The sequence below is a fragment of the Galendromus occidentalis genome, unplaced genomic scaffold, assembly GCF_000255335.2.
Source record: "Galendromus occidentalis unplaced genomic scaffold, Mocc_1.1 scf7180000077451, whole genome shotgun sequence".
In the NCBI taxonomy this organism is placed as follows: Eukaryota; Metazoa; Arthropoda; class Arachnida; order Mesostigmata; family Phytoseiidae; genus Galendromus; species Galendromus occidentalis.
The window spans coordinates 479775-545472 of record NW_003805439.1 but is presented as its reverse complement, the minus strand read 5'-3'; the positions used below and the strand labels follow the sequence as shown (position 1 = coordinate 545472).

Genomic DNA, 65698 nt, shown 5'->3' with positions numbered 1-65698 from the left:
AGTTGTTAATTGATAAGCACGCTGACTTGCGCTCTCGCTCGGCCATCAAGCCATTTCGTCGTACCGTCACCGTTTTTTTTTCGCTCCTATCGATCCGAGGGTCCAGATTGAGAGGGGAGCGAGGTAGAGACGGGCAGACGAAAACGGGACGATCACAACGGCCGAAATCGGCGGAAGGGTAGGTGACGGAAAAACAGCTTCTATGCTCGTCTGCAGCGAACTACACGCACTCCTAGACGAATACCTTGACGATCGAATCGGCTCCCGCAGACGCTATGTACGGCTTGCACGGATGGAAAGCGACGTCGTTGACAGCCTCGTCGAACTTCTTCCGATGGCTGGTGACTTCTTGGACGCAGGTTTTATTATCGAGATGCCACAATCGAATCGAGCAGTCGTGGCTGGCTGACAGCAGATACAGTCCGTGCGGATCGATCGATATCGAAGTAACGGCGTCCAGATGAGCCACCATCGAGTGGATCTGTTTTCCGGTGGCGTCGTCAAAGAACCGGATACAGCGATCTTCGTGCCCAGTGACAGTGATGCCTAACGTCGGATGGGACACCAACCGGTTGATTTGACCGCAACCCGTAGTCTCATAGCGAGTTACTGGTTTACCGGTTTCCAGATCTAACGCGACAAGATCCGAGTTGCTGTAGCCGACGACGGCCTGATGCGAATTCGTCGAGCGAATGAAGTCCACTGTCGTTGGGACCGCATCGAATTTGAACGTCTCGGACAGAGCCGGTTGATCCCCTACGCTCCACAACCGAACCGTGCTGTCCGCCGAGCAGGAGAGCAACTGTGGTCTCGAGGCGTGCATGGCCAAGCCCCAAACGGCGTCCGTATGACCCGTCAGTGTGTGAGCGAGGACCCCGGGGTCGTAGGAGTCGTAGGGATCGACGTTGCAATTGGGCAAATTCCAAACGCAGATGGTGCTATCCAAAGAGCCCGAGTAGCATCTCTCACCAGATGGATTCATTACTAACGACAGGACTGGCCCCGTGTGTCCTCGGAACGTGTACAAGGGCTCGACGTCGAGAGCGGCTGTCTTTTTCGCCGGGACAGTTTTTTTCAAGTTCCACAATTTGAGCGTGTTGTCTTCGGAGCCGGTGAGCAGAACCGCTTCCACGGGATGGAACACGAGGGCTCTCACACCGTCGAAATGGCTACGTAGAGTGTATTTGGCGTTCCACTTTTTCGGCAGGTCTTTTGATTGAGGTTCGAATTCGTTGTTGACTGTGAGTCCTGCAAGTTCCCCGAGACCGAGGGTTCCTGAAAGTGGCGACAACCGAGTTAGAGCTCGCCGACTGACTGTCTGTCATTAGCATCGCGAGACAGAGAGCTTATTCCGCCGCCAGGAGGCTGACGACAATGAAACACTGACCTTCAGGGTCTTGGGTGCACGGAGGCTGCATTTCGTCGACTCCTGGCGTCCCCATCACAACATCGTCTTCGTCTTCTTCATCGGCACCGTCGGAGCCGGGAGCTCCTTCGGCAGCCAAAAAGTCGAACGTGGCTAGAACAGAGGCTTCGGCGTCTCTGAGCACATCCACCCTTTCCTTTTTGGCCACTCGTTTCTGAGTATCGAGATTAGCCTTGCCATTCACGGCGCCTACTGCCGCGGCTGGCGTTGCCGCCGGATGTCCGTCGGTGCTCGAATGCGAAGTCTACGAAAAACAGCGACTTTTTGCTTGGAGCACTTATGCCGAATACTCGCTGAGCTGATCGGAGAGCTCAAAAAGCTTCTACTGGACCGAGGATCGCCAAATTTCCTTTAGGTAAACTCGAGCGACAAACCTGTAGACCTAGCAGTGTTTGGATCCTTGTGCTCCGAACATCGATCATCGTGTCCGTGAAGCCGATTTCCTGGAGATACTGTCTTAGGAGTTCTCTCCCCTGTTTCCAGGTGAGCACTGGCCCTGGTGCGTTCCCAGGACCCTGGAAGACGCCGAAGTTCATTTCGTCCGCCTCGAACTGTGGCGGTTTCTCCTCTTCCTCGGTCGCTTCCGTTCCACCCTTACGGAGCTTCTCGTACTTCGCTCTGGAAATCAAACGAAAATAGAATGGTAATCGTATCCAATCTAGCATGATCTGACACACACGCCAATCGCCCCGGAAATTCAAGTGACTGCCCATCTCGAACGATGAAACGTCACCCGGTCGTTCTGAATCCTGTGCCTCGACCTTTTTGACACACTGTGACGTCCCGACAAAGTATTCTCAATCGACATCGGTGAGAGAGATCGTTCTCGCTTGAAGAACTTCGTCTCGCAGATTCTCTCACCGGCAGGTATAAAAAAGTGCTCGAGTGAATTGCCCATAACCCCTCGTTTGGTGGGGATTCTGCGAAGTTCCTCGAGAGCCGATATGATTTCACAACAGGAATCGACTCCAGACACCCGAAGCGTCGACTGCGACACTTTCGGAAAGACGTCGAAATATAGGCTGCCCGACAAGCGGATCAAAACGCTCAATCGAAGCCTCTCCCTACTGATGGTGTTGCCTATGATCTCTTTCCGGTGGCCGACGCATCTCGTCAGGCTTCCTCAAGAGATCGCAATGAATGGTGAGAATTGTGGGAGTCCAGTAGGAGGATCCCGACATTTTGAAGGCTCACACCCATTACTTTCCGAAATTCCTCGAGCTCATTCTCTTGAAACGGCTCATTCATTCGGGTTGGGAACACTTCCGGCAGCATCTCGGAGATCGGTATACGACGCGGGAATCTGGACAGGAAATCACAAATCGTGCATCCGAAGAAACAAGGAGTCAGAAACGAACCTTTCTTGCCGGAGAGCGTACTCCAACATTTTGATTCTGCGAACCAGATCATTCTTCAAGCACTCCTGTCCCTTGCGTTCGCCTTGCAAGAAAGCTATTCTCGTCTGAAATTCACGCAAATCATACGTTAAAGTCATTCGTGTTCAGCGCTCCCGCACCGGTCTCGTAGATCTGTATCGAGCGGCTGTAGTGAAGAAGCTGAGGGAGTGTCGTCTGTGTTCGAACCAGCCAGCCAGCCAGCCTGGTGGCTAGCTGGCGAGCGAGCGAGCGAGTAGGGTGCTATTGAAGTGAAGACACGTCTTGGGAATGACGAGAGATCAGACGCGGGCCACTCATTGGAAACGATAAATCTCTCAGCGAATTTCCGCGACCTCGCACGCAGGAGCTCCCCGGCAGGCTGGCAGCCAGACCGGTGAGCATGCCCGCTGACACACTCGTTCGCCGAGAGCCGATCTCTCGGTGTTTCGGGCATGACAAGCTCGTCAATCGTTGTCCACACAGCGTGGAACAGATAATAATCAGTTCTGGAACGGGGTTGGTCCCGACATGAGGGCGTTCAAGCCGAGCGGACAGTCTCAATTTACAACTCGCGTCGACTACGGCGTAAAAACAGTTATTGCAACACAGTATTCTGGGGATCGCTGGACTTTGCTACGGTGGTGGTGTTGATGACAACCGGGTTCTGTGATAGCGATTGGGGCATCTCGGCTCGAGCACGACAGGCTCCGTTCCGATTGGGAAACTCATTGATTGACCGGAGTCTGATCTGTTCATCTCCGATTAAATTCGGCTGTCATTCAATGTCTGGCTTTCCAGCTACCGAAAGCAGAGGACCAGAGTGCGGGTGTGTTTGAGTGTGTGTGTGTTATTTCAAAACGAACATTTCGGCTGTTGGAAACGCTTCGCGTGTCTGTCGGCCTGTCAGGTCGCTAACTCACCTGGAGTTCTGTTCGTTCAACTTCCCATTGGGCTCTCTCGAGTTCGAACCTTCCCCACTCATGCTGTATAAAGTGTAGAATGCCTGGTATCGAGTACTGCGGCCGGCTCTGGGGGCACTCCTCCTGGGTCAGTCCAGGAGGCAGTTGCTTCGCTTCGTCCTCCATGGCGACGCGAATCTTCGGCGACAATCACTAGAGCATAGCCCCCGGCTTCCGACGTCGATCTGCGGCTTCACGACCGCTGCACCGAGACTCACAGAGACCAAAGACGTCGGAGCACAATACAGAAAAACAATATGGCCGACACCAGCACAGCAGAGCACACACACACAGTCGATCCGTCCACAAACTACTCTCGCAAAGAGACGACACAGGCCGGCGATGTGGAGAGAAGCTTCGCTCGGCCAAGCGCCGCGAGCATTTCGACGGTCGGTCCTGGCCCTCGAAAGGGATATCCTCGAAATTCGCGACGTGAACGCACGTCCGAAGAGCTGAGGCGCTCACTCTAGACGTTGGTTTGATTTTTTGCTAAAAATGGATTTCGTGGAAGCGCTCCATTGAAATAGAATCGTCGTCCTGCCGAGACCAATTAGCGCTCTCGGCTTCGAGTTCGCTTCTTCTGGACGAGGGCAGACACACTCTCATGCTGGGGAGTTGGGAGTCGTCGTCATGAGGAATACCTACCTCCCTTCGTAGAGTCCCGATCAGCCCTATGGGCGCTACATTTGAACAAGCGGTTGATATAAGAGGCGGACTTGCTAGAAGGAAACGGGACGGGCGATTTGAGGCCTTGCGTACTCCGGAGTCAGCCACCGAACGACAAACGGTTCGCCCTTGTAAAGAAACTGCGAAGATTGACGAACACCGCTGCAGAGCTCAAGGATCAAATCGACTCCTGGAAGCCGGCGAGCCGTCAACCGGGCGACTTTATTCCGACTGCAGCGCGACAGCATCTTTTCGTCGCCTCATCATTAAATATCGAAAGATGTCTCGCGTAGGCTGAAAATAATTCCGGCTGGACTTGCGCGTCGATCGCTTGGGACTCACAGGAGGCAGCATGGGGAATCTGAATAACTCAGAGTGGGCAGAAAGATTCAGACCGCGTCGGACTATCGTTAAGAGGGCTCAGAATTCTCAGGGATCGTCCGGAAGGAAAAGAAGGGAAGGCCCCATGGAAAGGATTGAGAGGAACGAAATAATTAGGAAAACTGCTCCGCTATCTGAATTCTTATATGAGCCGCTGCCGACGGTCCCTATGCGCTTTGAGAATCGCCGCGAGCCCAGGAATAGTGAACAATTGGATTTCCATTCTATTCTCGTTCGCCCATTCTCCGATGTCCTCCAAGGAATTGCTGCCGACTCCGTCTCGAGCGTCCAGAAAGCTTTTCGCTTCCGTACAAGGATACCCTCTCTTGATCCGAGGCTCCTACATTGAATTCACTAATAAGAGGCAGCGAAACCGATTCCTAGGGAAAAATGTGGGTTCAACATTTCAGTACATCCATCATGCTCAAGCAGCATTTCCGATGCGGGTTCCTGGACCTATTCAATCGGGAAGCTCGAATTTGGTGCGGCAGGCGCTTTCCGCTTTTTGCAGAATTGAAGCCTGGTCTCGGATAGGTGAATCTGAAAGACTCGAGATCTGCGGGGCTCCGCGATCAAGAGAATTCGCATTAAGACTTTCGACGGATGAACTGTCCGCCGCGCGAATCCTCATTGCTCAGCAATCTAGCAAATCATGATTCCTGTCAAACTGCTCCTCTCAGCTAGCGGCATCCGGTTTAAGTTACATGATCAAGACATAGAGAATAAGGGATCGTGACCGGGCCCCTCTTCCTCCAAATCCAGGAAATCATCGAGGTTCATTATTGTACCATCAAGGTAACAATTTATTGTTTTACTCGCTTGTCCACCCTTGAGAGGGACTTACAAAGAATGGTTTCAGCTTCTTCGTCCTGCTTGTTTCTTCTAACTGGCTCACTTTTTCTAGACTAACTTGTTCGACTGCCTGCTTCGCCATCATCATTGTATTATCCATCGTCTTCACCATCATCATCATCATTAGGTATAAGTAACATGCCAGGCTCGTTCTCCTTGGGCTTCGATACGAAACTGAATGGTTTCAGAGACGAACTCTGAGCCCCGATGAGAGCGCTAGCGGACGGGAACTGGAGGCCACTCCCGGGAGAGTGACTGATGGAACCCTGCGTACACACGGAAAGCTCTAGCCCTGGTATTCGTCTTCCGACGAGGCTGGTTGCCGTGACTGCGAAATGCAGCCACCTCTAGCGCGGCGGGAGCAGCAGCAGCCGCCGCCGCCGCTCCGCCGGACTTCGCGAAGCAGCAGGGACCGATTTTGACTAGAAGAGCGACCTCCACAAGATGCTTTGTTGCACGGACTGCATAAGTAACTGTCACCCTGACCTTGAAAACGATCCTAACGATTTACAACTTCGTTCAGTGGAAGCCGCTCCAACAATGTACGTCGACGCTGACGACGACGAATAGACCGATACCGACAAAACTGGCTCATCTATATATATTTATATATAGTTAGGTTTCTTCTGTGGCTCGCAGCTAGCTGTTAATAGTATGTAGGTTGTTCCTCCCGAGGGTATAGGTATTATGGTGAATTATCTTATTTTCTGATTGGATTTTTGAACATCTTGATCTATACGGACGGAGCGCGACCGCTCTGCAGCGGATAAACGGCAGGGGAATCGTGGTCGGACGATCAGCGTCGAAATCTAGTCGACGCCGACATCGCGGCCAGACCCCGACCTCGACGTTCGAGATCGTTCTCAAGGAAAAGACCCTGGCCGAAGGGACGGATGTATTGCTGAATTATTCAACTTCATACTCTTTTTTGTCTTATTCGAGCTTCAGTAGACAATCGGACGTTGACAAGGTTCTTTCTCACTTCTCGTTAACTCACTGACGATTCCTTCGTTTCTTGCTGCTATAAGTGAACTTCGGTTCCGCTGAGGCAAGCCGAGGCCAAGCCATGAAAAACTAGTCTGGCGAAGACAAAGCCAACGGTCTCTTCTGGAATGAGGATAGTGACCATGGTATGATCATACCATAATGTCACAATATCCGCTCGCATGCTCACTCAATAATTCAATGTCAATGAGAGATCTCGCTGTAATCACTTAACACGGCCCCGAAAATGCACAGTCTCATCCGAATACTTTTCCTCAAGCGCTTCTCTCTGTCTTGAACGCCGTGGACCGCGATCAGCAAACATCATCGAGACACCGGTGAAATCTTTCGCTGTAGACTAAAAAAATCCAGTATTCAAGATCAAATGCTTTCCTCTTCAACCTCCGATGACCCAACCCGCGACTAGCTAATCCCCCCCGTGGTAGAAAATTCAGTAGAAAATAGCAGAATTCAGAGACACCGATGTGGAACGTAAGGCCTGAGTGGGCTACTCATCGGTGATCATTCATCGTTTCTCCCAAGACCGGTCTCCTCGCGGTTCTCTGTGATTTCTACGATCCCTCAGAGGAACCACGATCTTTTATCCCTGATATACTCCTCCATTTCCGCAAATTTTTTTCTCGATGGGTTGACGGAAAATCTTATTAAAAAACGGAGATATTCAATGGCGGAGAGGAACTCATAGAGAGACAGATGTTTCGGTAAACTGATCGGTGGAAAGATACATACATAGGTGGGCACGGCTCTTGTAGATACTACATAGATCATACTTATGCTGAATTGATAGCTCGATGAATAAATTGATGGCTTGTGATGAATAAATGGATGGATTCATGGTCACACACACTGTCCGGTCTCGACTTCGCGCAAATCAAATGATCGGCGATGGATCTGTGTCTTGAAATTGTCAGAGGAGCATATGTATATGGAGAGGCCCTCACAGAAACCAAACCCACAATAACTTTTTCCTCCTCGTTCATGTTTGGGAATTCGCTCGTTGCACCAATCGGGAGCGATGACATCGGCACGACCGAACTGTTCGCCCGCTTCTCGGCCGCTTCACAGCGGGAAAAGTTCCGCTCCTCGCTCAGTATCGTTGTTGATATTCGTGATGCCACCGGTTGAAGTCGATGTAGAATACGGTAATCGAACCGTTAGACAAACCAGTAATTAGGAATCTTTGGTCGTGGGAGAGAGCGACCGAGCGCACTGCGCCTTCGCATGCCGGGAAGGCGTACAGAAGCGCGAGATTGTACGTGCGCCAAACTTCAACCACTCCGCTCTCTCCACCCGTTATCAGATATTCTCCGTCGCGGCTCAATGCGCAGCACTGGAACGAGAAAACTCACGTCACGACTAACAGAATCAGATCATGGACGAAGTCGAGTTCCGTTGTCGGAACTAGGTAATTTGAATCCTCTCCAATGCGTAAAACTCACCCCGATATCATCATGATGCGTAACGTCCCTGAGTTGCTTGCCGTTCATGTTGAATGTGCAAACATTGCTGAGATCGTAGCAAACCACCATGGTTCCCTCTCGCGACAGGCAACAAAGATGAGGACTCTTGAAGTGTTCCGGACCCTGCACAGAGCGTAACAGATCTCCCGCGGTCGTATGGACGAGCACAGCGCCCGATCTCGAACCGCTCACCACGAGACCCAGTTCTGCTGATACCACGATGCATGTGATTTCACTTTCGTGGCCGGTCAAGGACGCTCGTGGGGTCGGCACGTCTGAAGGGGGAACGAAAAAATGATTGCGAATTAAGGATCGCGGGAATGAGACCTGCGAGGAACCCACGAAGGATGTCGGAGAGTCGCTTACCGGGATTGGCGTTGTCGCCAGCAATCGATTGGGTGCGGGCGTTCCAGTGCCAAAGGAGCACCGTACAATCCTCCGAGCCCGAGGCGACATAACAGTCCGATGTGATGTTGCACTCAGACCTCGCCAAACACGTGACAACACCGAAGTGCGCGTAGATAATCTGCACGGTCTTCGCGGACTCAGTTGAGAACACTCGGAAGGATTTATCCCAGAAGCCGGCCGCAATGATGAAGCGCGAATCGACCGTCGTGACGAAGCACGACGGCCGCATTCTGAGCTGTTGCGAAAAGTCCGCGTCGCCCAGATGACGCTTGTGCGGCGAGACATTCATCACTGGAACGATTGACGAAGAGCCGTCCCTGAGTAATTTGAGCCACTATCCCATCGTCGACGTATGGAAATTCTTCAAAAACAAATCGGTAACAAAGCGTCCCGGAAGACTCGAGACTCACTCAGTAGCGGGTCCATCGATAGTGGCAGGACCTGGTTCTGCTGGGACGGTCCTCCGCTCTGGGACGACACATCGTGATGATACCCTGCAGCTGCAGCGCCGCCGGCATGCAGCGGTGTGTTGAAGTTGGGATTCCACCGATTGACTGCGAAGTTGTGATTTGCCGCGACCGTCACCACGGACGGCGTCGGTAGCTGCGGGTAGGTATTGGCCGAAATGTGGACGATCGGAGAATTCGACAGGAACTTTATCACCATACAGACTTCGTCGGCCACCGGCGAGAACATCAACGGACTGATGTGCATCGCCGAACTCCTCGGCGGATGTGGTTCGAGCAGGAGCTGCGATGGCGTCATACCAAAGTTTTTGATTTGGTTTTCAACGGCCTCCCTCATTACGGGATCCTTGATATTTTCGAGATCCACCGTGCCTTCGTAGGTCAAGTAATAGAACACATTCGTACTTCGTACTGCTTCAGGCCCCCGTTGCTTATAGCCGAAAATTAAATCGATCCACTGATGGAGTTGGCACGAGACAATCTCTGACTCCAAAGCCATACGATGGATGCGGACAAACTCCTCTGCCGAGTCGTTTGCCCATGGGGGCAGCTCTACATCACCAACTACGTGGCCGTCGTCCCGTTTACCCAAACTGAACGAGTTCTGATTGAGGAACATCTCGGGTAAATAGAAGAATTCCGGAATTAGTTCCTTTACGTCGGACGTATCTCTCTGACAGTTTTTCCATGACTGGGCCACGGACGAGAAGAGTCGATCGGGATGATCGAATCGGCCGTCTTGCAACGCGATTAGCATCGTCGTGAACGGCTCAAGGCGGAAGAGCCACTTCAAAGTAAATGTCGCCGTTGAATAATGTGTGCCATAGTGGAACGGAGGTATAATATCATGCTCCCAAGACTCGTAGCGCTCTTCGAAAAACTGTTTACGGGACGGATTCAGAGCGCCAATAGGCTTGGACAGATCTCTGTAGTTCGACGGAAGGCTGACATCAAGTTCTGCGCTTTCGTAGTTTGTCAGCACCCACGGAAAAACTGGATACTGATTCAAATCACTGTACGTTCGACCGGCGATAGTGTTCAAGAACATAAGGTATTCAAAGTTGGAGATCTCTCGTCGTTGCCATTTCTGCGTCATGTTGCTCTGTTGGAAGATCTGACGCGGCGTCATCAACGAAGCCCTTCGGGTTTGTCCGATGCCGTACTTGATTCCCACTCCCACTTGAGGGAGGGCCTTGACAACTTTTTTCACTGTTTTCTGACTGTCGAATGCGAACATTATCGATGCTGAAACGAACGAGGAAGACAATGCTTAATCAATCGTTCCAGTCACAAGACAGAACCGGGTCAATTCGAGCTGAAGATTTTGATCGCTCCCTCTCTCCGCACTCACTTCTCGATGCGAGGAATATCTCGAGAGCAACATTCTGAAGCAGGTAGCGGCGCGAAAATACGGCCCTGATTTCGCTGAAGTGCCACTTGCCATGAATATGCTCACAATACTTCAGGACCTGCGAGGGAAAAATCACAGTCGTCATTCATCGCTTGGAGGATCACACGACTACCACACATCTATCATTCGTCAATGATGAATCATCATTTATCATTAGTTCCTGTTCCCTGAAACTCTAATCTGTGAGCTGCTTTCTGGATCTCCCTCCGTGCCCACCAATTATTCAACTCACGTTGGGACAGTTCTTCTTGAATTCGGTGTCCTCCTCGTCAACTTCGAAGAAGAGTTCGGACTGCGTTACAGACAAGGTGCCCGGAGCAGTTATGCCTGGAGCGATGAGACGACATCGAGTGCTCAGACTTACACTGCCGGCGAACTCGGAGTCCAACTCCTTATCTTCCCAGTACTCGGACTCGCCAGCCGCGAGCTCGCTACCCGGGGATCCGGTCTGTCTTCTTTGTTGAGCAAGTTGCTTGTGGATCTCTTCACGAGCCGCAGCGATGGCGTCGTCAGGAGCGCCGTTCTCCTCAGCGGCTTTGAGAGTTGCTTCACGATGTGTCGAGCCTAGCGGATTCCGCACGAATCGCCTTCGTCGTCGAGCGTCATCTTCCCAACTGTCGAGCTTGAGGTGGTCGATCTTGTTCTCGACGATGGTGGCTGTGTTCGCCTTGTGGGAACAATTGCGTTTTCTCCAGGCACCGTGTCGGTTGGTGAGCATGTTGTAGACTTTGTCGATCATTCGTTGCGCCACTACGCCGTCTCGCCTCCTGGCCGCCGTGATCAGATGGTCGCACATGCTCTCTTCGTCCCTGCGCTCAGCCGCGGTTTGGCCGCATAGCTGCTCGAAGTCGGCGTGCTTGATGACATCGTCCGCGCGCATTCTGTTCAGTATGAAATCAGCTTCGTTGGCCACACGCACGATGTGATCTTTCATCGCGTGCGAGAGAAGCCGTCCTTCGTTGATTAATTCAATAAATGCCAAGCCAGCATGTTTCTGCAAGGAATTTTGCCATTCCTGCGAGCACAAAAGCATCACTAGTTCGACCACTGACGTCGAGTTCTTGAACGTGTTCAAGCCTTTGCCCTCGACCAGCAGGTCTTGACCGTGGGATCCCACCAGCGTTTTTGAGAGGAACTGGGCGAAGTCGACCATGATCTCCCGCAGCAGAGGGCACACGCCGCATAGGGCGGTTTCCAGCTTCTGCGTGAGAGTGGCTTCCCGGGATTCTCCGTTCCGGGAATCCGACGTGCTCTTGTTCGATCCGTTGTACGCATCGTCTGGGAAGAAATAATCACATCGTGAGAGACATTCCCGAGCGTGGGACTATTCTGGAATTTGTTTCGCGAGCAGAAAAATTTTCGCTCACCGAAGACGGCTGGGAAAAGTGATTTATGGGGACTCGATGCAGTAAGAAAAACTCACCACTGGCGGAGATGTGTGAGCTCTGCTGGTGGCAATGTGAATGCGCGGACGGGTTGCCCTGATTCATATGCTGCGCGGGTATGATGGGAATACTTGAAGAGTGCAGATTTGCTAGAATATCCGAATCCTCCTCAGGCGAATTCTGTTGGCCCGTTTGCGGCTGGCAACTGTTGTTCGACGTCGTCGACGCGGCTTGTCCAGTCGGCCCGTAACGGCCGTTCTCGCAACGTTCTCTTCGCTCGGTATGCGGACTAGCGGGTTCTATAATATCGCGGTATTTGGACACCATCAGAACGGAGATGAAGTAGACCACAGCTAAAGCCAAAAACTGAGCTTGTTTCGTCTCGTCATCTCTGTAAATGACAGCTCGGAGTCTGTTAACGTCCATGTCTTGCAGGAGTTTCTCAGGGTCCTTGATTTGCATCAGAGTCCCGCTGAGATCGTTCCGCATTCGTTGCAAAGCGCTGGCCATGCTCGGATGTTGATGATGGGCTGTCTGCTGATGGTGGCCGTGCCCGCTTTGCGACGGAGGGATTTTCACCCGTCCATCGAGACAGGTCCGAACGGCGTTGGTGCAAACCAACCGCAGACACTGCCGAAGTATTCCGCCTGACGCCATGTTTTTCTCCGACTCGAGTTCAGAGAACGATAGCGACGAGGCGAACACCAGCACGTCGGCCAGGTGCACCAGACGCTGTAAGAAGGCAAAGCTCATCTCCGACGATAGCCCTTGCGTAGGTTCCACCACTTCGAGTTCATGCTGGAATTCGGGACGGGAGCGTTAGTTCATACGAATCGATCCCATCGAAGTATCTGAGTGAGATTCGACTGAATCGGATTGAAGGATTCTCTCCTCGCTGACCCTGACAGCTGAACTCACCGTTGGAGATGTGGCAGCGGCCAGGAGTGGAAGAAGACCTCCGCAGGCTATTACAATATTATCGGAGAGCTGCGATATTAAATGGACCGTATTCACGACAAATATTGCATTTTCTGAAGAATTAACGAAGTCCATGATGGTCTTCGTGGAATGCGATCTCCACAGTTGAATGTCAGTCTCGAGGGAGTAGAGCAGGTCCGAGAGCAATCGTTGGTGGATTGCCGACCAGCGGAATTCGGGTATGCGGAACGGGGGTCTCGAGGGTCCGCTGTTGAACATTTGCCTGCGAAGGTGGCACAGAGCGATCTTAATTGCTCATTGAGGTTAACAATAGATATTCAGTAGGATTCCTTCCCGGCAGAAGTTTCTTCCTTCTTTCGCCTTCGCATGGAATTCTTCCCCATGATCCCACATCCGTCCTACCTTGAGGAGTTCTGCGAGCCGTTGTCACGAGTCCCGGCAGCGCTGGGGTTCGGGTAGATGTTCTCATAGGTGTCAGCGCTTGCGAAAGACACGCTCTTCGGTCTCGACTTGTTCGAAGAGTCCTCGGAAAGTTCTTCCTGTTCTGCTCCCTTTGCGTCGACGTTATTCTGATCCATGTCTCGCACCCTTATCTTGTACGACGTCTGCTGAATCTGGGCTTCGATGGTGGACACAACTTGCTCTTGATTACTGCATTCAGATCGTTCCGCTTGTTCTGCGGCCTCTGCCTCTGGATTGGCCACATTCTCGATCGACTGGGTTTCTTTGGGAGTTGCGGCGGCTTCCTTGTTGCAAACACCGACTTTATCCGGTGAGTTCTGAGATGAATCTCCTTCTTTGATTTCAACAACATCGGTCGACTGCGGCTGCGGCTGATTTTTGGCGTTCAGTTCGGCCGCCTGCGAATTCAATGCGATTTCGAATTAATTTTGATGACTGTCACGATGTCGCCCCCGGATGGGTCGTATTCCCCCGCTCGCTAATGGAAGAGCCAGCGCGGGATCAGCCCGCGGCCAGACGATTGATCGTAGAAGGCGGAGGCGACTTACTTTTTTCTCTAGCAGAGGTGATAGCGGCATACTTGAAGACTCGATCGTATCACAAGGTAATTCGGTCACTAGCGTGGCGTCAATCGGAATTTCCTTTTCCCCTTCGGTCTCGTGTTTCTCTCGTTCATCGTCATCTGGTTGTTGCTGATGATGCTGTTGTTGCTGCTGCTGCTCCTGAACGTCGGATCCGGAGACTTGCGAGGTTTGAGATGGCGCCGGCGACTCGATCGCCGGGCAATCTATGATTTGGGGTGAGGCGCAGTCCTCGTCGTCCTCGAGATTAATTTCCTCAATTTTCTTCTCAATTTCCGAGTCTTCATTGTGCTCGCCGGCACTGACGCTAGACGTTTCGGTGGCGTCCTGGATCGAGGTCAATACGACGTCCTCGACGCACTCCTCCCGAGCGTTCTCGACCGACGCTCTGCTGACGGGCTCAGCAGCCGGAAGCCCGAGTTCGGTTGAAAGCTGTGAAAGGATTGGCTTAGCTCCCGTTTGAGGCTTGGACTCGCTTAGCGGTTTCTAATTCGACAGAACGGATCGCAGACTTCCCGAGCACGTTGAGAAGTCGCACGTACCTTTTCAATTGTCTGTTTCTGTGGAGAATCCGTCGCGCTTGCTGGAGACGTCTTCTCCGACCTAGGCCCGATTGCGTCGATCGCTGCGCTCGAAGAAGCCGGCGAGGACGCGGTGTTTTCATGGCTCTCGTCCTTCGTTTCTTTCGTAGCCGTAGCATCACCCGCTTCTTGGCCTCTGTCGTCGGCTTGTAGCTCTTTCTCAGTTCCGTCATCCGATTTTTCCTCGATCGTCTCCTGAGAGCTCGACGCGCAGACGACTCGCCCATCTTCGGTGATAACTACTTGTTCGACTCGCAACGGTCCGGTGATCTCTCGTTTCTCCGGCGTTGAGGTCGCGGAAAGCTCTTGGTAATGTTCTTGCGAAAGCGACGTGGGAGAGGAACAGGTGCCAGGAACAGGCGGGGGACAAGAGGGAATGTTCGTGCTACTTTGGTCTTCGGTCTCGGAGACGAGCTTCGTGGAACTTGCCGGTTCGACCCGCGGCACGTCGGCAGCTTCTACGACGTCTTCCGCAAGACCCGGAGCAGCGGGATGCTGCGATGGCGTAGTTGCTGACAGTACGGCTCCCAACGAACGGTTGGTTTCGTTCGTTGCGTTCGGACCCAAGACAGGGAGACTGTTCTCGGGCGGAGGCGGTGTTTCGTGCAGCATCTGCGCATAGTGCAGTTGATATTCTTCGAATGCTACGCGCGAGTGCACGATCGCGAGGGTGTCCACCCAGACTCTCCATCCGCCGTACTCGAATTTTATTGCGTGATGGAGCAGCGTACGGAACAGGGCGAACACCGTTTCTGAAATCCTCCTCTGTTCCTGATCCTGAGGATGCACGTATGCCAGGGCGATCAGCCATTCCTGCCATACCGACATCTGCAGGACTGTCCTGCGGTTCTCGCGCGTGGCGTTGCACAACAGGCTTAGGTCAGAGAGAAACAATCTTTTCACTTCCATCAACTCATCGCATGGTTTCGACTGACGGAAAAGGCTTGCGACTACTTTAAGGACCACTGTGGAAGGAAAAGGAACGTCAGTGGAAAGTTCATCGGCCCGGAAATCGTAGGGTCCGCGGATTCGAGAGGAACTCGGCTTAATCAACGTAAATTCAGCCTCTAGAAGTCAAAAATGACGTCTGCTCCAGAGAGAGAGCTGGAATTTCCCTTGTCATCATTTTTACAAAAAAAACACGTATTTCTAATCCTGGGCTCACTCACTTGGATTCTCCAAACGGAAATGATGTTCAGGCTCAGCATGTGGGGTGTAGAGAATATGGGCGCCGATGTGTTCGGTCAACATTTCATAAAGTACGTTATAGGTGGCGAGCGTCAGATGATCCGCATGCATGAGCAGTTTGTCAACGAGCAGCATGTATAGATTGTGTGGACTCATGACGTCGTGTTTACGCTTGTGCGTGCTGCGGCTGAGGAAAAACGCCAACAGTTTGAGAGCCTGCAGTCGAACCGTTTCGGACGGTGATCCCAGAAGCTTGAATACGGCGCGGACACCGGCCCTGCAATCGAATGCGGGGACCATTGTGGCCGGCTGTTCTGCCATGAGTCCAATCATCATTTGTAGAACGTCGTGGAGATTGTCGTCTTCGTGGACTGTGGTCAGGTAGTTTAGGCAACTCTGTAGTTCGTCTTCCTTGGGACCGGATCCTTTAACAATGAGCTGTCTGAGGAACAGCAAGAGATACGCTCGAATGGACAGAATTTCCGGCGGTGCCGGTCTCGGGCCATCGGTGCCCTTCGGAACGATTCCGCTCTTCTCGGTGGGATTCGCAACCCAGTAGTAATATTTGAGAATGTGCATCGTCTGCAGAACGGTGGAAACCCTGCGGACGTTCCCGTAGATCTGCGTGTCGGCCAGGAATTCCGTTGCGAGGTAGGAGTAGAGTCGGATCTGAATCGGTGTTGGAGTATAGATCCAGAGGGCGGGGTTGAACAATATGTGGTCCAGCAGGTGTTTGAGCAGAAGTTCTCCGTTTGGCGTGGATAGCGTCATCAGGTGTCGAGCGAGCGAGAGGAACGAGTTCAGAACATTTTCATTCAGGTGTTGTCGTGATGCTTTCTGTAGCTGTTGAGAAATCACCAGGAATCCCTTGTTCTGAATCATGTGCTGTTGCACAGCGGTGCTCCCTTCGCACATTTCGCAGATGAATCCGATCAGGGTGGCGCTGCAGATAGAACTCCGATTAGAATCCACAGCGGCAATCCATCGAGTGGATGACGACAACAGTCAGTCATCCAGGTAAAGGTTCGGGGTTGAACAGACAACGGGAATTGAAGCGAAAAAAAAGGGACAGAAAGACCGCAAATTCGCAACCCACCATATTCCGTTACTCTTGTTGGGGTCGGATTCAAGACCCACGACGGGTAAGTCGAGTTGCCCGAGCAGAGGGAACAACATCTGTAGCCCCCCGATGGAGTTGAGAGTCGAGTGAATCCCATGGGTGGAAATCGCCCGAACTTCGTGGAGCATGAGCGCGTGTGGATTGTGTACGAAGAACGAGCTGTTGTGATTTTTCGGTGCGGCCTGCAGACAGAGCTGGCTGTCCGTGGCCACCGGATTATAGCAGAAGAGTATGGCCGAAGCCAACTTCCCGTCGTAGAGAACACGCTTGAGGGATTCCGACAGCGTGAGCGTTTCCCCCTCGAAGCGGAATTGTGACTGATAACCCGGTCCGAGTCGATGGATTCCGCAGACCTGGTGCGTCGTTAGCGCTTCGGAGAATACGTACACGGCTGACATTTGACCAGAGAATAGATGTTCCTCGTCGAGCTCGGGCAATGCGCCGATGCAGCATTTGTCGAACGGGTCATTTGTGCTGACTAACCAGCTCATCTCTGTGGCAGAGGCCAACTGGCCATTGACAAAGCATTTGATCTCACTCTTACTCCACCGATTATAAATATACACCACGGCGAGCATATACCATCGCCGTGGTTGGAACTCGTATTTGACGCAGTGCTGGTACCCCTTGCCCTGAGGGGGAGACAATAATATTTAGAGAATATTTATTTTGCGAAATTCGAATCCTGAATACCGCTCGACTCAATATCCTGCTTGGATACGTGAACGAGAATATACACAAGGAGAACGCATCGAGATCGTAGCGGATTGGGCGATCGAGATCGAATCGTGAGAGACCTACGTACCTTGACTTTCATTGAGGTGAAGATGAGACAGTTGCCAACAAAATGAGCCGAGTAGCCGACCCCCTTGGCGGTGCGGAAACAGTAAAGATAAGGTTTCTCACGCTCGATGGAGACCGAGTTCACAGGGTCAAGTCGAAACCAAGTACAGAGGGTCCAGCCATTCTGGTAGGGCCAACGCGACAGCGGCGGCAACGCGATCGCCGAGCCCTGGACAAACAGAAAACGTGAGAAGACCCTCTTTTTACAGGGGACTATGTAGCGGAAGACGGATCTAAGAAGTCAAAGGGCTCTATTGGTATCTGAAATAGACATTGAGCGAGGTCCTTGCCTTTTTTCCGGAGAAGCTGAAGAAGGTATCCGGTCCGGTCCGATGAGGCAGAGCCCGGAGCACAGAGAGCAGCCGCACCGAGTGAGGTCCCCACGAGCTGTCCTTAGCTTTCAAGTAGCCCACGAGCAATTTGAGCTCGCGCACTGTGATCGAATAGCTTGCAAGCACGCCTAGTACTTCAATTACTAGGTCTGAAACAGGCCGAGACGGCACGGGTGAAATCTCACGCTATCGAGTCGAGTTCAGCCGAATGTTTGGCACACGGCGCAGGATTTCAATTCGAAAAGGATCGCATTTCAAGAGGGGTTTCTCACCTGCGACAACCTGATCGACGTTACTCATCCGTGCAAGGATCTGCTCGATGAGGCTGACCTCGGTACAAGCTTGGAGGTTTCGGACGCTCTTCTTCAGAATTGCGCAGAGAACACTCCACAGTTCAGCCTTCCATGAAAAAAGGAACAACCCTCTCTAAAATCTCTGATACAATGCCCGAGGGCCCCCAGCTGATTTATTTGGCTTGATCGGATTAGGATTCTTTGTACGTTCCAAGCCTTATCCCAAATCGTTACAGGAATCGAACGTAGATACCCAGGTCAGTGGGGAGCATGTAGTTTCAACTCACCTGCAGTTGAGTGGAGCTATGGTCCAATAAGTCTAACATATATATTATATTTTTTGGATGATTAATTACAAAGTTCAGTTCCATATCAAACTCCCCACCCACGAGCTGGAAAGACAGAAAGCAAACTATTAGTTTTTTGGGAAAGGATCCGGAACCTGGAAACATGCGCTTGTTCTCGACGTTTGGATCTCATCTAATCCTATAGATCTGTGGAGAGTCTTATTTTCCAGAAGTCGATCGCAATTTCCCCCCTCCATGGAAGTGCCCTCCCTGAGCCAGGGCAAGCAGTCAGCGGAGACTGGCATAATGAGCTTAACGGAATGTTCCCTTTCATCGCCCGGGTACGGCTCCCGATGAATGAAATTTCAACTCGTGACCTCGGTACCCTCCGCTGAGCTAGGGAACTGAATATCTCCACAGGAACTACGGGAAGGGAAGTAATTTCTCGGCTAGCTTGAGAGAGAGAGTAGTCGGTAATGAATTTTCCTTGTGAATTTCAGGCCCTTCCCGCGGCGATCCATAAAAACACAAGCATCCAATTACTCAAATGGACCGTATGGCCTCATGTTAAACGCTCGTTTCAAGGCTTTCGTCTGTGGTCGACCTACGAGGCTTCAGCCGGTTTCGGAAAAGAAGTTATCTCCAACGCATCCATTCGTGGCAATGTCAGAAGAGGTGCGAGTGGCTCGCCGTATTCTCTGTGTGAAGTCCATGGAGGAATTCAGATATCTCTCCGAATTCCGGACATCTCCTGATGCGTGATGGAAGGACTTTTCTCGCGCCTACTTAGTATTCGCCAAAGACTAACGTTGATAAGGGGTTTCCCGGCGCTCCTCCGCTCGAACGATACACGGATACCTCTGGTGTGAGTTATAGCTACGAGCGGTAAACAAGGGAATGCAACATGCAGCATTGAATCCTGACCGGATCGCTCTCGTGTCAAGGAGCGAACGCGTTCCGATGAATCAAGAGGTCGGGCATGAATCCACGAAAGAATTGCCAGCCGTGACGATCAACTTTGAATTTCTGCTCGAGATCTATGAGCACTTTCCTTGGGAGCGGTGTGAGGCTCTGACTGACTGAGTGAGGGCATGCGTTCCTGATTGTTGATCGATCAGATTCCCGGGTTCACAAAAGTTACGGGGCTGGGATCTCGCGTCCCTCCCGAGAACTCCCTATACCAAATTCGACGCTGTGTCGTAAATTGCGGACCCGTAAAATGAGTTTGCTCGGAAGTTGAATTAATCATTCATCATTGCGGCTCAGGCAGACTTCGCTCTCGCCACGAACACCGCAGCCCCAGCTTGCTTAGAACCATGCGAAAAGAAGGCAGTAAGTGGAGCGCAGCCTGCAGCCAGAATCGTAAACAGCAATCACGCTCAGGACTGTCACAACACTCCCTTCTTGATCAATTTGGTTCCCCGCTCAGTAGCGGACCCGACGACCTTTCGCGCAATATGAATTCGACCCATGACTCGATTTCCATGGACGATGACATTGAATTCTCTAAATCTCGACAGTTTCACAATGACTCATAATAGCTTTCGAGTTCATGAGGAACTGCAGTTCGATCATTTCGAGGCCGATGGTCGGCGATTAAACCTGGCTGCACCGCGCTGTAGGAAATTCTGAACCTTCTGCTGACTCATCCATACCACGGCGACTCTATTCAGGTGGGCCCATGGAGGCCAACAATTATTAGCGACTGCATCGGTCAGGGGGCAGCACCCTTAATTGATTATTATTATTATTATTATACATCGATTAAGAGAATGAATGCGTCTCATGGAAATGAGCAGAGATTGAAGAACTGATCGCGCACCGCCCGTAGTCAATGTCTGCGGAAGCTCCTCGAGCGGCTCTGATCAATGTTTTTCCTTTCGAGCTAGCGTAGGTGGTAACCATCACAGACAGAAAAGTAGGGGCCCAACGAATCAGAAATTCCCGCACACGTTAGTCCGCATCTCACGTGACGCCAGTACGAACATCTGCTGGGGCCGGGACCGTTCCGCGTTGAGACATCCGCTCGAGTCAGTGGCAGTGGCACTCAATGTGTTAAAATTGGAAACGACAGACGACATGAGGAGCCGTGAGGGAAAATTCTCGCTGTTCAGCCTATCCGCGCACCCCGCAGCTATGACACACGTGACTCACTTCAAACATCGGCCGGCCGTGAGCCGACGGTAGAGTCAGTCTCTGTCAGTCAGTCAGTCAGAGAAGAAACCGACCAAGCAAGCATCTACCCAAAGTGACGCTAAGCGCGATCTGACGACTCAGTTACGAGCGTCTCCAGGGAGCTGGCCTTTGTTCTATTGATTCTTCGGGGCACTCCGAGCGGAACAATATAAATACGGGACAACGACGCACGTCTCCAGAGAGTGTACATACCAGGTGGAGCACGGTGTGCACAATGTCCTTGCCCGCCTGTTCGGGGGTGGCCTGGAGGAGCCCGATGAGCATAGTGAACTTGAGCTTGTCGCTCTGTCCCGTCACGCGAAGCACGTCTTCAGGTCGCCGCAGTGCCGGCATCGTCGACGACGGCTGTGGGCTTTGTTGTACGGCAAGCGGCCCCGTAGAAGTCGGAGTACTCGTAGCGGTCGGGGTGCTCGCGATGGGGGCTGCGGCGCCGGGGTCCATGGCTGGTTCAGCAGCAGGGCTCAGCTCATCGGGACGGGGGTGGCCTGACGATAGGGCCGACGGCTACCGGTCCAGACCAGCGTGAGCAACAGCAGGAGCCAGCTAGGCTCAGCACAGCACCACTCACAGGGAGGGACGACGACAACAGCAGACACACTCTCTACTACACCTCCACCATATTTACCAAAAACAGATGACAGTCTGTCGTTCCAGTGGAGCGCGTAGTGGCCGCGAATCCGCTCTTGCACCCGGAAGTCGAGTCGCCGTCGAAGCAGAAGCAGCCTGAGGCCCGCTGCCAAGCCGGTCGTTTTCCTCCGCGCGGGATTTTTCGAATAGAGCCAGCGTCGAATGAAATTCACGTTCGTTTGGACATGAATTCTCAAAACATTCGTTCAGTTGGATGGGACCTCGAGAGCTGATGCTAGCTGACGACCCCTGGTACGAACCATGGGTCCGCACTTCCGGGTGCTGGGGTGCCGGTAGCTCCGGCTACGGTCGGAGTCCTTGCCAAGGAGTGTCCCACTCCTTCAATCCTCGATTGGCTTCACCTCACACAGCGCCCTCTGGTTCCTTGTACGACGAGGCCTGACTGCCTCCTTGACTCCTGGAGGGAAGCGTAGACCGTAGACTCACTGGCGCCCTCGTATTTCTCGATCACGAGACCACGTAGGCGACAGAGAGGCTTCAATGCCAGACGTGACGGTTTTTCGAGACGAACTTCAATTAGAGAACCGAGTGGAGTTCCTACAGGGACACTCGGAGCACCAAAGAGAGATCTCCCCGGGAGGCGGCGGCGAGCGGGGAGTGAGAAGACCGGGTTGGAAGTCTTTGAGGGAGCGCTCCGAGTGTATGGGGTAATTTTAGAGAAACGCCTCGTTGCAATTCACCGAGCGCTCATCTCGGTGCGGAGGCGCATTCGGGAATCGCATAAGGGACAAATGTCCTCCGAACCGATTCCCGTCGGATTCACTTTCAATTTTGATTCGATTCGCTGCCCGAAAGGAATTTCGGGAGAAGCATCGATGATAATTTCGGAGGTTTTCTGATTGGTTTTGGGTCATTTTCGTTGGCATCTACGTCCTTCGGCATCGTGAAGAAAGCTTCTCGATGGAACTCACGCTCCGCCCGACACAAATGAGAAGAGACCCGGATGACAGGGCGAAACTTTTATTCATGTTCATTCGAGTCGCGATTCTCGAAATAGGCTCGCATGATATCATTTCACAGAAGTTCAAGGATGTTGCCGGACGACAGATCATCTTTGAACAGGGCGTCGAAGACGTCCGCGAAGAATGTCGGGTAGAATTCGCACGCTCTCTTGCAATCAGGAGCCCAATTCAATTCGAGCAGTTTCGGCTGGATGCCTCCATCGTCCCACTCCAGCATGAGGTCGACTGCGTACATGGATCGCGACTGGGGACTGTCGCCGATTCCCCGTGGCGGGGCCATCTTTACAGCGTTCTGAAACAGTTCTCGGAGGGCGGCGAAAATTTTTCCTTCCACATTCTCCCATCGGACATCATTCTGTTGCTCAAACTCTTGAACGAACTCGTCACAAAGCATATTTTCCATCGTGATGTCGTCGGCGTAGTTCATCACAGTGAAATGTTTCTCGTAGACGTGGAAGTCATCGAGCGAGAAAGGTTTATTGGCGAAGCGAAGGTAGAACTTCTTGTGTACCCACAGCTTCAGCGGCCGCACGCTTCTGAGCAAGACGCAATACCGGATATCGAACTTGACTTTTCCTACTCCTGCTCGATTGAAAAGAACTGGATCGACTATGTATTTACACACGATCTTCGGGCCCGTCGTCGCGACCCGGGTTATGAACTCGACGTTCTCCGATATGTAAGTGTCGAGAGATCTCGCCAGATTGAAGGGTTTGACTATCCAATGGTTGTCGAGATTCGCATCCGCGCGCCGCTGAAAGTACGAGACGAATTTCGGCAGCTCGGTTCTCAGATTGAAAGTCGTGGCAATCCATTGCGGATAGGTTGTCAGATCATCCGCTTTCGGTGCTCCCCGTCGACTGACAACTGCGAAGAGATCTTTAACGGTGAGGATGTGCTCGAAAGGAAACTGATTGATCATCTTTTCGGGACATTCCCCCTGGAATTCCGCGAAGTCCTTGAAATGTGTGTTGAGCCAAACGATATCAGCCTCGTCGAAATTCGTGGTGACCTCATAACGACCGTCCCGTGTGAGGTTTTCCTGAAGGACCCTGTAGTCGGTGAATACCTTCAGACGGCGATCTCTGACGAAGCTCATCGCTGGACCTGCCGCGGAGGAATTCGATCAATCAGCTTAAGATGACTCTTTTTGACTCACGGGATGCAGCACTTATCCGCGGACTTATTGAGAGCTTAGGAAAACATTCCCCACCTTCGCCGTCGCCTCCATCCTTATATCCGGGCATCGTTTCCAAATGTCTGCCTCCCTGGAAAAACTCTTCATCGGGCTCCTCCTGATGGAAGTCTATGTGTCGGAAGTCGAAATCGTACCAGGGTAACAAAAGGGCCCTCGCGGTCTCTTCGTCGGTTGGCGGTCCCTCGATATAGTTCCGTGTGACCACGCTATTTTCCTCGATGTCTTCGATAGGGAACAACAAGGAGTAGGTTTGTTTATTTTTGTGATGATAAAGAGGCACTAAACGGAAATTCGGGCTCCTGGAATGAGATATTCTCGACCCGAGCTCATCCACGATATACCTGAAATATGATGAGAATTTTCCAATAATCTTATAGGCACTCGAACGTGTAATGACGATTAATGAATGAAAGCCTCGAGCTCGGTTCTGACCAGACTGGTAGACTGTCTTCGATTTCGGTCAACCCCAGAGAATACGTTTGTGCGTAACGCCAAATTCTCGGCAAAACTTCGTCAACATCCGAAGATGCTAGGTCCATCAGCGCAGCCAGTCTCTCCCTGAGAGCTCCATTGCACTCAAGAATGGTTTTCGCCGCATCCGGTCTGCCGGGAATAGAATGAAGAGTGAAATTCCCGTCCTCGCTTTGTCATGCGATCATGATCATCAATCATCACACGAAATACGTATATGAGGAAACGAGGCGTTACCTGAAAGTCCAAGCGTGATCACACAGATAGATTCCTTCGGGATCGGTCGCTCTGAGTCCATTCGGTTTCGACAATACGACAACAAGCTCGCTTTCTTCGCCCTCATCGTCCTTATGGGAATGGGAAAACGAAACATCATCACTCATCACCTAGCTCGTGCCCTCGGGCCAAACCCTTCCGTCGCAATCCAAAAATTGGTTTTCCCTCTCTTCGCTTGGTTTCCTTCCTCATAATGCGCCTGATGAGTTCCATGAGTGATCGATCGATAAAAATATACGCTGCGAACTTCAAATGGTTGCGCGCCCCGACCCGAGACAGACAGCCTCGGAGGCTCAGCCCCGGAGCCCGCGCAGAAGAGGGCGGTTCGCGAACTTGAAATCGATAGCTCTCAAGAGAGATTCTCCGAAGCAAATGACACGCCTGAACTTCCATCTTTGTGAAACATGGGTTTGAGACCACGACATGGGTATGAGACGAAGTGGAATTAGCGATATTGGGTGTCAAAGTTTTGATAATATCAGCTGAGCGATTCACGAACCTGCAAGCGAGCGAAGGAGAAGGTTCCACCGGAGTCAAAAGTCTCCGAACACAATTTCCGGTAGAGAGCTGACCAGAAATGCTCTGGCACGCCACTTGTTTCGAGTTGCGTCCTGTGACTCGTTAGAAAATTCAAAAACTCTGGATCTAATGGAACACCCATGCTGCGAGACCACCGCGAGGCTCCTGACGTACGACGAGAAATGCTTCCATCGATGTAAACATTCGTGTCTTATAGCGCGGGAGGGAATCAGTTTTTTCAGGCGCTGGTAGCGACCAGGGTGCGAGCGATAGCTCGCTCGCCGCTCGGAAACCGCATTTTGGTTCTAGCGTGCTTGCAGACCTCGCACCGAACCATTCGGCGCTACTTGACCGGGCGCAAGGAAAATCGGGCACCGGGACGATTGGAGTGCGTGCCTTGAATGAGACAGCCCGAAGCGGATAGTGATAATTTATGAAGAAGAGGGAAGGGCGCTCTTCTCTCATCCTGAATCCATATTTTTCTCAATTTTCTGATGCCTTATATAGAATCGCGTCCCGAGAGAGGACAGGCTCCCCTTCATCAGGCAGGAGAGACTACTTATGGACTCTGGCTTCAAGGGTCTCAATGATGGGTGTCTCCACTGTACTGTAGAGCGGAGATGTTTTTCTTCGCGATCAGAATGTGGGAACGTGCTCGCTCCGAACGCTCATCCGTTGTGTAACCCCGAGCGATTGATTCACGTACGACATACACGAGGCTTTTTGTGGAATTAGGCGCTGAAAATTGGAATCTTCTCCGTCCAGGTCTCTTCTTCGGTCCTTGTGGAGAGTTGGCAATTGGCAAGCATGAGATTGACGCATGGCGGCGAATTCGAAAATCTCATTCCACCGCCTGATCTGCAATGGGGCACAATTGATGTTCTCCATGACCAAAGGAGGGCTATCTCTCGGAAGGCTCAGCCCCTCGGGGCTGAGCTGAATTCTCCTGAGCAGCGACAGCGAGAGAAAACATGCGGTAGTAGCCGGCGATCGGTTCGTTCTCGATACCTCTACCGTATGCAAAATCTGTAGATCGCGGACGTGCAACGTGCACCCTAAATGAGTTCCTGTGTTCGATGACAGAAAAAGGTAGTGTGAACTCTCGGTATTGTTTGTAGCGCTCGGGCGCGGCTTGGGCATCGCTGGCAAGCCTCGTTTAAGTGAATTTTGAAATCTTTGTGCTTGTAATGACGAAAGACGACCTGAGAGCTAGTGCCCATCCGCATAACGGAAACCTCGAAGAATGTTACTACACGGTGGGGTGAGTCGTTGTTGGGGCCCTCGCATCTATTACGTATGGGAGTCAGTCCTCCCCGCCCCTACTGACCAGCTTACGATTCCTGCTAGGCTCCCAGACGATGCTCGGGAACGCTTCCGATCCTTTCGCGCGGTGTTCCAGCCTCGACAGACCAGGACTCCGTCCTCGAGTGAGGCCAGAGTTGATTCTCGTCGACGATATGCTCGATCCACGAAGAAAGAGCCACTGAGTCATTTCCGTTATTTCGGTATAGACAAACCAATAAAAGACGATCGACAAGACGAGAAACTGAGGGCTAGTGGTATGTGCTTGGGCTCGTCGTGACGTTGAGCGACTCGGGAAAGCTTCATCGCGGCATGGGGGCTCGATCTTCCTCGAGGAATCCCCACGCTGTGGCAATGGATTTTTCACCATCGTGGCCCGGTAGCAGCTTCATGAGACCTCAAGTCAGCTATCCTAAACAGGTCCATCATGCACGCCGACCCGGCACAATCTCGAGAAACTCTTCAGTCCCAATCGAGGTTTCGAGGAGTCCGTCGACGCCGACACGAGACAGAAGAGGAAAATTTTCGAGAAGCATCTGCGAGGTTTCTTCGTAGATAAACGAAGACACGCTTTGAAAAAGTATGACAGGTTGCATGCTGACGAAGAATCAGCCCACTGGGTATCTCATCCATGGAGCGACGCGAGGTACGTTCCTGCCATATCCGTTCGATTCTCGTATGGAAGACTAGCGCTAAGGAGACCGAGCTCAAATTTGTTCATGTTGCGTCGTATCGACAGACTGCGGTGGGAGGTCGTGATGGTGATCGTGTGCATAGTGAACATGATCCTCCTCCCGGTGATGGTTGCTTTCCTTGACTATTACGACTGGTGGAGTGAGTGCCTCGTCTTCAATCTGTTCTTTGACGCGATCTTCACCCTTGACATGGCCTACAATTTTCGCACAGGTCAGTGACGCGAGCCGATCGAGAAGGCGGACTCGATTTCTCTGACTGAACTTTCAGGATTTATTCCATTTTCGGATTGTGGGTCGCAGTAGTCTGAGAAATTCTCGCGGCCTCGAGCTTGAAATCCAGTCTCGAGCCATCGACCGAGTTCTCAGGCGGCAAGTTCCGGCATCTGCATGGAAAACACCACGAAGGACGCGATAAGACCCAGCGACGTAATGAATGTGCTCCGGTCCATGCTGTAGAATTTTCCCGCAGTCAATTGGAGACCTCCGACCACTCCCATCTGACTCTGAGTGAGTTCGAGTTGATGCTCGTACAATTCCGAGTGGGTTCTGAGGCCAAACTGGTTGATGGTAGTTATAGAGACCTTCGGACTCTGGCACAGGGAGGCTGCGCTGAAGAGCAATAACAGCAAACTCATGGTTCCGTATGCCGTATCCAAAGCCCAGTTGTACAATCCGAATGCCGTGAGACCCTTGGTCGACATCTGGAAGGGAAACTTGGATTCAGTCTCCCCAGAGAGATTTAGAGCCCGCGAGAGTCGAACCATGGAGGAGCACTCGTGGACGGAAGGATATATCGATAATCTGTGTATCGATGCATGGATAATGAGATTCACTCACGACGAAGAAACTGTTGACTTCGAGGCAGAGCTGCAGCACCCCGATGGAATGGAGAGCGAAGACCATGGTGCAGAAAATGTTATCTATTTTCTGGATGAGTATGCACAGATCTTCCGGGGAGAAAAAATGGAATTCAGTCACCCATGGAATCGGCCAAAGAGAAGGAAGGATGGAAAAACGCTTGTCGAATGGGAACTAAGCGATCACGAACCGGCATGAATGAGTCGAAGTTTCAGCATATCTCCTGGATTATTCATCGTATCCGCCATCAGCATATCCCGCATCAGTTCGTCGTATCTCCGGAATTTGGAGACCAGAAGCTGGAATTGAGAGTTGTGTCAAGGAGTTTCGAGTTTCCTGGAGAACTTCGCGAACCAAAGGGGAACTCACAATGTTCAGGAAACTGAAGGTTAGAAGCACAGTCGAAATCGTGCCCGATATCAGAAGGCGCTCCATGGAGAACGTGATGATCGCCATGATATGCACCACGGGGACCATTGAGCCCGAGATATCACTCGGTTTCAACAAGAGATCCTTTTCGACGAATTTATCGAATTTCCCCTCAAAAATGAATGCGGCATAATCTGTGGGAATCCGAGAAGCTTCGAAGATCCACACCGTCATCACACAGTGGGTGGAAACTTTGCCGATGAACAAGCCCGTGGCGTCTGAGACATTACTGAAGTTAGTCAGCAAGAATACAAGTCATCCAGATCCCCCGAAAGTTATCTGGAATCTTACTCACAATTATGCCGGAGCTTATCCAGGCGTCGGAGTAGTTGGAATATCGCATCGTTGTGCTGAGCGAACTTCCAATGAAAGACGATGCAGCCGAGTGCTTTCAGGACGTCGAAAACGCGTTTGATCACTTCACCCTTGCCCTGGTTGAAAATGAGCACAAGTGTGGCCCGCAAAAACCAGATCATAAGGTTGGAACGCACGAACATCTGGTACAAACTCCGTCCATGAGCGAGCCTGAAAAAGTAGCATGGCCATGCGACGAGAGTTTATCGGGGATCCGATGAGAACCGAGCTCAAGCGGTCCCACAGACACTCGAGCAACCTGAATTCGCGTGAAGAGAGAACCCACTTTTTCTCTCCAGGGGATTCGATTCCCAGATGTCTCAGGCTGGTGAAAACATGTCTAAGGATCCAGGAAGATCTGAAGTCTTCCTTTGCGAAGAGCATCTCCGAAGTTGTCGTGGACTCGCTCTGTAATCGAGATTACAGTCATGCGATCAGGAGCGCCGACCAGTCGATAATCTCGCGGCGGACCGAGGAAGATTAACGAGCTCTAGAACAACTGTTGTTCATCCCCCAGGACTGCTTCGAGAGCTGAATGATTCGAGCTTTCGTTTGAGGAATTTCTCAAATCAAGCGGAACCATGCTTCGAGAAGAGGAAATTATATTTTACAGGTGTATTGAAGCGAACGGGCATGCAACACAAAGTCAGTCTGTCCCCCGTCGACATTCAAAGACATTATTTTCACGGCTGGTTCACTTTGGATCTGATTTCTACCCTTCCGTTCGACTACACTCTGCCTCATGTGATCGAGATGTTCAGTGAGTACGATCATAATAGTCGATAGATTCTGGAGCATTCGACAGCGATGGACAATCCCGGATAACCTTCTTTTGCGCAAACAGGTGACACGGATTTCGTGTTGGGAGCTCGACTCTTGACATTGGGGAAGTTTCTAGGCTTACTCCGCCTGCTTCGGGTTTGTCGAATGGTGAGGTACCTGACAAAACTTCAGACTTCATTCTCATCTTCGACGCAGTGGGCCTCGCTGCGTATGTTGAATATGGTCCTGCTGATGCTACTCACTGCGCACTGGAACGGGTGCTTGCATTTCTTGGTGAATTCCTGTCTCGATTTTCCGGACCGCGGCTGGATATCCCTGACAGGGATAAAGGTATACTTGTACGAAGGATGGAATTTCCCCATGTGGTTCCGGTGCTTCGTTTATGATGCTCTACAGATGGTCATGATTTCGAAAACTGACGATCGATGGAGCACCGGGGCATCTCTCGCGTCGGATCGGTGGAAAATTACTCGCGACCTTTCAGGATGCTTCCTGGACCGTGCAGTATTCCTGGTGCCTTTTCAATTCGATATCTCAAATGCTCTGCATTGGGTACGGGCGAATGGCGCCAGAAACCCTCGTGGACATGTGGTTCACATTATGGGGCATGCTGAGCGGATCTGTCGGTTTCTGCTTGATCATCGCACACATATCCTCGGTATGGCAACAAATGGACGCTCCGAGGAAACTGCATCGACAGAAGGTGAAGCTGGAGAGATCGTTCGCATGTGCGACTTATGACTTTCATACTTCCGGAGTTTTGCGGGGAAACGCCGGCGCTGTCCGCTCCGAGAGGTCACGTTCTCCGAGCACGACTTCTTTGCAGATGGCAGAACTCGAGGACTACATGTCTTATAAAGGCTTCGAATCGAAGCTGCGCTCAAAGATACGTGATTATTTCGAGCAGCGATACAATGGTCGAGTTTTTGATGAAGAGAGCATCCTAGCATCCATGTCGGAACCGCTCAGAGAGGTTAGATATATTCACCGACAGCTGCAGGAAAGAATTCCGCAATATACGACACAGATAAACGAAGAAACTCCGATTTGCAGCTTATAATGAGGCACTCTTGCGAAACAATGATCTCTTCCCTGCCGTTTCTCACGTCTGCGGAGCCTCCGTTCCTGAACGAACTGGTCTTACAACTTAAAGCCGAACTTTATCAACCGGATGACATCATCGTTGCCTACGGGACCGTCGGTAAGAGCTCAAGAATTTGGCAGATGCGCAAGGCGCACCAAGTGGAGTTCTCAGACCCGAGAACGCCGAAACTCTAGCATCATTATCTATCTACGCGTCGTATCGAACGAAGGTTTTTCGAGAGATGAATTATTATTGAATTCCAGGGGAAAAGATGTTCTTTATACAGTCTGGAGAAGTCACCGTGCTAAACCACGACGGTGACATTCTAGCAACTCTCCACGAGGGTCAACATTTTGGCGAGCTCAGTATCCTCACACGATGTGAGCGGAATGCTACCGTTAAAGCCGCCACGCATTGTCGGTGCCTCACGCTAGACACCGCTGACTTTCACCATGTCAGTTCCCGTAGACATCATTTTTTAGTCCATTGCCGCTTATTGTCCACAAAAGCCCCGCGTCATTCTGATTGACCATTTCCCTAGCAGGCTCTAATCGGAGCGATTGTTCAAATTCAAGGTGTTAATTCATTTTCCGCACATCGAGGCTTCGATACGGAAGCTGACCAAAGATATCCAGACGATGCGAGAGCAGATGAAAGACGGTGACGTCGGGAATCTGCTGGACTCGACTCGAGAAACGACAGCAACGGTGGTAACGTTCACAAAAACTCCTGAGAACAAGAGACGGGGTAAAGCCACCGCGCACAATGTATGAGAAATGTATAGAATGCCGATTATGGTTCGGGACTCCCGGAAACTCGGACGAATCCGCCGAAACTCCGACCTTTTCCTCTGAACAACGCCGTTTTATTTAAATGAGCTACAGTATCGTTTGATTGATCGATTAATTGGTTTGTGTCGAATGATTTTTTAATGAACTTATAAACGCGTGTCCGAATGGTCCTGCGGCCGCACTCGTTTCTCGGAGACGTGGATGCTCGCCTCCATGCTTGTTCAGGGCTCTCTTAATTGTCAGCTCGAAGTGCATACGATTTTGTTGAGGCTAGCGCGACAATTTTCGAGCTCGGCTGGCACCTCACGCATCGGCTGGTCCCTCGCCCTCGGTGAATTAATTTCTGGAAAAATAATCATGCTCTTTCGATTGAATAGAAGTGTAATCATTCCATAGTGAGAAACTCAACGAGTCTTCTAATTTTTACGACTCGACCATCGGAACCACGTGGTACTCCTCAAATTGGGCGGGAACACGCTCTTTTGAGCATCAGTGATCTCGCTCCCAGCAGAAACGCTTATCATAGAAGCAAGACAGCAGTGTGGGGATCCAGAAGTACATTCATTCCGCTTTAGAATATAGATTCGAGACATCTCTCTCGACATCAATGTACAGTTAATTTCCCCTAGCGTGACTTCAGCCGGAGCCGCAGCGTGTCGATAGGAAGCCCACGGGCTTCAATCGCGTGAGATCAAACGTGAGATTCAATCAATAATATCGTTATAGCTGTCCCCCGGAGTCGGCGGGAGACAGTTCAGGAAAAGTCGTTTGGGAAGCATTCGGCATCAATGAAGAAATCATCCTCGAGTCGACCTCTCGAACAAACACGGCATCATTCGAAGGCGGTCCCTCAGTCAAACCGGATCCGACTCTCTCGTTGCGAGACATCATTCGCCGAGTCCCGTCCTCTCGAGCTCATTCAATTTAATGATTGAGTTAATCCGAGCGCATCCTCAGCCGGGAGCGATGCGAGACTTTCAAGGCGTGTCTTCGTCGCATCCGAGGAGATTCGTGCGCTCATTGCACGTAGATGTCGGTTGTTGCCCGACGATCCTAGTGATACCCGAACGAATTATTGAGGCCATTCCGCTACCAGTTTCGGCGCTGGGTGCAGGAGTCGATTCCTCGTGCACTTCGACCTCGGTACCTTGAGAAAAATGGAAACGCTCGTGTCAATCGAAAAAGAGTGCCTTCACCCGTGATCTCATGGCAAGCATATCGAGACCTCGGCTCAAGACACTCACTGGGCGTCTGCGGTGACGCTGCACTACGCTGACGGCTCTGCGGATTTGTGTACTGAGTGTACTGCTGGTACTGCGGATGGAAGTTGTGGATGGCGTCATCCATAATATCTTTGGGATTCATGGTTTCCTGCAACAACATTCCCGCGATTGGGTCAGGATCTGGACTTCAACCCGTCGGAAGCACGAGTCACATGGGTATGGGTGGTATCAGTTCGGACGGCTCAACCTGCTCGAGGACGCGGCCGTACCTTCAGACTTGAAGAGATGGATTGCATGGTCGTGGCGCTTCTCGCCGCGGGCACTCCGTTCCTGCTGTCGTACACGCCGACGGGGAAAGCATAACGGAAAGCCAATGCGGCCATGAACATCTCGATGCAGATGAGGAAATTTTGATGCGCAGCGGCAATCGTGGCGGCTTCGAGTTGCGCGCCGCTCTTTCTGTCATCTCTGTGGAATACGAAAGCCAGACAGACCCCTTGCCAATAAGAGAGAAAGATAATCGACTTGACGGTGAAGAATTTCCAAACTGGATCAAAGGGCCTCAAGAGTTCCTTCGTCGCGGAATAGAAAAGGAACAGTCCGTAGAGCGCTAGCGTCACGGAAGCGTTGTCGATCATCGAGATGTAAACAGATCCGGAGTTGAATTCCCAGTTGTTCGGGTTGTAGTTTCCTAACGGGTACATTAGCAAAATCACGATGCTCATCAGAGGTTTGATGGCACAGAACTGCAGGGTGGCTTGTTTGCAGAACCTCAGGAATCCGATCGTGTAGGTGTGTCCGGAGAGACAGCACGTTCCGCGCCAGTAGGATGTGGGGATCGGTTTGCCCCGGATCTCGGCCATTATATTGCCTTCCCCGCCCAAGTATTCGTAGCACAGCGAGAGGAAACTGTAGATCACGACAGCTGGAAGCAGAGTCTGATTTCAGATTCGCGCCTTGATCTTTTCCAGAATTTCCTCGAGCGGACGATCAATCCGATCATAATTCGCATATACTCGTACGTCGCAATGTTACGCGTCGTTCGGAGCTTACGAACCTTCATACCAATCACGCACAGCATTGAAATAGATGTAATAGTTCTCTTTGAGGAACAACAGCGACAGCCATGACTGTAAACCGTATATGGGGACGAAGAATAGAATGCGAACAATCCAGCGTTGCTCCGAGGGCAGCGTGTAGCTCCTCAGGTGTAGGTAAATCTGTGTCGGAATACAGGTCAGTGAATTACGTAAGCTGTGTAAACTATCTGGGTCCTCCGCTCGTTCGACAAACTGCGAACCTCATTACGTTACCTGGCGGCATGTGATGAGCGTCGCAGTCCAAACAAAAAGGCCCGAGATCAGTTTGGCGCTTCTCGTCTGTAAGAACATCATAGAAGTCTCTGCGGTGGACTCGCTCGCGGTCGCGGCATCGGTGAGGCTTGACAGCTCCATCTCCTTCTCTATGGATGAAAATAACTGTTTCAAGAAAAGCTCGACGCGGGACTCATTCGAAACTGATCATCCCACTGGGGCAGTGCTCATCCGGATGGGGCTCAGACGACGCGCGAACGGTCAAGGATGAGGAGGGTCATTGGAGCGCTAAATCCTAGCGGCTGCCAAAGGGCCCAGCAGTGTCATTCGCAATCCATATGTTGCGGGCGGGGAGGTATCTCTGCCTCCCAGAAGCATGGAAATCGACCCCCCCCCCTGTTTTTCATTCGGCAGGAACGAGTCTCTGATCCATGGTCGTTTTCCTAGGTTATGCTTTTCGAGTGACTACTCCGCCGACTAATCGAGGAGACTCATCGCGAGAGGATCCAGGCTTTGTTGATTTATCTCTCGGCGAGCGACCAGCTTTCCGGCCATATGGATCAATGGAGGAAGGAACAGCGGGCTGGTACTTGAGCTACTCGGCGTGAATCCTTCGTTTACCCGATCGGGGACACCCCCAGTCTTTTGATCATACTCGAAATGTCAACGCCTACGCGAATTGGAGTGGCCAAATACATACCTGTGGTCGAGGCCAAAATCGCAGATACTCAGTTTCAGCGATTATCGCTCTGGAGCTCAGCACTCAATGACAGTAGGATCCTATACACCGTGGCCAGGATTCTTCGTTTCCAGGAGAACTCGATGCGAATCAGTCATTGTCGTATGGCTTTGACAGATTCTACTTCAGTGCTCGGGGTCTTCTCCTTATTCGCGCATTTCCGTCGTTTAGTGCGCAGAGCCGTAATCGAAGGAAGGTGGCACTGCTCCCCGACTTCCAGCTGAGCGGAAAAGCTCCAATAATGTTTTAGCAGAGGAGGGCTCGTCTCAAGAGCCACTCTCGTTGTCGTCAAGTCGTGTCGATGCTTTTTGTGGATTGAGACCATTCCGAGTGCTCCCAAGTCGAAGTTCGATAAAGCTCCTTTGAGGTGAGTCTCGGATAGCTCTCGATCAGCTGACATCACTGCAGAATGTATCTGTGGTTCGGAGAACTCGCGCCATGGATCTGCGCTCGACTTTCCTACGTTGCGAGTGCAGCGGTCGCCATGGAATGAGCTCAATTTATGCTGTCTCGACTGTGGAAGTCTTCACAGCGAGGTTCTCCGATCCCGCTTACTCAGGTTGCGGGGTGAGAAGAATGGGGAGATATCGCGAGTTGTGGAGATCATCTCTGGTTCATAAACAGTCAGCTACGATTGATGGATGGGATCTGAGATTGGGGTCACTGTGGTGGGCAGCTCCCATTAGATCAATGTGGTGACAGTTTCGACTTGATAAAATTGAGGGCAGGAGGGGGACTCCTTTCGAGAGGCCTCCGGATCATTCATCATATCGAAATTAATTGGCGAGAGACTTATGATGGATGAGATCGGAAATCGTAATGATCGACACTCCCTTCATTCCGTGAAGTGTAGGGCTTCGCTAGATCGCGTCAGACCGTCGCTGTCAGGAGAACCATTTCGCACGGAGTGCCGCACAGGGGCTCCCTGTCATTTCCTGGCGCTTCCTCGCGATCCGCGTGGATGATGATTTTCCGAGAGCCGACAGACTAATGCCTGGCGGTGTTGCTATTACAGAATGGCAAACGACGCGGATACGGAAACGCCGGCGTCGCTTCTTTTGTGGACCCTACTCGAAGTCAGCGAGAGAGCCGCGCGAATAGCTCGGGAATGTCGATCAGAGAAGGAGCTCTTCGAGCTTCTAGTCCAGGAGAAGACCGGGAAAGAGCGGAATACTCGTTTCCTCCACGATTTCAAAACTTTGGCCGACGTTTTCATTCAAGAGATGGTCAAGCATTATTTAACGGAAAAGGTCAACCACTGAGAGCGAAAATGAGCGAAGAGACTTTCCTCTCCGCCCCATATTCTCAATCCTCAGCTCGTCGCTTCTCCCACAGTTCCCGGTGCTGAGGACTCACATACATGGCGAAGAAACGAACGAGTTCACGAACGCGAAGGGGCATCGGATATTTGTCGAGATGAAATCTACGGAGGGCGAGACAGCTCTGCTACTAGAGCAGGTCGGTCCATAGAAATCACGTCATTGAGCTCAATCATCCGCGTTCTCATGCTTTTCGTCTCGAGCATGACATCCTGCTGACTGAAAGTGAGTAAGCATCCCATCCCATGATTCCCTCTCCCTATTGGCAGGTCCTCGACGGGAATGCGAGAGCAGCGGCTCTTCTAGCCCACGCAGCTCACGCAGAGCCTCGGGTCGAAGAGTCGGTTCGAGCAGACTTCGAGAGAGTTAGGCCGCAGCTACGGGGTCAGGAGATTCCTCTGGACGATATAGGAATATGGATAGACCCTATCGGTAGGTCTGATTCTCCTCTCTCCCATGTATGATAACATAATCGACTTGTGCTAATTAGCATCAGAGGAAGTCTGAACCGAATAGTGATGGATCGCGGTGTCCGCAGATGGGACTTACGAATACGTTCGAGGCCTATGGGATGAGGATTCCAAGGGAGGTTCTTCGGAATTCGGGCTGAACTGTTGCACAATACTTATCGGAGGATATCGCAGATCATCTGGTGTCCCCTGCATTGGCGTGGTCTCCCAGCCTTTCACAACCCCACAAGGAGGATCCACGATTTCGTATTTCAGCTACGGAAATGTGTCGAGCATAAGAAGAATGCCATTGACAAGAGACATCGTACTCTCGTCCACCGAAGATCCGGAGACGATAAAAAAACTGAGCGAAAAGTTCACCGTGATGCACTGTGCAGGTGCAGGATACAAGATTCTGAATGTGGCCCTCGGCTTGTGCAATGTATATGTGTGCTCGAAGACGAGCACTTATCGTTGGGACACTTGCGCTCCTCACGCTCTTTTGGAAGCTCAGGGTGGAGGCGTGCGGCAATTCCTGACGGACGGCCCGATTCTTTATAACGTAGGCGACAAGGCAGCAGCTCGGAATGCCGCAGGTATCGTGGCGTACCGGGACGCGAATGTTCTACAGAAAGTCCTGACTCTCTTGAGACAACAGGCTCCTTGAGCTCCTGAGATCGCGGGGAGCTCCGTCGGCTCGTACCGACTTCACGTAGGATATGAACAGATCCATCACATCGACCGAGAACCAGACGGTGGCACCACCTCGATTCTATTAGATAAGCATAGCCTGTTCACATTCCATTCATGTTCCGATCGATATGTTGTTCAATCAATTATGCTATACACATGTTCCGCGTCTACATCGTAACGCAATGCTTGATCGACTTGTTTATCGGTGTTTTGAATGTTGCATGATCTATGGTACGGGTCCTTAATAATTGAAGATCAACCATTGAGGATCATCGTAAATCTAATGTGACGGAATAAAAATTCGGATGCTCTCCCAGCCTGAGGATTCTAAGGTACCCATTCCTGATCTGAAGCCTGAAATTTATGAAACTGACAGCGAGGGAGGCCACGGTCCGTGATCTACATTATCCACAAATCGGGAAGAACCTCACGAGCGGGAATGAATTCGAGAGGAAGATCGATAGAGAATCTCCCTCCGTCGCGATAACTTGAGTTGGTCAGTACCTATCCCCCGGGAGTCCCCCGCCCGATACCGGACGCTCTGGACTTGGCAGTGCCCGAGCCGGCTCATTGGTAGAATCTTGCGAGGGAGCGCTCCGGTTGCTCCGGTCTACCAAGCTTTCGCTATCAACAAAATCGTGCTTCGGGCGTACGCGACGTGCACTGAGGTTACGAACGCCCAATGATCCCGAATGTTAGTGCAAGGCCTCGGAATAAGTAACCATATCGGCTCTAGAAGAGATGTCCGACGCATCGCCCGCTTCGGTTCCCGAGGAAATGGAGGCGAAGTACGCTGAAGTTCTGGAGAAACTCCGGGTCCTCACAGAGAAGACACGGCCGATTACTAACGAAGTACGTTCACGAGAGGAAGAGAGACGTTGCCTGCTGAGACATGCGATTGTAGGGCGCGGTCTCCCGACCCCTGGATTTGGCTTTGGAACAGGCCAAAGTCAGAGGCACCCGGAGGAGGAAGTTCAGAAGTGAGTTCCGACAGACGCTGTGAGGTTCCTACCCCCGGAACATTTGCCCGAGAAATTCGTCGAGAAGATTGTGTCTCGAGCCCTGTGTTGAAGAGTCCTCGACGAAGGACGTGTCTCTGTGGATGCAAACCAGTGGCGTAGCCAGGATTTTTTTTAGGGGGGGCGGAATTTTTTTCGAGCTTGTGGGTAGGCTCACAGAATCATCCGTCTCATATCGGTGGAGAAGTCATGATTCGCTAGCAGCAATCGATTTTATTACCAAAAAGTCGAACGAGCAGAAAAACGTTAAGTTTAATATGCCAAGAGGTCTACCTCCGTCACCGCAAAGAGGTAAAGTAGAACAAATGGAAGGCACAAAACAATCTACTGACAACGAAAGGTGAGCACACTGGCTGGTAGGCCTTCTCGACTCACAACATTTAGTTCATTCGGCGCTTTTGCTTGCTGGCGAATCTGTCTGACGACACGAAAACCTAGATGATAGAAGTAGACAGGCGTCTTTCCGACACTCTCCGGAAAATATTACGGTAATATCAATACGGTATAATCGATAATTTCTCCCGGTATTTGAATCGCCCCACTGAAACTCATTGGACGGGTCCTCTTTGTGTTTCAAGCAATAAGTACAATATTTCGAGCTCGGAAAATCTTCTAGGAAGTGCCAGTACCAGAGCGTTTTCCCGCGGATCACTTGTGACATATTGTAAATACCAAATGAACAGGTCCATTATTCTAATTGCATACTTCCGAGTGTTCCCTGTGACCAAATGGTGATACCGGATTTCTCGACCCGGAAAATCCCGATCCGCTCAATTCGGTACTTGTTTCTTTTCGGATCCTCCTCGCTCCGCTGCCGGGCGAAATCGGCAGGCCTATCTCCGCCAGCACATCCCGAGGATCTCATGGCGATGGTGGCTGAATTACAGCAGGCTTCAAAGCATTCGAGGCGATGATCAAGTCGGCCTGCTTTGTGACTTTCCACAGGATGTCGCGATCACCCTCAAGCATTTTTGGTTTCACGTCACAATAGCGACGAACGAGCTCCAAGCACTCAGTTCCGTGCAAGAGCTCGCGCTGATCGCAGCATTCATAGGCTCTCTTCAGGATGTCGTATCTGGAACCAAGAAAATGCGATCCATGGGGCGGAAAATGCCTGGATAGAATTATTTAGTTTCATGCGTTCTCATATCACTAGAAATCCCAGGAGCCGAACCTGAACACCTGAGGCATCTCGCTAGCCACGAAACGATCGCCATTCTCGTCCGGATATCTGGGAATGGTCGATTGCATCGATCCCTTTGCGTCGATTTTCAGAACGGTCGACACGAGACTTATCCACGGTCCTGCGGCACCGCATTCGCCCGATGCTTCCAAGAGATCATCCACGAGCTAAAAACAACGCGAGCTGGATAATCCCCGTCTGATTATTATAGGACTGTCTGATGTCCTTAATCGGTCGCTAGTGAGGCCGCTTACTTTGCGAGGAACGAGAGGACGTACAGCGTCGTGCACGATTACGGTGCTGAATCCCCGACCATTCAAATAATCAACCCCGGTCTTGATCGAAGCATGTCTCGAATCAACTCCTTTCCTTATTACGACTTCGATCGGGCACCCCGCGCTGGAAGACCGCACGAAAAACTCGCATTCTCAAGCTTGCCCGTCGGACAAGTCGGATGATGGCGAATGACCGCTTCTCGATATTAGAGCTCACCAGTCTTCCAGAACTCTATCGACCTCGTCCTGTATCTTCTCTTTCAATTGGGAAGAGGTTACCACCACGATGAGGTCGATCGCAGCTATCTTCTCGAGATTGCTCAAGGTGTGAGCCAAGATACTTCTTCCGTGAATCTTCAGAAGCTGCTTCGGTGTCGACAAACCCATACGCGAGCCTATGCCTCCCGCGGGAACGACGCATGCCACGCTCGACATCGTTCGCTAGCAGTGTTCCCTTTAAATGATCATTCCCCATACTCCAGACTCCGATCGGTGAAGTGAAGGAGCAAGAAACCTGCCCGATGATCCATTCCACGAAATCTGCAAGATGAAGAGAGCTCCACGGATAAGTTTTTTTTGCAACCATCAAGCCCTTGTCAGTCGCAGATCGAAGTTCTGTCATTGTACGTCAGGATGCCGGTTTGCTATCGAGCTGATTGAGGAAAATTCGTTTTTCAGCATTTCTCGAGCACAGTTTCTCAGAGATCGCTCTTCGTACGAGCACCGCGTTTCTATTTTACAGGACGCCAGTTTGCTTCGCGTATCCATCGTTTCCCGGCTAAGGCTCCGAAACCGCGCGAACCTTCGAAGGACCGCTGCCGGCTGAGATTGATTGGAAGGGAGGAAAGATCTTCCCTCTCTGCCGAAGCAGAATCATAATCATCATCAATGTCACAACAAGCAACAATACCCAACAAGCCGAAGCTTTTAGCGTCCGCATCTCCACTCCAGATCAAGCGAACTCCACGGCTAAATCGTGGAATCCTAGAATTTTTGTGAGAGCCGTGGAATCTCTCGCAATAGAAAGAATTGCTCAGTGGGCCAAGTATGGTGCGTTTGACCGACACAAGCGGACTTGGTGAGTTTTAAGATCGAATCCTTCTGCGGTCTAGTCTCAGGCTCCAGAAATCCCGGACTCTTCGAGTGGCCGGGGGGACTTACCATAACAGAATGAAATTGATTTGCGGAGCTCTGGTGACACCGGAATATGAAGGGGTTTGCACTCCACGAAACTCCACTCTCCGCCGGAAGTCGATCAGTGGTTTCGGAATTCTGGGCGCGCTGCTCACTGCTAACCCCTCCGTAGTGCGAGGAAAATCTCTGAACTCCGTTGTGCGATCCGAAAAAAGAGAGGAGCCTGATTAGGGGTCGTCGAAATGTCCGATAACTCCGACAACGAGGTCGAGGAGCTATCCTCGGCCGCTCAAGTCGCTCAGCGATTCCAGGAGTGGTGGATCTCGGAGCGAAACTGTCCAGTACTCCTGCCGTATCAAGGAGAATTGGTCGACTGTTTGTTGGATCAACTCGATCACATGCGGCAAGGTCTCGCGCAGCTCAAGGCGAGCGATCTCCGGGCGGGACTCCACAGACTCGAGGTTGAGAGAATTCAGTACCTGATCAACGACTACTTGCGGAGCCGTCTCAAAAAGATCCACAAATTCCTACCTCAGCGCCCGGCGCCGGATATGAATGTTTTGCTGTCCGACCAAGAACGGACCTTCATCGACGATGTAGTCAATGCTACTTTCAAGCATTTTCACGCATCTGCCCTGAGCCAGATGCCAACGGGAATGCAACAGCTGAGTCTGCCCGAGCGCGCCGAAGAAAGAGATCATTACGTGTTCTGCAGGGTGAAGAAAGCCGCGCCGGGCGTCATGGTCGATGCCGACTCGATAGTGGATTTCGATGTCGGTTCACAGCACATTGTCAAACTCGACCCGATCCGGAATTATGTGCATAACTCCAATTTTATACTTCTTTGATAATAAAGCCCTGCGTGTTTTTTTAATGAGATAGCGTGATTTCATCTTGTCAGGGGGAGTCTGTTGTGAGATCAGCCACTTAGGAGTCGGATTCTTCGGAAGTGAAGACCATTCCTGACCCTGGTCAATGAAGTTCAATTTATTTCGCAGCGAAGAGTTCACAATCAGCTGGACACCTGCTGGGATCCAATACATCGAGTCAAGCTAGCACGAATGACGACGAGCTCCGGAAGAAAACACCGGTTCCAGTCGTTCTCTGGAAGAATGCGGACGTGATGCGATGGTTGAAACGTTGCTGCGCTGACCAACACACTATGTACGCTCATTTGTTTCTCGAGCATGATATCACTGGACGGAGCTTGGTTCGGATGAACGAGTGTTCCCTGGAGAAAATGGGCATCACGAACCCGGATCACAAGTAAGACATCTCATTTGCGCGTTTTTACTCGGAATAGCCACGGGATCTGAGTTCCCAGAGGCACAACGAAAGCTGGCAGCCCACCTGAACCCTACAGGCCATATACATATTGAGGAAGGAGAGAAGGAGTTCGAGACAAGTAGAATCATTCAATAGTCCCAATCTTTTCCAGGAGTGAATTGTTCCGAGAAATTCTGAAGCTGAAGTTGAAGAGTGACATCCTCGAAATAAAGGATCTCGAGAGAGCGGGCGCTGATCAGAGCCGGCCGTCGTCGAACTGACTCTCGAGTTTCTCATATCCGGGTCCCTAGCTCCGAAAGTGTACTCTTTTCCAGGAGCCGGAAGGACTCACACGAATTTATTCCTAAGCGGACGAACTGTTTGACGTGACACCTTGGATGAGAGCAATCTCACCGTCGATGTGGGAACAATTGTTCTTCATTTGAGTATCACATCGTCGATTTCTAAAATAAATTCAGCGAGCTGTTGATCACCGAAACCGTCTAAGAAAATTTGGCGCTATAGTTTGGTTATTGCTACAGAGAGCGGATTCCGAGTGCGGAACTGCGCTGCGGCCGTAGCGCACGTCCCCGGCCTGTGGTCATGGGTTGGAGCGAGGGCACTCTTCACCACGATTTCGAGACTAGGCGAAATATCTCTCCACAGCTATTTCTTTGCCACGTTCGTCACTATGGGCTTCGGTCGAGTTCTGAAGACGACCTTGGACTTGATTACAGCCTGAACTTCGAACGATGTTCCCTTCTCTGAGCGGACACGTTTGGTGACCATATAGGGGCTGGCGAGGTTCACCACCTTCCCGTAGAGCACATGATGCCCGATGAGAATCACCGGTACCCCCTGCGAAGGCAATCAGAAAAAAATGGCAAGTCTTGCCTGTCCGGCTCGAATGACTCGATTCAGAGAAGAAGCTTCCTAGCCGCGAACCACCGCTTGTCATCTGAATAAGTGAATGCCAGCGTGGAGAAGCATACTCACATCTTTGGTGAAGTGCAGGTCACCGACGTGGAGATCGTTGAGGGGACTCTCTTCACCCTCCCGATGTTTGATGTCCCCTTGAAGCTCAACGATGCCCCACTCCGGAATAGAGGCAGGTTCCATCGCGCTAAAACGAAAAATCACACATCAGCGGATGCCGTTCGGCAGAGACCTCCCGCTCGCGCGCGGGGAAGCTATTCGAAATGTCTCCTCCGTCCCAGACCGCCACCATACACTGAGTATGCATATCCTCATTTATTCTATGAAACGACTCACTCAGCTGATTAAACAGCTGTAGACAACCAGGGATCAGGGATGCCGCGAGACAATTGATCCTCCCATTCCCACGGATCCACGAGCTCACCACTTTATCAGGAGCTGCATAATTATGCAAGTGCGGAAAAGTCGATGACACGCTCGGATGACTTTTCGGAGAATCACGGATGAGTGCGACAGGCTTTCCGTCTCACCAGCGGTTTTGCGCCAAAAGTCTGTAGAACACCCGATTCGAAAAATACCGCGAGCAGCTTGCAGCGCCCTCACTTCAGGACGCCATCGTCTGCGTCGAAATCCGGTTTCGAAGCCTTTTCCGATCGTTCGGTCTACCAGGTAGGATGCATGATGTGGGGAAAATCTATTTTTCGTTCAATTATCCATCTCGACATCCGTCCCTTGCTGGCGCTCCTAGAACCGGTCACCCTAGAAACCCGAGGGCCCGAGTCGAGCTGATCGACACGTCGGAATCGATCGGATACTGTTCTTTGCCGTAAACACGTGGCCTGTCGGTTCGGGAGCCCTTGGAAAATTATTCGTCTAGCAACGAGCGGATGTTCTGAAATGTTGGGATAACCTGGTACCAAAAATCCATGATGAGCAAGCAAATATAATCTGACACCTCTTGTACGACTCCTCCGTGGGTTCATTTGCTTCTGTCTGAACCAATGTATCGATGTAAACACGAGCGACCTCCGCTGCGATGCATTCTTTCTGTGCAGGACGACCCATGGATGGCAACCGGAACGATTCTGACTGTTCGTGATTTTTCCTTTCCAGTCCTTAATATATCTTCGGATAACCCCTAACTGCTTTTCGAGATGGTTAAGGGGGACAGACCGACGTGGAAGTCCAACTACTTCCTCAAGCTGGTACAGCTTATGGATGAGTACCCGAAGTGCTTCATCGTCGGCGTTGACAATGTCGGTGAGTGTAACCGTCTCGGAAGCGATAAGATTGTCTATGAAGTGCGGGACATTATTCACTGATGATTGAACATAATTAATTCTGACACCTCTTACGAATTCCCGTGTGTTAATCGTGTTCTAAAACTGACGATGCATCACTCTATACTGCACAGGCGATTCGTTCGCAGACGACTCAAGAAAGCGGATATGTTTCAATTGGAGTTTCGTTCCAGGTTCCAAGCAAATGCAGCAGATTCGTGTTTCCCTGCGTAGCTCCGCCGTGCTGCTCATGGGCAAGAACACGATGATGCGTAAGGCCATTAAGGGTCATTTGGAGAACAACCCGGCTCTCGAAAAACTGCTGCCCAGCATCAAGGGCAACGTGGGCTTCGTCTTCACCAAGGAAGATCTGTGTGAAGTGCGTGAGAAGATCATGAACAACAAGGTTCAGGCCCCCGCCCGTGCCGGAGCCATCGCCCCCGTCGATGTCCACGTGCCTGCGCAAAACACCGGTCTCGGACCCGAGAAGACTTCCTTCTTCCAAGCTCTGCACATCCCGACGAAGATTTCCAAGGGAACGATCGAAATCATCAACGACATCCATCTTATTAAGGTCGGAGACAAGGTCGGCGCTTCTGAAGCGACCCTCCTCAACATGTTGAACATTTCGCCCTTCTCGTACGGTCTCATCATCCAGGCTGTGAGTACCTTGGCGTTTCGTGCTATGCCTCCACTCCGCTGAAATGATGATTCAAGCTTTTTATTCTGACACCTCTTTTGAATCACCATGTGATAAATTTGCTTGTCCAATCTGAGAGACCTCGACCGGATGGAGGTGTCCAGAAGTTCCTGGATGAATCCCTAAAATCCTTAACCATGCCCTCAGGTCTACGACAACGGAACCATCTTCGCTCCTGAAGTCCTCGACATCACCCCCGAAGACCTGAAGGCTCGATTCATGAACGGAGTCCGCAACGTTGCCGCCGTTTCTCTCAAGATCGGTTACCCGACATTGGCCTCTGCTCCTCACTCGATCGTCAACGGACTCAAGAACCTCATATCGATCGCTCTGAGCACCGACATCGAATTCGAAGCTGCCAAGCTCGCCAAGGAGTACTTGAAGGATCCGTCCAAATTCGCCGCTCTCGCCGCCCCGGCCGCCGGGGCAGGTGGATCTCCATCGAAGGCCGCAGCCAAGGAAGAGAAGAAGGAGGAACCAGAAGAAGAAGAAGACGACGACATGGGTTTCGGTCTCTTCGACTGAGAAACCCGCGTCGTGCGGGACACGGTCTGTGGCGCTCCGAATCCGGCGGGATTCGCTGGCGCTCAGGGATAATTCGGCTTCAAAGAAAAATATATGGGGAGCGAACATTGTCAATAAAGATGGTGAAGCTTTTCGAAGAATCAGCGTGCTCATTCGATGATTGCCCGATTTCTTGGCCCTGTAGGTCGCCCGGAGTCGGGCGGACAACAGTTTTGGAGAATCGTATCCAACTGAAAGGAAGCCGATGACTAGGCGCGCTGAGAGAACCCGCGTTCCACCATCAATTGGATTTGTTTCCGCGATCCGTCCTGGGAAGAAATAGGTTGCTACCCGGTGATACCTGGGTCGTCTGACTTCAGTTATGCAGTCGGGTGCGGAAAAAATGTGCATAGATACGGTTCGCCGCCAATATCGGGAAACTGCGATGCGGAAGGCAGTGGAACAAAGCATCGGATGAGAGAACGTCGACACGAGGAAGACTCCAACGGATTCAATCATGCGACAATTCGATCCCACGTATAGGGATTCGGCACTTGTCCTGCATACGCTCGGGCTCATTGCCCTTCTCTCAGAGCACGAAACTCTAATGTTTCTTGAGAACCATACAAGGCTTCGCACTAACAGCGATGAGAACTCATGATCGATCGCTTACATGGGTGATTTATTCTTTACATTGTGGCAGCCGTAACACCCCCGCGGCAGTAACTCAGTATATCTTTACAAGCCTAATTATAATACATTGGCTTCTTCACTTGTATGCCATATTCTGACAGCGCTGACGAGAGGTCCTCCGTTGTGAGAGCGAATTTCTTGTCTTTTGGACTCTTTTTGGACGGCTGCCCAGCGCCCCGCATTTTACAGTGTTGCAGAGCATCATTTGAGATGTCTGCGATGAACTTTTGAGCCGCGAGCGAGAGCAATCTGCAAGAGGGAGAACTTGTCTATCAGAGCGGGGTTCCGTCCACCGAACTCAATCGGAGCTTCGAGCATCGAGAAGTTCCCGAGGAGGAATCATGCTTCGAGGGAGACTCACCGAACCACTTTCGGATCAGAGGTTTCCAAACCCGCACAAGTCATGAATGACAACGCCACAGCATCCGGTATCGTCGGTTGATATTCGTCGAGTTGGGTGAGCAAATCTTGCATAGAGAGCTGGAGGGGTGCGGGAGCGGCTTTGTCTGTGTCTTTGTCGGATTGCATGGCCGGGCCTGGAAAAATCGCTGATTAGCGAATCCTGACGGGAGACGTCGAATCGCGAGCAGTGGGACGTCCTGCGAAGAAATCGGAAGCCTCCTGAAACCGAGAGCGGATCTCGGAGAAGACTAGGATGCTCCAGCGCGACCCTGGTAGAGGATTGGGAATTCCAGCACCGAGTTGCGTATGTTTCACCGGAGCCTGCGCTTCTGAATTCTTCAGGAGGAAGCGGCCCGGAAATTTTACCGATCAGAATGGAATATGAAGACTCCACTTTGAGGCGACTCCCGCTGAGACTTGCATCGAGACTCGAGCAGGCCGTCACGGAATCCTAATCTCGATCAACGAATCATATAGCAGAGATGAAGGAACATGAACCTGACCAATTTACTGTCTTGGCGCCGAAACACAGTACCCTGACAGGTGAGAGACCGCAGATACTGGAAGAGATTCCCCACACCACAGTTTTCGTCGAAGCAGCCATGCAATGTGAATTATTTCTCAAGCTCGAATTCGAACACAACTCACCTCTAATAGACGATCCTCTGGACAGAGGAAACTCAGTCTCGGATCAATCACTAGTTTGCTTCCAACAGCCGGAGGTCTCGTCCAACAAGACGATGTGAGAACAGTGTTTACAACTTCATGGAATATCTGCACACTACTCTCGATAAACGACAGCAGCGACCTCAGGCGGAGCGGACCAACCGATATCTCCCTATCTGGATCTGTACGAGCAGAGCGGGGCTCGATCAGGCGAGACAAACCTGTGAGGGAAGCGAGCCGGAAGAGATTTCATGGAGAGCGACAAAAATGAGTGTTTCAGTGAAAACCACGAGCTCCGCATTATAGTGAGCTCCCGTGCCCTCAACTTCCCGTCGAATAATAAACGTCTGAAGGGTATGCTCTCCACTACCCAACCCACCACTCTCCCGCGACAGGAGCGAGCAGTAGAACTTGTTTTTGTGGTGTTTGACCGGTATTATTTTTATTGGGAAGAAGGGAATTCGAGAGCTCCGTCCTTCGTACTGGAGCCCTTGCTTGCAAAATGGGCAAGGTTGCCAAACCGTACAGGTTCATCACGACCAGCTTGGGGGAGATGACGACTTCTCTCAAATCGAACATGAAACGCAAAGTAGGAGACAAACGAGGGTTTTCTGTATCACTGTCCTCTCGTCGGCAAAGTAGGTACCTTGACTATCTGCAGCTCGGATTCGATGAACCTTGCCCATGAGAAGAAATCCAATGACCCCATGCGACTCGAAACCATAACAGAGATCATTTGTGCCTCACAGATCGTTCGAAGCGCAGTCGGGACACGAGGGGAAAAGAGCGCTCCATCAGCAGTGAACCTTGTGGTTAGTCGGGACATGAGGGGATACCTCGCATGGGTTTCATCGAATGCGGATTCTCTTCGTAGAGCTTTTGTTCGCCCACATTGATCGGCTGAGTTGGCGTCTCGTTGAGGCTGTGACTCTGCTGCGCCGGGTATCCTCTGTGGATGCTATGATCCGCGCGCGAGAAGAGCGATAAACTGATCCACATCTTCCGCAGACCTCCTCGCTCAGAGAATCAAAAGTCTCTGTGATTCGGAGAAAGAGAGCCCCTCAGACATCACTGGCGTCCTATCGAACGAGGATGACGACGCCGAAGACCTTAATGAGACTGATCGTAGTTCCAGTGACGGAACTTTCAGAAGCTGTAGTAGTTTCACTTCCTCATCGATCTCGAAGTCGAATACGCCACAGGGGTAAGACCCGGAGTCGTTGTCCTGCCCATAGAATCCCCTGCGAATTTGTCCTCGGAGAATTCGACAGATGGGAAATCCATTTGTCTTACAGAGAATCGCTTGTATCGTGCGTTCCCTCGAAACAAGCCGGTCTGAAAATGTTCCAACACCACGGAATCATGTACATCGTGATGAATGAATTCGCCTGCGCCGCTTTCGGAGGATCGGGTTACATGCTCATTCTGCAGGGAGCCGTGGGGCTTTACGGAGTGAAAGTCTCGGCGTCCGAAAACCTCGTCCTACCGCTGGAATCTGTTCCAGGAAGCTGCATTGTGCTCACCAACAGAGGCCAAAAGTGAGTTGACGAGCACGGCGGAAAAAATGAAGATGATTATTGGGCGCAACGCCTCGGATTACGGATCGCCCGAATAATTTCATTTCCTCTTCCAGGAGCCAGACCGGGAATCTGACAGAAAATTTGGAGCGCATCGGAGCGAGTCGATCTTTGAATAAGGCAAAGGATCTGCTCACGCGGTACCCGACGAAAACTATAGTGGCCATTCAGGGCAGACCCGATAACTTTACGAACTTGAAGCCGAACTTCAGTTCCGCGGACGATTCAACCCCTGAAAACTCATGGGAATCCCTGGGATTTTACGTGTTCCCCTTGCAATCGAATGGAGTGCCGAGCAATCGGCGTTTCGACGACGTCGTCGCCAGTGTTTCGAAAGTGGCCGCCAGAGAACCAGTGCGGATAGTTTTGGGCGGTTCGAGAAACTCCGGGAAATCGTCGTTGATACGAGCGCTTTGTAACAGGTTTCTCCTGGAACGTATCCGGAACGACAGCAGCGACAGCGAGCGGACGACTTGCGCGATCTTGGTTTTGGATCTCGATCCGGGGCAAACAGAGTTCACGCCCCCTGGCTGTGTTTCACTGGTAGAGGTCACCGAGACTCTCATGGGACCGCCGAGTAGCCACCAGGTGAGGCCGGAGAAATCGTTCCTCGTCGGAGGAGGTTCGACCCCCGGGGCTCACCCCGACATGTACGTGCGTAGCGTCGAATTGCTCATGCAGCACCTTCACGATAGCAATTGTGCGAACTACATCCTTCTCGTGAACACGATGGGCTGGCTGAATGGCATAGGGGAACTTCTATTCGGGAGCATATTGAACGTCGTCGAGCCGACGAGACTATTGAGTCTGGACGCTGACTTCAAAGTGCCGACCACGGCGTGGCCGTGTAAGGAGGTGATCTGTTCGCCGGCAGTGACCCAGCTTTCACCGTTGCAGTCCTTATTCGCTCGAGATCCTTATACCAAAGCAGTGACTGCCGCAATGCACCGGGAAGCGTCCATCATCGGATATTTCAAAGGCTCTGCTATCATGGAAAAAACCCCTAATGCCATTCCGTGGTCCAAGGTCGCCTTGCACGAGATCAGCGGTGTCGCGCCGAATCAGGAAATCTTGTATCTCATGAACGGCAACATGGTCGCCCTCTGCCGAGTCCCCGATCGCTTGTTACTGAAAAGCAAATCGAAACCTCTGTTCCCCAAGTTCTTCCAGAACGACCGGAAGGGTCAGGGCGAGGCTTTCGAATGTCTGGGCTTCGGTATTGTTCGTGCGGTTGATCCAGTGAACAAATGGATTTACATTGCCACTCCGGAATCTTCGGAGATTTTCGAATCTGTGAATGCGTTGATTTATAATTCGATTTCCCTGCCGAGTTTCTTCTACGTAAATCAAAGGAGTGAGGTGGCGCCCTACGTTCAGGGGGACCGTTCGAGACTGGAACTCAATAGAGCGCTCGCGACGACCGTGAGCTCATGAAGTAGGCTGAATTTTCGGTTTTTCCGCAAGGTAAATACTGCTCGGAGGCGCCGGACTCGGAGATGAGATTGAAGCGCTTTGTAAACTTGTTCATATTTTTTTCTCGAGAATAAACGACAAGTAATCGTGATGCACAGCCATATCAGACAGGGGCAGGCTCTACCGTTCATCATTGACGAGCCTCAATATCACTTATCACCCCCGGATCATCGCAATTGCTCTCAATCGACGGCAATGCTCTTGTACAGCTGGCGCCCGGGGAGGGCTCGAAAGAAGCCAATCATTTCCATTCGAAGAGGATGGCATAATGGGCACGGTGCTGTTGTCAATAGATGAAGAATTTCAAATACTTTATTTCTTTAATCTTTTTGCCTATTGTACAAGTTTACAACCTTGAAGTAAAAGTATAGGGAACCAGCCCGGTTGTGTATAAATATTATTGTATAACTCTAGCGGAAGCAAACGCTCGCTTGCTACGGCGCTTTTTGAACGGGATTTTTCGGGATTTTTTGGGTAACAATAGTCGCGACAACGAGCAACTCGGACTCATCTGATGAATGATAGCTAGTGAGAGAGAAGTCTGAAAGCTTTGGCTGGAATGGAGAGCAAGGAACAGATGGGAGTGACGAATGAAGCTTCACTCGCGGAAGATCAGATCAGTTGAGAAATGAGCGAGAGATCGAAAGGAGTCGTTCAGGGAAAGAGGATTTTCTCCAGAGAGAGAAGAGTCAGAGACTGGGCGAGCGAGGAGAAGAAGTTCAGAAGTTTCTTGAGTTTCTCAGGAGGAAAGCATAGCGGAAATATAGCTGAAATTCTGAGGTCAGAAGTAGTGAAGTGAGGGGTGCAGCCTGGATAGGTAGCCTGGCTCAAGCGGCCGAGATTCTCCGGGAAGTAGGGCGAGCTGGGAGAGCAGTCGAGTTTGAGGTGCAGATGATGACTGCCGGAAATCTCCATAGGAGGGAGGGGGGATATCTATGAGCGAAGAGTAGAGAGAAGCCATAGTTCAGTTGCGAAGATGCTAGAATGATTGTAGTAGATGAGTCGGTCACTCGATGAGTCGGTCAAGCAGACGCCAGCATCTGGTTTGAGTCCGTCCGTCACGATAACGAAATCTTGGAAACTCATTTCACTTCTCTTGTGTCGTCTTCAAAAGAAAGAAACGCAGAGCGAAGTCGATATGTCTTTCGGAAGAGAGAGGTCGACTCTCGATCGACAGTTGGCGGCGGATTTGGCGTTCGCGAATTTGAGGCTGGCCTTCTCCATGAAGCCGGAGTCCAAATACAATATCCTAGATAGCTTTGGTGGGTCTAGTCTGACTGAGACGGGAGGCACTCGGGGGAAGGATGAAAGGGCGATGGGGTAGGATTCCAGTTTGAGAAGCAGATTATGGCGAAGGGGGCCGTTGACGGTATGGTACGAAGGAATAGACTGAAGGAGTTAGCTAGGGAAGGTGGGAAGGGATTATCCTCATCCGCGTTCCTCGATACAACCCCGATCATCTTATCGATAGAGTCGTCTGCCATGACCGCTGAGCTCTACGTGATGGCGCCATCGATGTCCGTAACACTCGCTCGAGTCGGCGATGTCTAGCGACGCTGAATTGAACGAAAGCCAGCAAAGTCACGGCGTACAGCAAGATGATATGGGTGTAGTGAACCCTGCGAAAATTCAAGGCTTATGAGCGGTCTCCACGGCGAATTCTCATCCGAAAGGGGTCGTCCACAAAGAGTCCAAAGGGGGCTGAGAGTAAGGCGCTTCTCTCAAGAGGAAGTTTCGCTGACCATGGAGCGCTTCAATTCCGCGATAGTGGACCGAAGCTTTTTCGTTCTGGCAAACTCACCGATGCGGTCGATCAAGCGGCGCGAGGAATTGTTCGAGGCCTCCATCTGAATCGAACCCCATCCACAGGAAGTTCGTCGAGCTCCGTCAGCTCACCTGGAATGAGAAATCGGCATCAAACGCCGTCGGTTTCCAGGCATCGACACAAGGGGCAAGAGAGCGCTCCCGTGAGCACAAGGAAATGGCAAAACAGGAAAACATCATTTTCCTCCTTCACTCAAGCACGGTCGAACGACGAATCGGCGCCATTGCCCTCCTCGCGGAATTTTCTGTCGGAAACTCTCCGTGATCGTGTTTGCTTCACGATGGGGTTGACGGATGAGCGACATCCGGATCTCGGCATGCACCGACCGACGTCGGCTTTTCGCAACGACGATCGCCGGGAGCGAAAGTCCTCGACGAGTGGAATCGGTGCCGGCTGTCCGAACGGATAGACGAATTTCTGTGGACCCATGAGCTCACTCCGTACAGGTGTCGAGCGAGTCCGAGTGAAAGACTTCCGGAGGACGACTCGGATTCTCCGACGCACTGGGCCGATTCCCGACCTGGGGCCACGAAATTCAAACTCCCGTTTCGAGAGAGAATTCAAACACCGGTCACATCCAGAACTGTTCGCGGTAGAATCGAGCCCACATCGCTACACGACGACACGGGGCTCCCACTCTAAGGTAACCGAACGCCTCGCCCGGACACCGAGTTCCCGAGAGCTGACAATCGGAATTCGTGTCTACGGACACCACTTACCATGGTGCCTTCGTCTCTTGCTTCTGACTCGACTCCGTCAAAAGAGTAGCTTAAGAACGGCGGACAGAACGAGACCCTCTCCCTGCGATGAGGGACCGAAACGAGGTCATGCCGAAGATGCCGAGCGTATCTTCACGACGCTTCCGGAAGTGAAAGTGAAGTCCGGAGTGGATGCCATCGAATCGCCGACAAGCGACCCGCCAGACAGAGCAAGTCAGTCAGTCAGTCACTGGGGCAGCACGAGAAGGAAGAGAGAACAACGAATCGGAAAAGAGAAAGATAGCGGATAGAGAATGGATGGATGGCAGGAAGCCACGCGGATCTCAACGTTTCTGGATCGCACCGATTGTTTGGCTCCGGGTCGGTCGGCCCGCAAACCCAGGGGGCTTCATCGTTGAAGACGTTAATGCCATTATTATATTTCCTGGCTTTCATCCACGAATTATTTCTGATGCCCAGCGAGTCAGAAAGAGGACTCCGGTTCCCAAGCTTCTCGTACTGTAGAGCTTTTGACTCGAAGTCGGTCCCCTCGGCACCGACAGAAACTGTATGCCCTGGAGGTAGAATTCCGCACAGCCGGTGAGAGCTCAATCGGTGTTCTTTGCTGCGGAGGTTCGAACCTGAGCCCCGTCTCTATATCCAGAGATCGTCAGCTGGGCCTCACCCGACTCGTTCAACCAGGAAATGGACCGAACGTCCAATCTTCAGAGCTGATCCGGTGGCACACCGCACCATAAAGGCGGGGCGGATTCTTCTGACTTACCGGCAAAGCTGTGCCGGGAGGTTTCCGCTGAGTCATCAAGACGAATCTAGGACGTAGGCACGTTGTATGCTCAGAACCGGAGTTCGCACAAAAACACGAGGAATCGAGAGACGCCCGCAAGTAGCTCTCCCACCATCTCCTCGTTATTCGTAATCGAAACGCGAGACCCGATCCACGCGCGACGACAAATCGACACGTTCGGACAAACTTTCTGTCCGCTCACCGAGCCTGGTGGTGGTAATAAAGCGCAGACTTCGTTAACCCAGAAAGCGGCGCCTCAGAAAAAACGACTTCACGTCGCGAAATTCGGCGTACACAGACTGAGTGAGCGATGAGCGTACAATCTACCAGACCACAATTCTCGAGCGTGTCCTGCGAGGAAACTGTGTGGCCAAGCAATATCTATTGCATGCGGAGAATGCCAGCGGACGGGAAACTTCAGCGTTGAGCTTGAGTGCTTCTTGGGATGGCCGATCGATATAGGTCTGTCGCTTCGGAGAATAAGGCGTTCCTCGGAAGACAAGCTTCTGCTCCATGGCGATGATGACCGGAGTGCTGGTAATTTACGACTCCTCTTGAGTCCCAAGCTCGACACAGGCTAGACTTGATCGACTTTCCGCGGACGGTCCCTGGAGATATCCGCCCTGATACGTATTCGCGAATTCATCTTTGGTAAGCCCCAACACCGTACGACACCTTCAACCCTAAATCCTGTGAGCATCCTCGGGGCTTTCCATTACACGCTCGAGAGAGAGGGATTTCGATGAATTGATTTGGAAGCTTTGGCTGGAATTTCCCTTCGTCACAAAAATTCGCTACGAATAATCAGTTCGAAGATTCGGAGGTCCTGCATCGCAGGTGCTGCAGCGATAGAGGCCTAATATGCTCCCGAAACGAGCTCGAAAGTGCACTTCGAGTATCATCCTTTTTATCAAGAATATTTCTTTCTTGGGGAAGCGCTCCAAGCCGCGCTGCTCAATTCCGGGGGAAAAGAGTCGCGACATTCTCAAAAACACGTCAGGGATCTTTCATTGAGCGGAAAACGAAAGTGGCTCAAGCGAAGTTTTTGACGCAGAGCTCTTGCCTTTCTTAGATGGCTCATGCGCGGGCCCCGGCTTCGGTCAGCTTCTTCTGCTCGCGTTTCTGGGTCGCGCGGGCAGCCCGTTCTGTGCGGATGCCGAACGCTAGATATCGTCACAGATTATTTCCGGATGGCTCCTGAGTCAGAGCCCATCGATGGAGCCAGGGAGACTCTGATCGACGGGAGACTTCAGACGTACGGAGATTTGCCGTGTTGTGGATTGCAACGCCAACGATCGAGGGTGGACGACTCAGTCAAGCGCAGGGATCTGTGGAAACGATCGACCGGGAAAAGCAGAGCGGATAATTCTGACGAGCTCGACCGCCGCTTCAACAATGGCCACGCTCTCCATCAATCCTCGGAAATCAGGAAGGGCAATCCTCGACGTAAATCAACTCTTATTTTCCATGATTTGTGTCATTATCACTGCGATCTCACCTTCTGGACCCTTTTCATTTCTGTCATAGAAGGAGCGACGAACCATCCAAATGCCCCAGAATCATATCGCAGGGGCGATCAAGATCATGTGTCGAAAGAGAAGCCCGACGAGCGAATCGCAGCTCGCGAAACCATGACATCGGGGCGATAATTCAGCCATCAGGGAGTGTTCAACATGGCAATCGTGGGCTAGAGAAATTCGCCTCCTTGCCGGCTAGAACTATATCTCGGATCAGAGCTTCGCTGTCGCGAGGGGCACTTTCGAAAACTCTTCTTCGATGGGAATCATCGGAGTACCCAAAGATAGAGCCAGGGAGATCAGTCTGCTCGGGGCCTGCCTGTGTGGCTGATATCGAGCTCTAAGCCGAAAAATTGGGCCCCAGAATCTGGAATTGACTCGTCATCTCCAAAAAGTGCTTCTTCTATCGATGCATACACTAGATGAGAGATGCTCCGATACCGAAAAATTCTCCGGATTCTAGGGAGCTTGGATTCATGCCATAAAGAAAGTTGCGAAAATAAGCAATTTTCATAGACGCAAAGAGGCTCCCTTCTATTTTGTTCATTCCCTGTAGCTATTTCATGGCGGACCCCTTTCGCTAGTCGGCTTTTTTTGCCTGCTCTGCCTGTCGGGATTCGGCGTTCTCCCAGAAAACGCCCAGCTTTTCACGTTGGGCGCTGATTTCCAACCATCCCATAATCGGCGGGATATAATTGTGTCTTCTCCGGATGTTCTCGTTTCTATACTAGGCTATTTTTGATTGTTCGTCTTCCATAACCTCCCGTGGTCTCACGATGCCCCTCCTTACCCCCTGCTGTACCACCCCCGCCTGCAAGTTGAGATAGAGTCGGCAGCTCGGAGTTTTTGATCGGAGTTTTCCCCCGAATCTCAATAATACAGAGAAGAAGCGAGAACTGCTAACGGGTTTGCCTTCGGCCTCTATTTGGAATTCCTTGAATCATTTCTGGCACACGAGTCGCCGATCCTCCATACTAGCAATCAAGTTTAAATGAATCTCACTCTCAGACTGGCCTATCCTTCGCTCGAAGACTTGACGAGCGCTCTCGAGCCAATCCTTTTTCGCCGGAATTCCACGGTACTCAATTGGGCTTTCCCGTTAGTCGTCCAACTCATACAACTACAGGAGGAACCATTGATTCAGACATGTGTAAATTTCGCAAAAGAGAAGCCAGTTGCTAATTTTGGGAACCATGCGAAAGATAGCAATTTATTGCTGGAACTGGCCGGAGAGTAGGAAAATTCTACTCGTCGGACCAATGTGTGATGAAATGGTAACCTATAGGTTCCCGACCTATAAGCGCAATATTTTATCGTTAGTCGGGACGCAACTGATGAAACTGTAGACATCGTCGTCCTGCTTCGAAGTTTTCTGATCGTAAACTGTCCCCGTTTTCCTTGTCGGAGACTGACCACGACACGCAGAGGTAAGATATATTCACTGTGCCCACATGGGGAACTGTCAAGAGTGTCTCACAGGCTTCGGAGGGTCCGGAAGCAGACATGTGAATCGACACGGTATTTTTCAATGGAATGATTGACTCTCGATCACAGCGCAGGAAACTCGTGACGATGGGAAGGTTGCGCTCGCCAGATGCTTCCGCGCGGACGGGATGGCAATGATCATCATAGTGATTCTGAAAACTGTCTGATCCCTCTACATTAACCGTAGCACTCCAACTTCTGTTTTAGATTTTCGACCTCCGCGGCGTGAGGTTGACGCCTTCTGGATGCTCAGGAATGCCCCGCGCTTCTTGACCATTTCGTCTCCTGTGGCTTTGCTTTCCGCTCTGATGTGGGGCTCCTATACCCTCGTCTGCTCGGTTCGATTATTCGCGTGTACATTGGGAAATGAACCCAAGTTCGTAATCGTGTCCTAGGGAGAATTCCCTCAGGACTTGTTCAATTCGACATCCCTCCCTTAGTTTGCTATTTCCATCGGATTAGAAGTGGAGCCGTCTGGAAAAATCTAGAATCAAGGTGAGGATATACAACCGGACCGAAATGAACAGATGAGAGAAACGCGTCTCTGTGTTAAATTCATCCGGGAATATTTCGAGTCCTCCAGGAAATGTCTCTCCCTCTGAGTTGCCCAACTAACAGACGGAGCCCACCAGGGAAATCGCGTCTTCCTCTAGGCCTCTAATTACGCATGAGGTGCAGTTTGCGTCTCAAGTTAGCGTCGTTTGAAAGAATTGGTTCCTCAAAGCAGAGGAGACAGTTCACTCAACCGAGAATAACAGGATCCCGCGTCGGTGCCTTAGGTCCAGACATACGGGGGGGGGGTGAATATCGAGTGGGATTTGTGCGCACACACGAACAAACCTGATACAGACGACCTTGGATCAACTCCAGGAAGTCGTGCGATTATCTCGGGGGAAATATTCTGCTGGGCAATGGATTTTCAACAGGGAACAAAGAATTTCTCGGTCCGAATCATTAAGGGTTCCTCACACTGCTTAGAGCGTGCATTTAGAATCGAGCCGCCTTCCGGGAGAAGGAAGGAAACAGGGGGATTATTGGGGGTTTGTTAGAACCGGTTTGCGGCCGAGAGGATCTGGTTCTGGAAACTGCTCCGGAGATCGATTTCTGTTCCCGATTTGGGAAGGGCTCTTCCCTCGCATTTTCCAGCCGGATTCACGAAGATTGAAAGATGCATAGTGGACACCCTCTGTCTTGTGCGCGGATTGCGCAAAGATTTATCGTGCGCAGAGAGACTTCATATCGGACGGAGCTACAGGCGGACCCGCTTATAAGAGATACGCATATAAGAGACTTGCACTCATAAGAGACAGATTCTATTCCCCGGTTTCCGAGCCCATAGACACCCATGTTAAAAAAATCGCATATAGGAGATTTGAAAACTCGCTTATAACAGAAACTCGCTCATAAGAGACTCGTCACGATTCCCCTTCTCATAGGATTCCATGTTGAAGGATTCGCTTCAAAGAGACAGGTCGGAACATTTTCACTACGAAACGATTTTTTCCCGATTCCGACTGCTTGTTAGGCCTTCTACACGCGCCTTAGGCTAACGTATGCGGACCCGTGAAGAAAGGTTCATCATTTCCAACCATTTCATCCGCGATTGGGTGTTCCCGCGCATAAAAGAAACTCGCATATAAGAGACCTTTTACGGTCCCCCGAGGTGTCTCCTATAAGCGGGTCCGACTGTATCTCGAAATGGGCCAGCACTCATCAAAAATCTTGATTGATGGCGTCAGAGGTCTCTGATCTCGGGCCGAAGAAACTCGATCCATATGACGAGAACGGAGGCACATATTTGGGCAAGTGCGTCGTCGTTTGGTCATTCGATCGCGGAGCGAGATGGACGGATGTGTCTGCTGCAGCGTGTTAAGTGTACAAAAGAGTACCAGAGATCGCAGGAGTTCTGGACTACATCAAGAGTCTTGCTCAACCATCAGGGCTCGCTTTGCAGTTAAGGAGCGGAAAACTGATTCTCATAGATTATCAACATGATGAGCCTGCAACCGCTATGAAGAAGTTCTCACCATGATCATCTCTAACCGTTCTCGGCGCGCTGCTTTCCTCTGGAAAACTCCATTCGGTATATACCACCTACAAAAGCGTTCGTATCGTTTGTCCTCCAGCTCCGTGCCCTGGAAGCGAAAGGATCCTCCTCTGAAAGGACATGTCTCCACGGTCCTTCCGACAGGGACAGAATTTCCTCAGGTCCTCCGGATAGCTTTCATGAGATAACCGAATCCTGGAATTTATGATTCCCCACCCTCAAGTGTCTTTTTTCGGCGCCGGATACTCATCCTAGAGGTGGCAGCCAACTAGTTCACAATTGAGATCCCCGGAGACCGAGGAAATGCGACGTAACGCACCATCATCTATGACGCAGCACGAAGGTGAGAAGGAGAGAATGTCTATGGACGCTGCTCGCTGAGCTCGGAGTCTTGTCAGGAAACCTCCCTAACCCCCTCGAGCCTGGAAACAACAACCATTCCTCCATACTGCGACCCCAAGGCGGATACCTGAGACTGCCCGCCTGGACTTCTTGAAGGAACCATTCTGCGGTTCTGACTCCGGATCATCCTTCGCGGGGGCCGTCCAATCGACCTCGGGGACTCCTGTCCGACTGACGAGTCAGGGACCGAGTATCATGTTCGCCAAGAATCGCTTTTGACCCGGTTCCGGACGGCGCGGCTGGAAAGACGGAAAACGGCATGCCCAACTGGAACGGAGGACAACAGTTGGCTAGTGTGGCAGCTTCCTTCGTGGCTTTCGTCTATTCTTATCCCTTGTTACTTCTATATTTCGGAATCATCGAGTCATTCAGAGAAAGAATGAGACTCCGATGAATGAGAAGTAGCAACGACGAATTCCAGAAGAGCTCAGATAGGATGGAAGCTGGAGCGGAAACTTCAGGGAGTCTGGAAGATTTCTTTCATTGGTCCCTTAGCCTCGACAAAATATCGAAAGTGGCGTTCCATAGCGCTGAGCTAGGGCCACTTAAGAAGGTTCGCCTCGCGCGTCCTCATCTCGTTTTCAAAACAGAAAACTTCCCCTCGTAGCCCCTTGACACCATGCCATCGTAGCCCGTTTCCCGCAGTAGAGTTGGATGAGAGATCCGCTTCCAGAAAATCAGGCGCAAGTTCACACAAATTACCCTCCAGTCCCAGAAACTCGCGAGAATTAGCTACGTCTATATGGACTCCGTGAAGCTCGATGTTGAGTTGACGAGAATATTGAGATCCTCACCTGTATGAGCGGAAACTCGATTCGGAAATGGAGAAATTCTCAAAGCTGCTCGATTTCAACTTCTCCAATCGTCGGCGACGATCGGTTCGGCGGCTCGTCTTTTCGGTCCACCGTTTCTGGGAATGATCGGAAAACATCCTACATATCTTGAGTTCTGCTCATCACGTGTGATACACGTGTTAGGCCGCGACAAGAAGCATAGAAGAGCGCCGTATATTCAGAAACGAGAAGCATAGCGCCGAGCAGATGCATCAATCGGCGATGTGGGCCATTGGGTTCACATGGAAATTACGAAGTCGTGGTCGTCGCTGACGCCACGGCCGCTGCTGTTAATGGGTTCCGTGGATAATTGACGTTGTTCCAGAGACGTGGTTCCAAGGGAGGCTCGATCCAACTCTTCCACTGCCGCCATGGGATTCAAAGCGCACCCAACGAATCTGAGGCGAGCTTTGCGCGATACTGCGCTGGAGAGCCCCTAAATTCTAATACTTCCATCCATTTCCCCGTATTCGGCCTCGGCAGTTGCACGGAGGAAGCCTCAAGTCCATATTCGGAATGCTCGTCTTGTTCGGAAGTTGAGCAGAAATCTCCAGGTCCAGGATTACGGGGACGTATTTCCCGAAGCAACGAGGAATTCGCTCTTCTAATCCTGACGGCATATCGAATGTACGGGACTAATTTCTGTGCTATTTTCGACGGCCCTGATGTACGATTTGAATACCTCGTTAATGGCTATCGAACGGTTGAAGCCGTTCGTTGTGAGCGTGCTTATGGCAATTCTGAGCCGATCTGGATATCGTAAGCAGACAGACGAAAGACGAGCTATCTTAAATCCATTCGTGGTATCGTGATGAATAGAGTGGCGCACGGTACTCCTCTCGGATAGGCGATCTAGAGCCCCGATTTCGACTCTTGAACGTTTTTCCGAGCTCAGGTCCTGCTAGATCCGTGCAAATGGGATCAGAGTTTGAAAGCAGGAACCCTCAGTCAGATAGATCCGTCCAAACTTTATTGATCCATAACAGTTTTCCCGGCGTATTCCGAAAGGAAGTAACAGTCATCCCGAGACTTGTCTCGAGATAATACGTATTTACAGTGTGGTCATGGCAACACACGCGTGGTCCTGGAATTCCGCGTTCAGGACTTCTCCACTCCTTGCTAAGCTGCTTTACAGGGCTCTTTTTGACTAGATGGCACTCATCGCTGATCGACCTAAGCATGAATTGGGACGAGACGCGAAGAAGTTCGCCTGGATCGATGAATTACAGGCCTCGATTTCGGACAACAGATTTTATACAGATGAGATAGTCTCGGAGAGTTTCTGATCCGTCGATCAGATGAACGGTGTCGGAACGATGGGATTTCCGGAGCTACTTTTTTACTTTTAAATCGGAGATTCATTGTCCAGACTCGGCTCTCATGATTCGGTACACGGACGTGATTCGGAGGAATCATCCGACTCGGATGGGCGACTCCCGTGGTGAGACGAGTAGACTCTACCTTGAATATTATTGTGGCCACTTCGACGGCATGAAATTCAGTTTTTTCTGCCGACCCGATTGCCGTGCTGGAGGCCTGACCTGCCGGAACTTGCAAAAAGTCGCACCACCCTCGGACACCTGCGAGAAAAACCGCTGCTGCCTTAGCAAGAGAACGCGTTCCAGATAAATTCTTCACACTCCAGATAACACGGGAGATTAGAGATTACCTGCTTCGTCTTGACGAGAATCCCGCTTGTCGCTGATTGATTTGAAAACTCCGAGTACTGATTGAATCGTGCGGTCACCGCCGGTATACTGGGCTTATCCAAGATGTTCGAGGGATGATAGAGGACCGGAGCCATATTCGATTCCGAGGACGGTATGAGCAATGGATACATCGGGACCGGTCTGGCCAATGATGACGCGAAGCTAGACTGAGGGCAGGAATTCACGAGATCGGTCAATCATTCACTCGGAAGAGATTAGCTCATCGCGGCCAAGAGATCGATCAACACACCTCCAGACACGATATCCTCAATTGTTCCTCCGAAGCTTCTTCATCACGTCTCAAGGACAGGTCGAGCGGTTGCTCGTCCCCCTTCCGCTGCTCTTTCAACGAAATCTTTATATTTAGTAATCGACGGACGTCATCTGATTTGCGTTTTCTCGACATGGAATGTTGGATCGGACTCGACGTTGCCGGTATCGGTGTTATCGTGACCTCAGGTGTCAGATGGGTGACGGGGGGCGGCGGCCGAAGGAGCGCTTGTAGATGATGAGGCAACGGACTCTGCGACGGCACTATGCTGCCGACAGGGACTGGAGAGTCATGCGCCGGATTGTGCGTGGAGAGCCACGGCGTCGAGGTGACGGTGATTTTTTTGGTGCCATGCTGCTCTTGAAGCCTAGTGCTCTCGCTCGCGGCATCGGATGGCACGAAATTATGGAACTTGAGGCACCTACTTCGGATGGAGGAGGTCTTCCCACCTCCGCGCATGACAATGATTATCGAGAGAGACGGCGAACCTGGAGAATTGAATTCGTTGAATATTCTTGGAGTTTGCACCGCAGCCCGTCGTACCTCTGAATGGTGTCTTCGACTGATTCCCCCAAGTGCAGCCCGAGCCTCCGAGGTGGGACAAGCTCTCAAATGACCTGTCGCTGCTGTGTCGCTCCCGAGTAAAAAATCGAAATCCATCGAATCGATTCCCCAATCTTCGCGGGAAATCTCACTCTTGATACCACGAAATACCGGGGCCTACGTCTCTGTCATCATTCCGGGTCTAGAATGATGTTGAGGCGGCGGGCGCGGCGGCGGTCTGGCCGAGTGTTTCAAAGCCTTGTCCATAAAAGGCGAATCGTATCGTGATCTCCGCAAGGCACGCAACCTGCTCAAATGTGAGACTCTCCGTGTAAGGTGCTCGCAGAGCTGCAATAGTCTCATAGAAGGCCTCCTAAGCCAGCGCCCTCGACTAGTTCTCGATCGGCAGTTCTTCCGGGCAGCCGGTTGGCCCGCCGGCCGGCTGGCGCGCTCGCTGGCTCACAGCCGTTCGTAGCAGCATCCGTGGCTTTCTCTTCTTTAGTCAGTCACCTAAACGGCGCAGCAGCTATTCCTCTTTTGGGAAGCTTCAACCGACCGCCGTCAGTGCTCACTTTCACTCCCCGGCCTCCTTCGCCCAGCCCGCAAGCACCGTGTAATAACAGCAGCTGCCTCATGATGGTCTCATGAAAAAATCATCGATCATCCTCTGCGACGCTATGCACGTAGGTCGTTGGTGACCTCGCAGATGAACCTGCATTTGATTGCATTCTGAGGATTGCCAGCCACGAGACAGCCAGTGACTGCGGCCTAAGAGGATCCGAGATATCAACGAGCTTGGCTCATTGGAGCAATCTGGGTCGGAACAATCGGAAATCATGTACATATCGATATTTGTAAGCAGAATATCGAAGGCATCGGATACTTCGCACTATTCGGGGGTCTTTCGCCAGAGATGCTTGATTTCACAGCGTCTCACGCGGATTCCCGGAAGAAACTTTCCCGCGAAGGGAGCGGATATCTCGATGATTGTGAATATATGTGGCAATATATAATACGTTCCGATTAGTGTCTCGGAGAGAGAGGTCCGAGGAAAGTTTGAATTCCAGAGAGAAAGACCCTCTATGACAATCATTCAGCCCATGCAATCAAAAGGGGGCACCCACGGTCCTTCGAGGGGATTCGCGATGATCTTGTTCTGCAATGAAGTTGCACTCCAGACACAGCGGAGGCCCCGAACCAGTCTGCAGACGGAGCAGCCTCGGATGCGGTCAAGCCAACTGACCACTTTTACGAATGTGCTCGATACGAAGCACCGCCTCTATCGAAACCTCGGGGTGAAAAATTTCAAGCACGATCGAAAGGGGACACTGTCCAGGACTTCGATTTCGTTTGGATCGGCAGAAACTACACCAGGCGCTCTTCCCAGGGTCGAATTCTTACCGACGGAACTTGGGGCACCTAATTGATCGGAGTGGGCAGCATTGATCGACGACACAGGGGGGTCAGGATCCGAAGATCCAAAAATTTTCACAGTCACGGAGATCGCTTTAGTCCCGAGGAGCTGGAAGCTAGATATCAACATCGCTCACCTTCGCCTATCGGCAATTCTTTCGACGGGTCCGCTCGCCAGAACCACTCATTGTGACACTCTGATGAAGCTCTGAGGCTGCTCCAATCGAGCTCTTCAGAATTCAGATGACAAGCACTGGATACAGGGAATCCTCCAGAACATTGGCAACATCCTCCAACGAATTCCGAGTTGTTGGATAAAAAGCAGCAGATGCGGTCAGTAGAGTTGCGCAATGAAGCCGCCTCAAACCACTTATCGAATACACAGAGCAGACCTACAGGGCGGCACCAGAGCCCTCTCAGCGGCCTTGTGGGCATCGGGTCCGACCTCCAATGAGAGAAAGAATGAGATTTCCCATCTCCACTGCCAGCTTCAGAACAGCCAACTAGGGAAACTAGAGCGGGCAGGCTCTCGAGAAAGGCTGTTGACCGCCAAAGCTACGCAATGTTTTGCCTATTACGGTTTTTCCAGACGCGCTGAGCGTTGCTGCGCACTCCGTGCTTTTGCCCATCCGCGGATCATTCTTGTCATGTCTTAGGATTAGGCTATTTCTCCTTCTCATGCAATGGGTGCAGTGACGCAAAATCGCTCGCTGCTTTGACTGAAAACAGAAATTCTCGTGCCTCCGGGGCGGCACCAGAGCCCTCCCAGCAACCCCCTCGGGAGACTGCTTCTTAATTGAGTCATCAGGAGACGGCATTCGGGATTTCACGATCTTTACTCAGTTCACGAGCCCGATACTAGGTACAGATGATCCCGAAATTCGCTATCCTTCTGATCTTTCATGTATCTTCTTTCCGCCTGGATTTGAATAAACGTCGTGGCGCCGGCGTTGGTACTTCGCCGAAAACATGTTCGAAAAGCTCGCGATCCAAAATTCCGTTTCCAGTGTACACAAGCATTTTCTCCTTGGGGTCGGAATATCTAACCAGAGCCACGAGGGGGAACTGGGTCTTCAATCCTGCAAGCGAGATATGGTGTTGTCTCGTAGAAGAACTCAACGAGGAGAAGAGAAATCTCTTAGTGGTGAATCAGAACTTCATCCCCCGTCACTGACCGGTATCGGCGACATGCATGATATCCTGAACATCGTACATCGTGTCGACTCTGCGCCCTAAAAAGGTTAGGCTCGCCACGCGGAGTTTCTCCCTGGATTCATTGAGGTATAGAACGCCTACAGCCTTCTGTGCCATCTGTCCGACGAACACTGTCATGACCAAGATGTAGAACTCGATAGCGAGTATCATCATCGTCTCATCTGAAAAAAGTTATCACGGGGCGCTATGAGACGTGTCTCGCTCCCTCACGCTGAAAAACTCGATTCGTTGCGATACTCACTTCCTCCTAATCCCATGTAAGGGAGGGCCGGTACTGACGCTACGCAGCAAGCAGCTTGGAACATTTTCAAACGAGTTGCGAGGCGAAGCTGTCGGATGTATCTGAATCGATAAATCGGAGTCCAAGTCTCCTTATCCAGCGGATGTTCTGCTTCCTCCGTCTCTCCTCCCTTTCCTGTTTTGTGCGTCTCCACGACTTCGTCTCTCACATCCTTCGCGGACCATTCTGCTTTCCTTTGGACTTCTGTGCACATTCCTCGCGTTCGATCATATCGCTGGAATGGGCGAATCAATGCACTCGTTAATCAAGTATTCGCTGGGATTCCACTAAGCTCTCTTATGTTATAGTTCAAAAACAGGTCTGTCTATGGTGACGGATGACGAGACTCCGAGAGACATCGAGTTGCTCGTGCTCACCACCAGATTCACGGAGGACACGGAAATGAGATGACGTTGAATGTTTGGGATGGATGGAGCTCCGAACGTTCCCCTCCGCGCGAGGTTGATCGCGAGAGCACGATAGATGAGCATGGCGACGGTTCTCGGACTGCGGGGTCCCCTCGGATCTGGTTGGTAGCTGTGGGCGAATGAAATATGTCCTCCACCCTCTGCACAATAATGGATCGCAATCATGTGTCTATGGTCGAATTCTCCGGTATGTACCTTCAATCGCGGTCGAGATCCGTCACGGTCACAGGGTTACCCTCATGAGACTCCGGAGAGGCATACGAGTGGTGGAGTCAGAAGCTCATGTAAACCAGTCGGAAGTGACTACATGAATCTCAGCCACTAGACAGATCGGAGATTTCTCCAAAAGTCTTTTTTCTGAATGCCCTCGGGTACGATCTTCGACTTTCGAACAC

At 51.4% G+C, this 65698-nt stretch overlaps 13 protein-coding genes across 13 annotated transcripts in view; 5 read left to right on the top strand and 8 right to left on the bottom strand.

The window, feature by feature from the left end:
* Positions 1 to 232: 232 nt before the first annotated feature.
* On the bottom strand, positions 233 to 3887 carry Cka (Connector of kinase to AP-1). Its single transcript, XM_003743811.3, has 5 exons — positions 3723 to 3887; positions 2785 to 2888; positions 1801 to 2044; positions 1388 to 1670; positions 233 to 1275 (listed from the first exon to the last, which is right to left on the bottom strand). Exons 1-5 carry the CDS (start codon positions 3885 to 3887, stop codon positions 233 to 235), a joined length of 1839 nt encoding a protein of 612 aa, XP_003743859.3.
* A 3865-nt stretch (positions 3888 to 7752) lies between these two features.
* On the bottom strand, positions 7753 to 20939 carry rg (A kinase anchor protein rugose). The gene is made up of 18 exons (XM_029111595.1): positions 20811 to 20939; positions 18423 to 18527; positions 18115 to 18241; positions 17801 to 17991; positions 17473 to 17679; positions 16644 to 17299; positions 15529 to 16490; positions 14321 to 15324; positions 13746 to 14210; positions 13138 to 13595; positions 12715 to 12997; positions 11835 to 12594; positions 10644 to 11689; positions 10352 to 10469; positions 8944 to 10245; positions 8492 to 8824; positions 8105 to 8400; positions 7753 to 7995 (listed from the first exon to the last, which is right to left on the bottom strand). The coding sequence occupies exons 1-18, from the start codon at positions 20880 to 20882 to the stop codon at positions 7753 to 7755; spliced, it is 8628 nt and encodes a 2875-aa protein (XP_028967428.1). The 5' UTR covers positions 20883 to 20939.
* A 1295-nt stretch (positions 20940 to 22234) lies between these two features.
* Positions 22235 to 24869, bottom strand: TTLL12 (Tubulin tyrosine ligase-like 12). The gene is made up of 5 exons (XM_003743809.2): positions 24673 to 24869; positions 24135 to 24244; positions 23859 to 24029; positions 23442 to 23767; positions 22235 to 23335 (listed from the first exon to the last, which is right to left on the bottom strand). The coding sequence occupies exons 1-5, from the start codon at positions 24832 to 24834 to the stop codon at positions 22281 to 22283; spliced, it is 1824 nt and encodes a 607-aa protein (XP_003743857.1). The 5' UTR covers positions 24835 to 24869; the 3' UTR covers positions 22235 to 22280.
* An 880-nt stretch (positions 24870 to 25749) lies between these two features.
* On the top strand, positions 25750 to 33989 carry LOC100898126 (potassium/sodium hyperpolarization-activated cyclic nucleotide-gated channel 2). The gene is made up of 13 exons (XM_018639692.2): positions 25750 to 25953; positions 26040 to 26251; positions 26415 to 26640; positions 26734 to 26900; positions 28944 to 29090; positions 29175 to 29443; positions 29598 to 29816; positions 29940 to 30086; positions 30167 to 30314; positions 30461 to 30651; positions 30773 to 30857; positions 33836 to 33879; positions 33972 to 33989. Exons 1-13 carry the CDS (start codon positions 25880 to 25882, stop codon positions 33987 to 33989), a joined length of 1947 nt encoding a protein of 648 aa, XP_018495208.2. The 5' UTR covers positions 25750 to 25879.
* A 469-nt stretch (positions 33990 to 34458) lies between these two features.
* Ipp (inositol polyphosphate 1-phosphatase) lies at positions 34459 to 37005 on the top strand. Its single transcript, XM_003743806.2, has 5 exons — positions 34459 to 34630; positions 35279 to 35513; positions 35599 to 35721; positions 35852 to 36014; positions 36121 to 37005. The coding sequence occupies exons 2-5, from the start codon at positions 35280 to 35282 to the stop codon at positions 36696 to 36698; spliced, it is 1098 nt and encodes a 365-aa protein (XP_003743854.1). The 5' UTR covers positions 34459 to 34630; position 35279; the 3' UTR covers positions 36699 to 37005.
* A 1599-nt stretch (positions 37006 to 38604) lies between these two features.
* Positions 38605 to 39621, bottom strand: LOC100897689 (D-ribitol-5-phosphate cytidylyltransferase-like). The gene is given in 3 exon segments (XM_029111594.1): positions 38605 to 38818; positions 38918 to 39093; positions 39181 to 39621. Coding segments are annotated over 3 exon segments (798 nt in total). The 5' UTR covers positions 39589 to 39621.
* Positions 39622 to 40473: 852 nt separating this feature from the next.
* Positions 40474 to 42113, top strand: LOC100900546 (DNA replication complex GINS protein SLD5). The gene is made up of 3 exons (XM_029111580.1): positions 40474 to 41112; positions 41334 to 41601; positions 41774 to 42113. Exons 1-3 carry the CDS (start codon positions 40578 to 40580, stop codon positions 41880 to 41882), a joined length of 912 nt encoding a protein of 303 aa, XP_028967413.1. The 5' UTR covers positions 40474 to 40577; the 3' UTR covers positions 41883 to 42113.
* On the bottom strand, positions 42043 to 43068 carry LOC100900405 (chromosome transmission fidelity protein 8 homolog). The gene is made up of 3 exons (XM_003743744.1): positions 42962 to 43068; positions 42598 to 42724; positions 42043 to 42459 (listed from the first exon to the last, which is right to left on the bottom strand). Exons 1-3 carry the CDS (start codon positions 42979 to 42981, stop codon positions 42268 to 42270), a joined length of 339 nt encoding a protein of 112 aa, XP_003743792.1. The 5' UTR covers positions 42982 to 43068; the 3' UTR covers positions 42043 to 42267.
* A 106-nt stretch (positions 43069 to 43174) lies between these two features.
* Positions 43175 to 45179, top strand: RpLP0 (ribosomal protein LP0). The gene is made up of 4 exons (XM_003743743.2): positions 43175 to 43206; positions 43651 to 43797; positions 44012 to 44478; positions 44665 to 45179. Exons 2-4 carry the CDS (start codon positions 43692 to 43694, stop codon positions 45040 to 45042), a joined length of 951 nt encoding a protein of 316 aa, XP_003743791.1. The 5' UTR covers positions 43175 to 43206; positions 43651 to 43691; the 3' UTR covers positions 45043 to 45179.
* Positions 45180 to 45686: 507 nt separating this feature from the next.
* Taf10 (TBP-associated factor 10) lies at positions 45687 to 46912 on the bottom strand. Its single transcript, XM_003743742.1, has 3 exons — positions 46765 to 46912; positions 46076 to 46250; positions 45687 to 45963 (listed from the first exon to the last, which is right to left on the bottom strand). The coding sequence occupies exons 2-3, from the start codon at positions 46240 to 46242 to the stop codon at positions 45768 to 45770; spliced, it is 363 nt and encodes a 120-aa protein (XP_003743790.1). The 5' UTR covers positions 46243 to 46250; positions 46765 to 46912; the 3' UTR covers positions 45687 to 45767.
* A 330-nt stretch (positions 46913 to 47242) lies between these two features.
* Positions 47243 to 49912, top strand: LOC100897542 (polynucleotide 5'-hydroxyl-kinase grc3). Its single transcript, XM_003743804.2, has 5 exons — positions 47243 to 47420; positions 47532 to 47594; positions 47791 to 47986; positions 48078 to 48320; positions 48416 to 49912. Exons 1-5 carry the CDS (start codon positions 47285 to 47287, stop codon positions 49791 to 49793), a joined length of 2016 nt encoding a protein of 671 aa, XP_003743852.1. The 5' UTR covers positions 47243 to 47284; the 3' UTR covers positions 49794 to 49912.
* An 11001-nt stretch (positions 49913 to 60913) lies between these two features.
* LOC108864313 (uncharacterized) lies at positions 60914 to 61883 on the bottom strand. Its single transcript, XM_029111593.1, has 3 exons — positions 61404 to 61883; positions 61114 to 61320; positions 60914 to 61024 (listed from the first exon to the last, which is right to left on the bottom strand). The coding sequence occupies exons 1-3, from the start codon at positions 61881 to 61883 to the stop codon at positions 60914 to 60916; spliced, it is 798 nt and encodes a 265-aa protein (XP_028967426.1).
* Positions 61884 to 64200: 2317 nt separating this feature from the next.
* LOC100899977 (transmembrane protein 186) overlaps positions 64201 to 65698 on the bottom strand; it is a 1516-nt gene continuing 18 nt past the window's right edge. Inside the window, exons 1-5 of the mRNA XM_003743741.2 lie at positions 65499 to 65698; positions 65253 to 65412; positions 64837 to 65110; positions 64556 to 64756; positions 64201 to 64459 (exon numbers count right to left, since the gene is read on the bottom strand). The exon at positions 65499 to 65698 is cut by the window's right edge and continues 18 nt beyond it. Coding sequence (XP_003743789.1) covers positions 64281 to 64459; positions 64556 to 64756; positions 64837 to 65110; positions 65253 to 65366 — 768 coding nt within the window. The 5' untranslated portion in view covers positions 65367 to 65412; positions 65499 to 65698 and the 3' untranslated portion in view covers positions 64201 to 64280. The remainder of the gene's footprint in view (positions 64460 to 64555; positions 64757 to 64836; positions 65111 to 65252; positions 65413 to 65498) is intronic.

Coding starts and splice junctions, on each gene's coding strand:
- Cka (XM_003743811.3), bottom strand. CDS start 3,887: ATGGAGGACGAAGCGAAGCAACTGCCTCCTGGACTGACCCAGGAGGAG. Junction 2,889..3,722: donor TTGAACGAACAGAACTCCAG/GTGAGTTAGCGA, acceptor CGTGAATTTCAG/ACGAGAATAGCTTTCTTGCA. Junction 1,671..1,800: donor AAACACTGCTAGGTCTACAG/GTTTGTCGCTCG, acceptor TGTTTTTCGTAG/ACTTCGCATTCGAGCACCGA.
- rg (XM_029111595.1), bottom strand. CDS start 20,882: ATGCTCATCGGGCTCCTCCAGGCCACCCCCGAACAGGCGGGCAAGGAC. Junction 8,825..8,943: donor ATCGATGGACCCGCTACTGA/GTGAGTCTCGAG, acceptor CAATCGTTCCAG/TGATGAATGTCTCGCCGCAC. Junction 7,996..8,104: donor CGCATCATGATGATATCGGG/GTGAGTTTTACG, acceptor TTCTCGTTCCAG/TGCTGCGCATTGAGCCGCGA.
- TTLL12 (XM_003743809.2), bottom strand. CDS start 24,834: ATGGGTGTTCCATTAGATCCAGAGTTTTTGAATTTTCTAACGAGTCAC. Junction 23,768..23,858: donor GAAGACAGTCTACCAGTCTG/GTCAGAACCGAG, acceptor ATCATATTTCAG/GTATATCGTGGATGAGCTCG. Junction 23,336..23,441: donor GGATGGAGGCGACGGCGAAG/GTGGGGAATGTT, acceptor CCTCCGCGGCAG/GTCCAGCGATGAGCTTCGTC.
- LOC100898126 (XM_018639692.2), top strand. CDS start 25,880: ATGACGAAAGACGACCTGAGAGCTAGTGCCCATCCGCATAACGGAAAC. Junction 25,954..26,039: donor GAATGTTACTACACGGTGGG/GTGAGTCGTTGT, acceptor GATTCCTGCTAG/GCTCCCAGACGATGCTCGGG. Junction 30,087..30,166: donor TGTCGGAACCGCTCAGAGAG/GTTAGATATATT, acceptor TCCGATTTGCAG/CTTATAATGAGGCACTCTTG.
- Ipp (XM_003743806.2), top strand. CDS start 35,280: ATGGCAAACGACGCGGATACGGAAACGCCGGCGTCGCTTCTTTTGTGG. Junction 35,514..35,598: donor AGCATTATTTAACGGAAAAG/GTCAACCACTGA, acceptor CTTCTCCCACAG/TTCCCGGTGCTGAGGACTCA. Junction 36,015..36,120: donor AATATGGATAGACCCTATCG/GTAGGTCTGATT, acceptor CGGTGTCCGCAG/ATGGGACTTACGAATACGTT.
- LOC100900546 (XM_029111580.1), top strand. CDS start 40,578: ATGTCCGATAACTCCGACAACGAGGTCGAGGAGCTATCCTCGGCCGCT. Junction 41,113..41,333: donor GATAGTGGATTTCGATGTCG/GTTCACAGCACA, acceptor TTTATTTCGCAG/CGAAGAGTTCACAATCAGCT. Junction 41,602..41,773: donor ATCACGAACCCGGATCACAA/GTAAGACATCTC, acceptor AATCTTTTCCAG/GAGTGAATTGTTCCGAGAAA.
- LOC100900405 (XM_003743744.1), bottom strand. CDS start 42,981: ATGCAGCTCCTGATAAAGTG. Junction 42,725..42,961: donor ATGCAGCTCCTGATAAAGTG/GTGAGCTCGTGG, acceptor TTTTCGTTTTAG/CGCGATGGAACCTGCCTCTA. Junction 42,460..42,597: donor ACCTGCACTTCACCAAAGAT/GTGAGTATGCTT, acceptor TTGCCTTCGCAG/GGGGTACCGGTGATTCTCAT.
- RpLP0 (XM_003743743.2), top strand. CDS start 43,692: ATGGTTAAGGGGGACAGACCGACGTGGAAGTCCAACTACTTCCTCAAG. Junction 43,798..44,011: donor CGTCGGCGTTGACAATGTCG/GTGAGTGTAACC, acceptor GTTTCGTTCCAG/GTTCCAAGCAAATGCAGCAG. Junction 44,479..44,664: donor ACGGTCTCATCATCCAGGCT/GTGAGTACCTTG, acceptor CCATGCCCTCAG/GTCTACGACAACGGAACCAT.
- Taf10 (XM_003743742.1), bottom strand. CDS start 46,242: ATGCAATCCGACAAAGACACAGACAAAGCCGCTCCCGCACCCCTCCAG. Junction 45,964..46,075: donor TCTGATCCGAAAGTGGTTCG/GTGAGTCTCCCT, acceptor TCCCTCTTGCAG/ATTGCTCTCGCTCGCGGCTC.
- LOC100897542 (XM_003743804.2), top strand. CDS start 47,285: ATGGGCAAGGTTGCCAAACCGTACAGGTTCATCACGACCAGCTTGGGG. Junction 47,987..48,077: donor AAGTCGAATACGCCACAGGG/GTAAGACCCGGA, acceptor TTTGTCTTACAG/AGAATCGCTTGTATCGTGCG. Junction 48,321..48,415: donor CTCACCAACAGAGGCCAAAA/GTGAGTTGACGA, acceptor TTCCTCTTCCAG/GAGCCAGACCGGGAATCTGA.
- LOC108864313 (XM_029111593.1), bottom strand. CDS start 61,883: ATGCGCGGAGGTGGGAAGACCTCCTCCATCCGAAGTAGGTGCCTCAAG. Junction 61,321..61,403: donor TGAGGATATCGTGTCTGGAG/GTGTGTTGATCG, acceptor TCCTGCCCTCAG/TCTAGCTTCGCGTCATCATT. Junction 61,025..61,113: donor TTCTCGTCAAGACGAAGCAG/GTAATCTCTAAT, acceptor TTTTTCTCGCAG/GTGTCCGAGGGTGGTGCGAC.